Below are 66,024 nucleotides of genomic sequence, written 5' to 3' on the forward strand. Positions count from 1 at the left end.
TTTGGTCAACTTGGGTGCAACTAGGCATTGTTACAAGGAACCAATGTATACACTGTCAAGCAGAAGAAGAAACGATCTACCACATTATTTTCGATTGCCAAAGTTTCCTAATTCAAAGACTTGTGCTGCCTAGTGAACTTAATGTTACCAATGCATTTAAGTGTCTTTCTTCCTCCCGCCCGTCGGCACTTAACATTTTACTACAAAATCCAACATCCTATAAACCCGTTTATAGTTACATAAAAATACAATTCAAACAATTTTAACGACGAATCTTAGTGAAGTGAAGTGTAGTGACTCCAAAGTAATGGACATTTTCCAAATAAGATATGACCTAAAGGTCTATGTTACCAGGTCATAAAATTTAAAAAAAAAATTAAAAATCCGACTTGACGATTGTCATTGTCAGTGAACTGACAATGACAAGCCAAGATCCACTCTGCTCCAAACGCTTCCCGGCCCCGCAATGTTGCCAATGCTACGGCAATTACCGTGTTCTATGGCTTTCAAACCAACAAATCACAAAGCTTTTCAAAAATCTACAGGTATCAATTCATAATAAATTCTCTTTTTATGTGCTAGGACTGTGATTACGGAAATAGCTTTTAAATGTAAAAGTTGTGATTTTTATCAAATAGAAGGACAAATGAACCATAACATAATGTTAAAAAAGTTGAAACAGCGCCGTCGTCTCCGTGGAAAAATGTTTTCTTTTTTAAGTAATGCGAGGGCCCACCTTTGATCTTCTCAAATACAAACACGGCTTTTTTACACATTGTACACGTACACGACCGGGTAATTGTCAATTTTCATTGGCAACACTGATATAAACCCAAACCGCAAATAGTAAATAAACACAATTTATATTTATAGGTTAAGATATAATATAAAACAGTTTATTTTACATTATGTTTTCCTTATTCCTTTCTGTAATCCGAATTGTAAAATGAGGATCAATTGTATGTAATAGTTATCATGCTTAGGAAATGAAAAAATTGTTTGGCGGTTTTAAACAATTTAATTTATATTAATATTTATTCTGATATAAAGAAAGACAATTTCGACATGAAACTGGTAAGAACAAATTATATTTTATCGTAAACGAGCATACGTTCTGTAAACATAACAAGACAAAATAATTAAAATATTGCTTGGAATAATATTTGTTTAATGAAGTAAATAAAACGAAATACAACACAAAATTAAAACAGTGGAAGCCGAGCAATTGCCTAACCTAACCTAACCTACATAAATCTGTAAAGAAATTCAAAGATGTGTATGAAGGTAACCAATACATTCTGGGCCAGAATAGCTGACTATGACCTAGTGATGGTGGAGATGTAAATGGGCTGACGACTGATTCTTAATTTAATCTTTACCCTCTACTTACCATTTATAAATTAAGTACTATTTTATAAATAAAATTGTATTCATCTCCCTGGCCTTTTCCCACTCATGTGGGGTCGGCACACAAGGTTATAAAACCTTAAAGTTTTGGCTTTAGTTTTTGCGGCCAGCCACTTGGGAGGAATATGTTAAAATTAAATATAATATAAAATCAATAATTCAAAATAAAGCAAAAATGAAAATAAGTAAGAAAACATTATAAATAGAAAAACTTTAAGTTCTTGTCGCTTTAGTTACTGATCCCCGTATACTTCAGTGGTACTGTTATTCTTTACCACCTCTATATTCTTGATAATCGGTCTTGCATTGTTCTTTCAAAACTTTATTCACTCAGAGATATCAAACTTCTGATGCCACCTGACAGGACGAACAAGAAAAGAAATCGGCCCATAGTGTAGATATTTTCTGTGTGACTATGACAAATAACAATTTCTCACACTTATCCTGTTGACCGCCAAATATAAGTTTAAGTCTCTTCCATGGTAAGAGACCAATGGTTGGTTGGGTTGTGTAGGCAATACAAAGAGATGTTAATCTATATAAGTTATACCTGTTTCCAATAATTTACACTTTCAAATACATTTTAAAACTGATTTTTGTTATATTTAAGGATTTTAAAATTTTGGTTTTATATGACATGACTGATGATTGACATTTTCTATCAAAAACATAATAAAATTGTATTGTAAACAATAAATAGTAATTGTTGATGCTGGCTCATGTGTTTGTACATTTTGATAAACATAACATTTATTATAGAGCAGCAGAGTGGTGCACTGCTAATGTGTGTGCACTGGTTGCTGTTACAGTACTGCCTGAGCAGCGATGCGGCCAAGCCATGCTTCGTGCTGTCTTTCAAAGAGCTGATGATAATGCTGGACTGCGGGCTGTCAGCGCAGTCGGTGCTCAACTTCCTGCCGCTGCCGCCGGTGCCCAGCACACGACTGGCTGCGTTGCCCGCCTACACGCCGCCCCACCTCAACGACCCCCTGCTTGAAGGGGTACTCTTCTTGTTCTCTTACGGAGCTATGCTAATCATTAATGTTACCTATTGCACCTTTTTAATCAAATCAACTGGTGGCTAATGTGTCTGTTTTAGAATTCTGAATACTTGTTTGTCCTGTTGTAGGACCTCTGTGTGAAATATCCCAGTAAACCTTTTTAATTTAATGTAATGCATAGGAAGCTACACATATGTGTAATGTATGCACATCTAATTGAGTGCAGTGTCTGAGTTATGTTGTTGTATACATGTTGGTAGTAAAAAGCTGAAGACACAGGCATTTCACATTGTCAATGTTATGTAATGGATGTGTATTTTTGGAAATAGGAATTAAAGGAATGTTGCGGACGGGTGTTCGTAGACAGCATTCCCGAGTTTTGCCCCCCACTGGACAAGGTGGTCGACTTCTCGCAGCTGGATGTGATTCTTATATCCAACTACACCTGCATGATGGCGCTGCCCTTCATCACCGAGGACACCGGCTTCAAGGGACAGGTGTATGCCACTGAACCCACCTTGCAAATTGGAAGGTATATACTTATTTTTTTACTTTAATCTTTATTCTGTTACTAAACTGGCAGGTATACGTTTCATAATGTATTATCTGTATATGAAATATTTAGTATTCATATATTGTAATATAACTTAGTGGATTATTCCATTTTGGATGTATTCAGTTTGCTTAACCGATTTTAACATCAGATGAAAGAAGCAATAATTATTTAAATACGAATATGATCTTGTAACGCGGATGGGGGCGAGTGGGAGCTAGTTGGAGCGGATGGGGGCGATAGGGGCAGGTGGGAACTATTTGGAGCGGGTGGGGGCAGGTGGGAGCGGGTGGGAGCGAGTTGGATCGGTTGGGGGTGGGTGGAGACGAGTGGGGCGAAGCTGACGAGCGCGGTGTGGGGCGCAGGTTCTACCTGGAGGAGCTGTGCACGTGGCTGTCGGCGGCGGGCGGGGGGGGCGCGGCGGCGCGGCGCTGGAAGGAGCTGGTGCACGTGTTGCCGGGCCCGCTGGCGCACGCCGCGCGGCCCCGCGCGTGGCGGCGACTGTACGGGCGGGCGGCGCTGGCGCGCGCGCTGTCCCGCGTGCGCGTGGTGGGGTACGACGAGCGCGTGCCGCTGTACGGGGCGCTGGACGCCACGCCCGTCAGCTCCGGCTTCTGCCTCGGCTCCGCCAACTGGGTGCTGCGCACGCCGCACGAGAAGGTCGAGTCTCGTCCTCTTCTTACACATTTACCTACTTGAACTCGCTTGAAACTTGATCAAAATTATATTTTGTTTTTTTCACCCATCAATGGTTACAAATTTCTTTAGTGTGACGAAATACAAAATTATAATTAAATTAGAACTAAATGTGTGCTACAAAATGGAAACGGCGAGTTTAAGAATGCGGCAATGACTTAGATCGCGTACGTGAGCGGGTCGAGCACGCTGACGACTCACCCGCGGCCCATCAACCAGAGTGCGCTGCGCGGCGCCGACGTGTTGCTGCTGGCGGCCCTCACGCAGACTCCGGCGCACAACCCCGACCACATGCTGGGCGACCTCTGCGTGCACGCCGCCGTCACGCTGCGCGCCGCCGGCTCCGTGCTGCTGCCCGTCTACCCCTCCGGCGTGCTCTACGACCTGCTCGAGTGTCTCTCCACGCACCTGGAGGGCGCGGGCCTGGCGCACGTGCCCCTCTACGTCGTGTCTCCCGTCGCCGACTCCTCGCTCGCCTACAGCAACATCCTGGCCGAGTGGGTGTCCGCCGGCAAACAGGCGCGCGTCCTCGTGCCCGAGGAGCCCTTCCCGCACGCCGCCCTCGCGCGCGCCGGCCGCCTGCGACACGCGCGCGCCCTGCACGACGACGCCTTCAGCGCGGACTTCCGCCAGGTACCTCCTCCTCCCACCTCCCACCTCTGGCCTCCCACCTCCCGCCTCCCACCTCCCGCCTCCCACCTCCCGCCTCGTGTGACGTACCGGTGCGCTTTGTGTTGCAGCCCTGCGTCGTGTTCTGCGGACATCCCAGTCTGCGGTTCGGCGCCGCCGTTCACCTCGTCGAGCTGTGGGCCAACAACCCCGCGCACGCCATCATATTCACAGGTACTGCACTCCCGCCCCTCGCCCCCATCCCCCGCCCCGCCCCGTCCCGCCAACAGAACCGATGACGTCGTCCTTTTGCTTTCGACAGAACCGGACTTCCCGTACATGGACGCGCTGGCGCCCTTCCAGCCGCTGAGCATGAAGGCGTTCCACTGTCCCATCGACACCTCCCTCAACTACGCGCAGGCCAACAAGCTGGTGCGCGAGCTGCGGCCGCGCGAGCTGGTGCTGCCCGAGCAGTACGCGGCCGCGCCGGCGACACCCGGCGCCGCGCCGCGCCCGCACGTGTTCGCCGACGTGCCCGTCACCGTCATCAAGCGCGGCGCCGCGCGCCAGCTCGCGGTGAAGCGGCGTGCGGCGCGCGGCATGCTGTGCGGCGAGCTGGCGGCGCGCGCTCTGCCGCGGGAGATGCGCGGCGGACTGCGCGGCGCCCCGCTCGTTGCGGCGCTGACACTGCGCGACGCGCGCCTCGAGCTGTCTGCGCCGGGCGCGGCGGTGCCGGGGGGCGCGGTGGGCGCGGCGGGCGCGGGGGGCGCGGCGGGCGCAGGGGGCGCGCCGGCGGAGAGCGTGGCGGCGGGCGCGCCGGACGTGGCGGCGCTGCTGCGGGAGCTGGCGCGGGAGGGTCTGGGCGAGGCGCGGGTGGAGGCGGGCGCGGACGGATGTATCGTGCACTTGCCGCGACACGACACGCTGGTGCACGTGGAGCGACACGCCACGCACGTGTTCTGCGAGGGGCGCGCCGACGTGCGCCAGGCGCTGCGCCGCGCGCTCGCCGCCTGCACGCCGCACGTGTGACGCGCGCTCGCCGCCTGCACGCCGCACGTGTGACGCGCGCTCGCCGCCTGCACGCCGCACGTGTGACGCGCGCTCGCCGCCTGCACGCCGCACGTGTGACGCGCGCTCGCCGCCTGCACGCCGCACGTGTGACGCGCGCTCGCCGCCTGCACGCCGCACGTGTGACACCTTTTACTTAAATAAAGTTCTATCGATATAATTTTAGACCGCCTTTTCATTTCGAGGCCGAGCTCGAAGCACTTCATCTGTTGTTAGGCAAAAAATATATATATATTTTCGATCCCTACATAAAATTCCTGAACTAATTTTGATAAAACTGGATATTTTTACTTTGGTGTTGGCATTGCGACGCTAAGCGAGGGGAGGGGGAGTCACCCCCGTTTTATAAATTTAACTGGATGTAATTTTTTATATTCAATGTTAATCGTAAATCCAAAAAAAACTGAAACTGAAAACTTCTCTTGGCAGCGTCCACTGCCAAGAGAAGTTTTCACTGTTTTCAAATATCTTGGCTGCCCAAGGTCATCAGTGCCTCCCCCACATCTAGCTACATATTGGATATATGCAAGATGGCCGCCTCCACAAAATGGCAGATGACACATTTTACCATTCCTACAATATGGATATCAAATGTTAGGGTTTGACTAGTAGGATACCCTGAAACATATTCATTTGGAGGATTAATAGTAATACCCAAAAAATAAAACCTCAAATAACGTGCGATTTTCAAAATGCCTTTTATAAACCATAAAAGAAAGGCAAACGCCATCGCTGACTTTTTTGTAGCAAGTTTTTAGATTTTCAATTCTCTCAAACATTACAAACTGTTAATTTAGTTTTACCAGTCACTGTGCTGGTCTTGATTAGTTATGGATATCAATGGAACGACACAACTTCATCGAGTTTGGCCTTGTTTTGATCGTCTTTTCGATCTTTTTTAGCTTTTGTTTTTATTAAGAACATAATAAAAGATTGTTTTTAAAAAAGGTTTTTTAATCTTTAATTTTTTTTATTTTATATCTCTTGTAACTGTTTAGCCTACGTAAGCCTTTTCTTATATGAAAAGATTGGCAAAGGGTGGCGGTTTTGACGGAGGAGGGGACGGGTCTGTAGAAGAATATCCCTTTTCTGTGCGTATTCTCCTCCATCGATTAAAGGTAAGCAACGCATCTGCAATTGCGACTGGTTTTTAGTAAATTCATCCTAATGTATCGTCGATTGTGTTCAATACGAACACGTTTATATTGCGGGAAAGGTGGCGAGTAAAACGAAACGACGAGTAGTACATCATTTATATCATAAATAAAATTATTATTTAACACTTAAGTAATAAGGAAAAACGGCTAATGTACACATCGAGAGGTTTTAAATGTGCACTCGAGCACCGCAGAGATACACTTCATTATAAATAAGACGCAACAACAACACGACGACGTAAGTACGTACGTACGTACATCCACTCAGAGACTAAAACGATCACTTTTAATCATTTTTACACTCGGGAAATGCACTGAATATGAAATTTTGATAACATAAAATTGAATAAGTTCCACGACATTCAAAATGCAGCAATAAAACGTTCACTCGATCAAAGTCGTTCACGTCTCGCGCGCACAGACTCTTGTTTTTTATTTACGGTAATCAAGAGATCGAGATCCATTCTGTGATCGTGTGTCTATTTAATGCACCCTTAATTTGCGGCTACGATCTAAATTTACTGCTCAAGTGATAGATAAATCTATGAGAGACGTAAGGAAGGGACGCATTGTGCGCTCTCCGGGAGCCGGGGCCCGACTTCTGGAGGAGACGGTCCAGTCTAGGCGTTGAGGTCGAGGTCGGCGAAGAGTTCCCCGCGCGTGGCGACGCTGAGCGCGTAGTGCAGGTTGAGTTGCTGCAGCAGCTCGCGCTCGTCCAGCATCTCCAGCGCCTCCACTCGCGCGCGGTCCTCCTCCGGCAGCGCGCGCCACACCGTGTCCATGTCCCAGGCGCGCGCGCTCTCGAACCCGGCGGCCAGCAGGCGCGCCGCCTGCGCCGCGGGCTCCCGGCGGTGCGGCTCCCCGGGCAGGGCGCAGCCCCGCGCGCTCAGGTTGCGCATCATCACCTCGCCGAACTTGTCGCCCAGGTTGCACTGCTCGTACACCAGCAGCACGCAGCGCGGGAACGCGCCCGCCAGGTGCTCCAGCAGCGCGCGCGCCGCCTCCGGCCGCAGGTACACCAGCACGCACTCGGCCAGCAGCAGCGTGGGCGGCGCACCCCCCGCACCCCCAGCACCCCCCGCACCCCCAGCACCCCCCGCACCCCCCGCCTCCAGCTTGCGCACCACCTCGCTCAGGCAGCGCAGGTCGCAGCTCAGCAGGTGGTAGCCGTCCGAGTGCAGGTCGCCCGATCTGATCATTACCTCGCCATCTGTTCATTAATTGATATTATATATTACATTTTCATATATTATTTTTTCATTTATCATATATATATATTTTAAGCCCTTATCATTTTGAAAACCTGACTTTACATGTAAGTCATAAATAACTAGCTTTTGCCGCGACTTCATCCGCGCTGTATTTAAAAAACTTAGAAAGAAGCCTATATGCTCTTCAAAACCAGTTAAGCCATTTTGAAGCAATGTAGTAACATACATCCATCCATCCAAACTTTCTTGAATATAAGTATAATAGTATGATAAGAACATTCTCACCTTCATTAGATATTTTTTCTAATAGCTGCTTATTTCGTTTGATGATGTGGGATTTCTTAGCAACTACAGAAGGGAAATCTAATTCAATAAAATTGCCGACCGCTTGCGTTGTGTCTTTCAACTTCCAGTACAGAGTGTCAAATCCGCAGCCCAAGTTGATGATCTGGCATTTTGTCCCACACCGCTGAAAACCAATCAACAAACTTTACTCATTTTAACAAACAGGTTTTCCTGCAAATACTTTCATACATAACATAATATGATATGCAAATGCATGTTTGTAAGTGGTACTGATACAAGGTTTGTAAGTAAAGCTAACAACTTGCTTCTGGGTATCTCAACTTAACACCTGAATGCAATATCACCCACGTTTCTAGCGTACAATATGTTCTGCTGATACATAAGTGATGAATAGTAGCGCCTCATCCTAAAGTGTGTTAGTACACCATATTATAAGCAGGAAAAATTTGAAATTCAACACAAAACGAAATATCATAAAATTATATGATCCACATAATCATTGTAAGAGGTTAAAAGAAACATGTTGATAATATACTAATAAAATAAAAAAATAAAAAAAATAAACAACAAAATAAAAAAAAAAGTCTCATTTACAAAATACAAATTCAATTATAAAAATTTTAATTTCACTGGAACTTTACTATATTTAGTAAGTGAGCATAGGGAGATCCGGCACCACCAGTTCTATGACCTTCCACTAGTTGCCACTGGTAATGATGTTTGATGAATGATGAAAAATGGATGTTTATTTGAATGGTAAATATTTGTAAAAATATTTAGTAAAGTAATTTGAATTCGAATATGGATAACTAGAAGTATGCTGCAAAAGACTTTTTTTTTAATAATGAAGTTACCGACCTCCAAAAACTGGTGAATAAACATTTCCATGGCTTTAACTCTGGCATAGTAGCCGCGATTAATTTCGGGAGCTTTTCTGTCTACATGTTTCGCGAAATACACAATGTAATCATCTTTCCAGTAGCCCAATTCTACGGCGCATCGCTTGCACTCTGTAGCATCTGTGTTAGTCGCAATGATGGCTTCATCTTCAGCGGTCCATGATATTATATTATTCATGATGGATATTTATCGCTATGCAGTAAACAACAATTTTAAAGTACCATAACGTAGTCCTACGTTATTTCTTAAATAGTTGCAAAGTTGTAAAATATATACACGAATTTGTCGATAACTTTTATTTTGATCCAAATATTTTTCTTGGATCATATATTAAAACGACATTGACATCACTTGACATTGACATTACTTCAAAGTTTATAGATTGAAAAGGAAACCTGATCCAGTGGGCAAAGAGTATGCAAGTACTGACTCATCCTAACTCCGGGTTAATCCATCCGTTCCCCTGAAATATGGGTTAAACTAACTGTGCCCACGACCTTGTTCCCGTGAAATACTGTATTGACAAGGCAGAGGGCGTCCAAAGTGCGCCGCTAGCTCGCTCTATATTCGGCTGTTTGGTCTCGTGCCATGCAGCCCGACTGTTTTCATGTCGGCTTCAGAGGTCGTCCCAAACAAACGTGGCGGCGCTCAGTGGAGCGATGGACGACCACGTCTGCTTGTTCCTAACGGGATCCACTCCAGGGCCTCCCTGGAAATATAACCGGGATCCCGACGAAACGTATGGCTAATTCATAACTACTGGCGGCGTCTTATTTACTGACGAATCGGCTGTTGTCTATAACGTGCCAGTAGTTCCTCGTGGCGGATCATTTTTGTAAAGAAAATACCTAGGATCGAGGCAGCGATTGGTGAAGACTTGGACCCAATGCATTGTAGATTGTAGCTTTTGCCAACTTCCAGGTTTCGCACCCAAATATCAGTACGGATTAAACATTACAATAAAACGTTTTAAACTTACACTCAAATAAACCTTGCACATTCCCATACAAACTTTCATCTCCTTATCACTATTGTTATTTTGTCTTCGTAAGGGTAAAATATTTGCAAACTTTGAATTTCAAATTTATTTATATCAAATTACCAGCCTAAATATAAGTTTCAAGCTTTCAACTATATACCTATAAATGACAAATGACTTCCCTACAAATTTTACAACCTCCACTTTCAACCCCGATAATATTCTTCTTTCGCGATAAAAAGTAGCCAATGTCCTTTCTCGGGCTCTAGACTATCTCAATCTGGATACCAAATTTAATTTAAATCGGTTCATTAGTTTTGGCGTGAAAGAGAGACAGACAAACAAGGAGACCGATAGATAGATTTACTTCGCATTTATATTAGTAAGTATTAGTAAGATACTATTTTAAATGTCCAATTAATAATATTCTCCCTGTGAAAGTTCTAACACCTTTGTAGTTTTGTATATTATTTTTAAAATCGAAAAATCTTATAAATACAAACACTAATATAAAAAGTAATTCTTTAAAACGATTTACTTAAGTACGACAAGTCCACAACTCAAGATTCTGCGTGCACACTTTGAATGTTACATTTTAAATACGAAACATCGTGCATAGTAACGGTATGTATGGTATGTACGAACAAAATGTGAAACTCAGTAGCGTTTTTTCCCTTCGGTTACTCTTTAGAAAGCTAGCAACCCTCCTGATTACTGTTAAGTCAAGACACAAAATTCATGTCAAAAAGCATCAAAAAGTCAAGTGCAAGTGGCAATTTTTCTACCTGACGTTGGCTAATGCACAAACCGTGCCAAAGCCAAAAATAAAAAGAAGAAGAAGAAGAAGTGGCAATTTCAAGCGTTTGACATTTGAAATGACAACGATGAAAATGTTTTTATTGAAATCTTAATTTACTTAAACTTACTACCCAATTCAGTTACAATCCAAGACCATTCCTCCTTATACGTTAAGTTAGTAGTTAACCTTAGTTGATTTTACTTATATAGTGAATTAGATCTAAAAGTATTGTAAGACATGATTTAACTATATTTTGGATATAATTATGTCGTCATATGATTTACCCATTATTTTAGTAAGCGCAACGGACAATATTACAGCGACAAAAGTTATTTCAGGTACTTGTTGGCTTATAGTAAATATTTTAAACATGTAATCTATAGCTTTAGCTCATCAAATGGGCTGCCCTCTTGTTATCTGTAACACTCCTACTAATACATATCACACTGTTTCAAGTAGTTCCAAAAAAAATCATTCTGTTAGTCTGACATAAATCTTTCAATTAAACGAAAATTCTCGACACTTTCGATGTTTTTATCTCTGTCTACTTTTTGGTATTTTATTGACTTTTTTTATCCAAATATGGTACAATTATCACCTCCCCTGATCCCAGTACCTGTGGTGCTACAAGCAGCCACTTCAGCTTTCCTGTCTCTTACAATGCAACTAGGGTTATAGGATTCAGAGTACACTATGATACTTCCCACCACATTTAATTGCTTTCCCTTGGCTGTTACTTATTTGCATTTAATATTGGAAAATTTACCTTTGAAGTTTATTTTAATATTTACATTGTACTAAAATTGCTGATTAAGTGTCAGGTCTATAGTATAAGATTAGTCACTTATTTAAAACATTAATACTTAGTGCTAAGTTAGTGGTTTATTATAGTCCAATTAGCCAATTACCAATGCTTACAGAATTAATAGACAATGATGTAGAAGATAACAAGTACAAAGAGGCGGGTTGGCGTGTCTGGCGGCTTGAGAACAAGTACTACGAGGTGTGCGTGCGGCTGCAGGCGTTACCAGATGATGAAGCGCTCACTCCGACACTGCCGCGTGCTGATGCACATCTCATCTATCTCACAGAGACTGAGGTGGCTTCATGAATCATATATACTCAATACAAGTTTTTTTTTACAAGTGCAGGTTTTTAGGGTTCATTCAGTCAGTTTATCAATCTATGATTTTTTTCTCTCCTACATCTTATTAAACAAAAATATTGTTAAGTTGGGTTTAGAGTAGCTATAAAATAATATAGTCTCATTGTAGAAAAGATGCAAAATAAGTTTATGCTGTTATTGTTGTATTGTTACAAATAGTGCGGATTCTATTCTTGCTTCCCTTTAAGGTGTCAGAGTTTATTTGTGACCAGCATAGTCAGTTAAAGCGCCTTGCGTGTGTGGTGTGCCGGCCGGCCGTGTTCCGCCTGCTCGCTGCAGTTGCGCCGCAGCTCAGCAATGTTTCTCAAGCTTGTTGCTAGGACAAATTTATTGGAAAATGCACCTATAAAGTGCTTCTCAAAATAATTCTAAATAAACAGACTTATTTAGTTGTAGCAAGTTGAAGTTCACAGTTTTCCACTGTGTTTCACAAATTGATTACAATATTTTGAAAGAAAACTTATATTTCAAACGCACGGAATTAAAAAAAACTTAACAAGTAGCCTATCCGTTCTTCCAGACTATGTTCTACGTCTGTGCCATTTTTCATCAAGATCCGTTGAGCCGTTCCGGAGATCTCTTCAAACAAACACCCATCCATCTAAACATTCGCATTTTGAATATTAGTAAGATTTTATTATTTAAAGGAAGAATAATGACTCGTGGAAATGGCAACACTTAGATAACGCTCAATATGTACAAATTTTTTTGGTTGTTTTGTATTTAGCCATATACATATAATAGTTGTAAGATGTGCGCACTGGTCAGGGCGCGGACGTGGCGGAGGAGAGACGCGCGCGCGCCGGCCCCCTGCTGCGGCGCGGCGCCGTGCGCCTCGTCCTGCTCGACGCCCTCGCCCCCACAGGTACGTCTGTCTCTCCCGACACCAGTCACACCGCGCTGGTGCACTGTTCATCGCAGACATATTTACAATAGTGGTGTGACAGGGGCGCTGACGTCGTGGGCGACCTCCGTGCGCTACGAGCCGGTGGGTCTGCGCGAGGAGGGAGGAGAGGGGGAATGTGAGGGGGAGGGCGAGGTGGGGATGACGCGCGCGCGGGCGGCGCTGCACGCGCACGTGTGGCCGGGCCTGCGCCGGCGCGGCGCCGCACCCGCGCCTCTCTTTTACTCAGGTATTACATTCAAGTCCTAGGTTTATAAGTTAGTCGACGTGTCTGCTTGTTATGTCCTAATACAATGCCACATACCTCGTGCGGAGCAACAATTGGTGTGTTACATTTGGTTTACAAGATAGTTTATGATAAACTGTGTCACTGGCCATTGTTTATAAAAACGACTTTTATATGATACAAGAAATGAGGAATAAAAATATTTGTGCGGCAGTGTTTCCTTCACTTCCGGCACTTTTTGTGTAGGCGACTCTGTTACCGAGTAATTTTTATTTATTTAAAAAAAAAAAGCGGCCGAGTCCACCGTTGCCCCGATTCATATAAAGTTTTACTCGACGATTTCTTACCACTTGAAACATTTAGCTATGTAAGAAGTTCCGATAGAACGTTTACTGCAAAATTGAATAATCATAACATTAAAATGCCCCATTGAAAACGATCATCCCAAACTTGTCTAAATAAATTTGGAGATTTCCAAGTCGAAGAAGAAACGAACTAGTTAGGGTTTCACGGAGACCAGTGAAACTTTAAGAGAAAATTCTCGCGATGAAATGGAAAAAGCTAGGCAATGTTGTATTATAATTATCCTGTCCCGTCCCCGGGACGTCGCCGGGACGTCGCCGGGACGTCGCCGGGAGACTCGCAGCTGCAGCTCTGTGTGTGTGTGTGTGTGTGTGTGTGTGTGATGTCACAACAACACAGGACTCACGTTTATTATTCACTTTTCAAATTTCAGATGACGAGGAATCATCGGACGGCGGTAGTTGTGACGAAGAAGACGAGGAAAGCGCCGTAGAGCGCGCGGAGGCGTTCGCCGAGGCGCTGGGCGTGCTGGGCGCGGTGGGCGCGGAGGGTGTGGGCGCGGGGGGCGGTGTGGGCGCGGAGGGAGGTGTGGGCGCGGCGGAGGAGGAGGAGGAGGAGCACGGACTGCGGCGGGAGCGCGCCGAGCGGCTGGTGGCCGCGTTCTGCCGCGCGCTGGGACACGACCTGCGGCTCTGCTGACTGACGCGCTTATAAACTTTGAACTATTTGCATTTATATCATTTTATATTTAAGCATGCGATTGAGATTAATGAGTGTGTAAGTAACGAGAACGACGCTCAATCGCTCGGAGCACTCGCACTTTAACTGAGATAAAACGAACGAGAAATGTTTAGTGAAGCCGCCATTGTAGGCGACTATGAATTACTTTAAACGATACTAAAATCCTTGCAGCAGTGGTAGATAATCTCACACAAACTTACAGTTAACGGACAAAAAGTTACCTTTCCAGTGAATTTTATATGTTCCTTGTAAATCTAAAGATCATTTCAGTACAAAAGGTTTTTTTTCCTCCAGCATCCTTTACAAAATTATGACAATTTAAAAATGTGTCTCTAAACTCGGTACTGAAGAATCGATGTTTGGTGTTTCTTACCTCCGTCCTCCTTCACTTCACGTCGGCATTTTTTAAAACACATTTTATATAAAACTAACTATGCCAATATTACAAGAATTAATTAAAATTATTCTGCAATATTTGAATTTGTTTCATTTTATATATAGATCTCTAACATTTATTTAACATCAGTCATATAGACACAGATCAGTTACATGTTTGTATACATTTTTTGAGCTTACTTTTAACAAGATCCGCGTTTCGTTACATGAGTGTGTGGTGTCGGAGACCTAACTAAGTGGTCGTTGTTGTCCGGCGGTGGTGAGCTGCATCGCATCAATCGTCAACATCAAACTGGTAACACTTGCTTCACATCAGTTTCCTGTTTCTCCTTTTCTCCATCAAATAATGTTCGGCGACACATCTGAATTTTATTTTCTAACCAAAACGATGTACATAAAAGGACAACTGTTTCAAGTTTTGAGAGGCTCGATGTTTAACAATGATAGACTTCATCAACAATAACATCTGTTGTAGGAATGTGTCGCTCTCCCGCTCAAATACCATCACCACAAGAGATTCCACGTACAGTCTGATCAGTGTGGTGTCGGAGGTCTTATAGTTCCCACCATTCTCTTATAAGGAAGGCATATGAAGGAGAAGTGGATTTGATGGAAGAGGGGACGCATAGGAAGTGGAATTATTCCTTTTCTGTGCGTCTCCTTCTCCGTCAATTAAAGTTAGGCAAAGCATCTGCAATCGTGGACGTCTACGGGCAGCGGTCGTTACGTTATTTTGTCGAATTCAAATGACCGCTTGCTCGTTAGCCAACTTATAAAAAAATGTGGATACATTCGGGACGTTCACTGAACTCTGATCACACAAACGAGGATTTAAAATAAAACTTGTGCATACATTTCGAATACGTTTAATAGTAGTCCGTATATAAATGATACGAGACGTGGGCGCCGCGCTGCCCCCGCCGCCCCCCCCCCGCCACAACTCACTCGCTCCACAATACGAGTATATTTCTCTTTGGACTTGTAAATACCTCGCCCGCGATATCTCAGTATAAAATACATAATCTAATAAAAGTTATCAATTTCAACGAATTCATATTAACCATTAAAGCTCCTTTTCGTAAATCATTTTCCAAACAAAACAATATTAATAAAATAATGGCAGCATCACTTGAAGCGCGGCCTCATGTGACCTCATGCGACCTCACGCGGCCTCATGCGACCTCACGCGACCTCACGCGGCCTCATGCGACCTCAACACATTTAAATTCAAATAAATTCAACATCATAAGTTACATCACAGACTCAATGGAACAGTTTCGCTCGTTTCACAATATAATAATACTATAAAAGTTAAGCAAAAGCTTTGATATCCTTACGTAGTAGTGGCTGCAGTCTTCAGCGGAGTCTCCGCACTCGGACATGCGGACAACCTCACATAGACTAAATAGTAAGTGCACTTGTTTGTTCGCCCGACATTCCTCACATTGTTGTATCGACAACGAGCTTCCTCCTCCTCTCACACGAACATCCTTCAAGGCTTCTTTCTAGACAGTGCACAGAAATTCGATTGTGCGTTTTGTGTGGACAACGACATCCTGCGCTCAGCTCCACACACCCCCCCCCCCCGCTCCTTCCAGCGACCTTTTATTGTCTTTTATTTATAAATGTATGCGCATAACTTTCCTATATCTAGTATATCTACATTGTTGACATGTGTTTTATCTGAGTGCAAAATTATTTAAATATTACTGGGACAATAGCGGCGCGTCAGTCGCCGCCTCGTCGCCGGTGACGGAGGTCGCCCGCTCGGCGGCGGCGGAGGCGGCGGCGGAGGTCGCCCGCTCGGCGGCGGAGGCGGCGGCGGAGGGCGGCAGCAGCGCCGCGAAGTACTGCTCGGCGACGCGGGCCACGTACTGCGTGTGCGCAGCGCGCGCCGGCCACCAGCCCTCCAGGAAGCCGATGTGTCCGCCGCGCGCCGTCACACACAGCGCCACGCACGAGCTGCTCGCCGCCTCGCGCACCGGCAGCGCGTCCAGCGGCTGGAAGGGGTCGTCGGCGGCGCAGAGACAGAGCAGCGGGCGGGCGACGCGCGCCAGGCGCGGGGCGAGCGAGGCGGCGCGGTAGTACTCCTCGGGCGAGGCGAACCCGAAGTGCGGCGCCGTGAAGGCCGCGTCGAAGGCGCGCACCGAGCGGCAGCCGCGCACGCGCTCCTCCTGCGCCGGCAGTCGCGCGCGCACCGTGCCGCGCAGCTGACGTGCCATGTGCCACGACAGCGCCGCGTTCAGTCCGCCGCGCTCCATGCACTGCGACCCTGCACCCGCCACATTCTGTTATGTATCACTCGCCCTAATTAATCCCTTATTCCGACCCGTAATCGATCCCTTTTTGAGAGATTCCTTCATTTTTTACTAATGAATGTTTTAATCAACCATTGACTTGCAGGTGCATCTTTTTCCTTTATTGTTGTTGCGCGGGCAGTGTGAACGCATTTGATACTCACACTAGGCGTAAAATTCTTAAAAATAAATTAAAAAAAACGTATCTCACGGTGTGCTTTGGAAATAGATTCGAGAGAGTCACCTTTGACGACGTCGAGCGGCGAGGAGACGATGAGCGCGGCGTGCAGCGGAGCGCTGGCCCCCTGCTCCGCCAGGTACCGGCCCAGCTGCAGCCCGCCCAGCGACACGCCCGCAGCCAGCACCGGCACGCCGCGCGCCCGCACCGCGCTCACCGCCTCGCCCACGTCCTGCCGCGCCGCACCGCACCGCACCGCACCGCACCGCACAGCACCGCACCGCACAGCACCGCACCCCCACACACACAAATATTACATTTTGTCACTATTTATACAGTAAATAAATTCATGTTCATTTTTTATTTTCGTAATATACAGTAACAGTTAATGTATTTTTTTTTTAATATTGGATCTTTCAATAACAAAATTTCCATATCTTTTATCCTTAATAATGGTCATTAGCATCCACTCAATGTCGTCGTGATCGTGACGACGACAGCGCGAGGGCATTGCCTAACTACAATCGATTATTTTCATTTCACAATATTTTTAGCATCAAATTTATGATTTTTTGAAGTGCGGAGAAGACACACCTCGTGGCTGACGGCGGAGTAGAGGCGCGGCGTGGTGAGCGGCAGACCGCCCAGGCCCCGGTTGTTGAACACGACGAGTGCTGCGCGGAGGCGGCGTGCGGCGGCCGCCAGGCACCTCACATAGTCCGCCTGCGCGCCACCCGTCAGCCCCGGCAGCACCAGCAGCACGGCACGACACTCCCTTCCCGCCTCACCCGCCTCACCCTCCTCCAGCCAGTCCAGGGCCACCTGCCCGCCATCCGAGAGCTTCAACACCTCTCTGAAAAACCTTCCCTTCTCAATATCACAAGTGCCAAACTTACATCATTAATCTTACTAATATTATAAATGTGAATGTTTAGATGGATGGATGGATGTTTTTAATAGGGTACCTCCAGAACAGTAAACAGATCTCCCTGAAATTTGATGTAGAAAAACGGCTTGTTTTATTTCGGCGCGGATTGAATCGCGGACGATAGGTTATAATATTATATATTATAAACGAAACTTATGTAATCAATCATTGGAAATTTTGTGTCACAAAATATATTTCAACTAGCTATCGCCGGCGACTACAGCAGATAAAAAAACTAAATAGTCTACATGTTATTCCAAAGGGAGATTATCTCAACATAACAATGAGATATAATATAGAAAGGGAAAAGTATCCTGGATTGAATTGTTCTTTATTAGACTATAAGCATCCAGTTTGTGTAAAAAATAATTTGTTTACCGTCGAAATTGCAGCGGCGGCAACAACAGCGAACGTAGTAGAGAGCCTATTACTGTCTGCAGCCTCGATTCCACGCACCACGGCGTGGGCCAATAATATTCTTTCAGGATCGGCACATTCTGTTCCAGAAGTTCCCGGAATTCGCCTTTTCGGCAAATTAATATAGGTTTCTGAAATAATGCAATTTAAAACACTGTAAAACATTCTAGTTCTAAGTACATAGGTACACATTTAATTGTGGAAGTGATCTTAACGCAGTCTTACAAGATAATAGAATACACTTTACCTTGACTACCTCTACTAGATAATAGGTAAAGTATAACACCGACAAGGATACGCACACTAATAGCTCTTTTTTAATTTCTAGAATGTACGTGAACATGTTTAATTTTTTAACTTATTATATAAAAAAACTAAATAACATTTTCAACAAAAAATTGAGCTAAGATATTTACGGGTCACGTCATGTCTAGGATAAGAATTAGTAGAAATGTCATGTCCAGTATCCAGTTAGATGTTTTGAAGTTTCATTCAAATGCCAAATGTCAATGTAGAATGTTGGTCAACGGTTCTGCCATACAGATATATAATGCGACAACACTGCCGTGCTGTGTGAATGTGACAGCTCTGAACCGGTTCAAAAGTTCAGGTCACACAGATTGAACCATTGAGCTACGACTCAACAACTAAATTAGCAGCTCGTGTCTCATCGCCATGTACCGACGAGCTACGAGCTACCTGGCGATAAGCATTTCGCACCCGCCCCACCGAACTCGCCACTTAGGGCCATGGAGTACAATAGAGTGAATAGACATTTATTAAGCTAACGCGAACCGTCTTTCGACCACAACATCACTTAACATCAGGTGGGATGGGACCGTAGTCAAGCGCTAGCTTATTCAATAAAATAAAATATGATCGAAGGTGCCTCTTTGGAAGTTGCAACAGTCTATGGTTAAAGTTTTGACATAAGAAAAGACGTTGTTTTTATAATGTTGGTAGCTGTACAGTTTTACTTAAACAAATTCCAACAAAGTAGTAATGAGGATTTTTAAATCAAAGGCTTTTAGTCATTGAAACTAATAGTCTACTTGCTAGGAGTGATTTATTATTAGAGCTACTTAGGTTTTTATCTGAGCTCGTTAATTTCTTATGACAGTATTAGATAACATTTAAAATTTAGTTTTGTATTGTTCTGTTTTGTACTTTTCTTGTAAGTAATAAATAAGGATGCAAGGAACAAAAATAATAAGATGTGCAAGTCGATGTGTTCGAAGGGAATTGTCACTATCTCAAAGGTAGGTTCAATAGGTCAATAGAAGTTTTCAAAGGTATCAGAATCAGCTGTGACCTAAATAAACTTTACACACATGAACCTTGGACTTTGTACAATTGCTCTAGCAGGTCATCTGTTTCTTTCAAGTCACCTTTTTAGTTGTTGCATCACATACTATAGCCATAAAGCCAGATTTTAAACCTTGCTATTTCTTAAATATGAAATTATTGCTTCTACATATTTGTATGATTTTCAAATACAGTTCCTCTTGCACATGTACATTCTGGGGCCAGCAGCCTAAAATATTTTTAAATGCTTTTATTTTAATGATTTGTTTTTCTACTTTGATTGCTCTGAATAAATTCCTTTTTCCTGAAAGATAGATAATATATTTTAGGCTGTCAAACCTGGATAATTGTGTTGTTCGCTTTTGTGTTTTTCAATTTACATATGTACATTGAAGGAAAACATTGTGAAGCAACCTGCACATATCTGAGAAGAAATTCAATGATATGTGTGAGGTCAAGCAACCCGCACTGGGCCAGCGTGGTTGACTATGTCACCCCTAACTTGGGGTAGGTTCTGAGCCCCTCAGTGGGGACATACAGTGAGCTGATGATGATGATGAAACCTGGATAAGTGAGAAACTTTTAAATGAGACATTGTCTGGTTCAAATTTTTTATAACCAATAACATAATACCTCTTTAAGAGAGCAACAATAGAATTGGTTGTCCAATCAAGGCAACTAGATCAGACCTGCACTCCTTGTAATGCTGGGAATATTTTTTTACATCAGAACCCTTTTCCGGCATTCCCTACAAAAATTTCTTATAGATCTAATAATCTGTAATAGTTAGGCTTTAAAATGGACATATAAATATTACACACTAGAAACCCATACAATGGAAATATGCCTTCATGCCTCTGTGCTGTGTATTAACAAAAGTGTAGAGCTGCGTGGGAGCGGAACTGGTAGCTGGTAGGTAGGTGATAGCAGCCCTCCCAGCCGGGCAGCGACTGCTTAGTACACGGGATGAGACTAACAGGTTTGGTGGGCCGCAGCGGGCGGCGAACGCTGGCCACGGAGGCGGCACAACCAGAAGCGAGCCGGGGCGCGCGCCAGAGCGCTTCGTTCACATTGAACCTGTTCCGCGGCCAAGTGGAGCCGGCGCAGGTGTTCCCCTTCCCAGAGCCGCTCACCGAGGACCAACGCCAGACTCTGGCCGAGCTAGTGCCACCAGTTGAAAAGTTTTTTGAGGAGGTGCATTTAAAAATACACATTTTATTAGTTGATTGTTGCGACTTATTTGCACTGCATGCTTTTATTTCTAGCTTAATATTGTAATGTATTTAATGTTCATGTATATATCATGTCATAGCAGGAAATGACGTGTACAAAATGGTGGTGTAGTTTCTCGATGAAAATTTTAAATGACTATTTTTATTCTGTATCATTTGTGAGACTCGATGGTAAAAGATTGCTAGTACTCGCCATTCTGTACATTTGTGATCTTGTGCGTTCCAAAGGAAAGCGCTATGAATTATTAATGCGTTTAGGTGAACGACCCGGCAAAGAACGATGCGGAGGCGCAGATCGAGGCGAGCACGCTGTCGGGGCTGTGGGAGCTGGGCGCGTTTGGGCTGCAAGTGCCGGTGGAGTTGGGCGGACTGGGACTCAACAACACGCAGTACGCGCGGCTCGTGGAGGTGGTCGGCGCGCACGACCTCGGCGTCGGCATCACGCTCGGCGCGCACCAGTCCATCGGCTTCAAGGGCATCCTGCTGTTCGGCACGGAGGAGCAGCGCGCGCGCTACCTGCCGCGCGTCACCGGCGGGGAGTACGCCGCCTTCTGCCTAACGGAGCCCTCCTCCGGCTCCGACGCTGGCTCCATCAAGTGCGTTTTTCTTTTCTGCTCCCCCCCCCCCGTTACATCTCGGCCGTGCCTCTAGCTTGTCTAGACATTTTAGTAATTAATATAAGTCGATAATATAAAGTATTAGCAGATCATTTGGAATAATGCTAGAATTTTTTGTAACCGTTATAAATAACCTGTACTAGCCGTGCTGGGAGCCGGGAGCGAGAGAATGAGCGAAGAATCGTGTTTCAGGTCGCGCGCGGTGCCGACGCCCGACGGCCAACACTATATTCTCAACGGCTCCAAGATCTGGATCAGCAACGGTGGCATCGCGGAGATCATGACAGTGTTCGCGCAAACGCCGGTCGAGCGGGATGGCAAGACCGTCGACAAGGTGAGCGCCGCCCTCACCAGTCCGCACCCCGTGCCACTCTATTCGGGACGTCAGACGTCGGTGTGTACATCTGACGGATGCGCGCGTGTTGCAGGTGACGGCGTTCATAGTGGAGCGCGGCTTCGGCGGCGTGTCCTCCGGCCCGCCCGAGAACAAGATGGGCATCCGCTGCTCCAACACCACCGAGGTGTACTACGAGGACGTGCGCGTGCCCGCCGCCAACGTGCTGGGCGGCGTCGGCAACGGCTTCAAGGTGGCCATGAACATCCTCAACAACGGCCGGTTCGGCATGGCGGCGGCGCTCGCGGGCACCCAGCGCTCCGCCCTGCGCCTCGCCGCGGAGCACGCCGCCACCCGCGAGCAGTTCGGCCGCCGCCTGCGCGACTTCGGCGGCGTCCAGGTGACTGTCGGCGTCGCGCGCATGTACCTCCCTCTGTACCCCCTCTCTACCCCCCTCTCTACCCCACTCTGTACCCCCTCTGTCGCAGGAGAAGTTGGGGCGCATGGCGCTGCTGCAGTACGTCACCGAGTCGCTGGCCTACATGGTGAGCGGCAACATGGACTGCGGCGCACAAGACTACCACCTCGAGGCCGCCATCTCCAAGGTACTGTTTCCCGCGACTCGCCTCGGCTCGCCTGAAATTTCAGAACCTCAAACACGTCCGCGCAGAATTAGAAAATATATTAGCGGCCAATGTGTTCTCCCAGACAGTATTCTAACTCTATGCCAAATTTTAGCGAGATCTCTTCAGCCATTCCGGAGATACTTTCTAACAAACGAGCTACTAGCGTAGCGAACTAGCGAGGGCGAGGGCGAGGGCGCGGGTACTGCAGCGCGGAGGTCCGCAGGTGTTCGCGTCTGACTCTGCGTGGGCGGTGGTGGACGAGGCCATCCAGGTGCTGGGCGGCATGGGCTTCATGAAGTCCGCGGGGCTCGAGCGCGTGCTGCGAGACCTGCGCATCTTCCGCATCTTCGAGGGCACCAACGACATCCTGCGGCTCTTCGTCGCGCTGACAGGTACGTCCCGCCCGGAGCGACTGCGGACTGCGCATCTCTCGCGCGCATCTCTCCAGCTCGCGCTCTCGGCTGTGTGCAGGCATCCAGTTCGCGGGCTCGCACCTGCAGGAGCTGCAGCGCGCCTTCAAGAACCCCACCGCCAACCTGGGCCTCGTCTTCAGCGAGGCGGGGCGGCGCGCCGGCCGCGCGGTGGGCCTGGCGCCCACCGGCTCGCTGGAGCCCCACGTGGCGCCCGCGCTGGCGCCGGCCGCGCGCGAGCTGGTGCGCGCCGTCGCCCACGTGGGCGCAGTCGTGGAGCTGGCGCTGCGCAAGTACGGGCGGCGAGTCGTGGACGAGCAGCTGCTGCTCAACAGGCTGGCGGCCGCCGCCATAGACGCCTACACCTCGGCCGCGGTGCTGTCGCGGGCCTCGCGCGCCCACCGCCTGGCGCTGCCCAGCGCCCAGCACGAGGTACTCGCCCTTACCTGATGCCATCATTTCTTCTCGCTTCGATCTCTAGATAATCGAAAGTGGTGCAGTACAGTGCTTCTCTAAGACGCGTCTTCAAACACGTCTAAAAGCGATTTTTTTTGCATTAACTTTGTGAAGTTAATTGAGCACTAAGGGAGATCCTCGGTGACGCTTCCTCATACTAAATCTACATATAAATTTGAGAATGATAGGATTAGAAATAGTACTACAATTGAATAAAGTGATATAAAAGAGGATGTTGTGAGTAGAGATGAAAATGATACGCTAAGATGGTTGAATACATTAAAAGGACGAATGAAAGGAGATTAAGGCGCGATAATGTCGGTGGGCGCCTTCCCCCAGTCCAACTTATACTATCCAGATCGATGAAATACACAAGAAGGGCGTGAGATTTGTTGTCGTTGTATGTACACTAAGTACACTCAGACATAGATCCAAACTAATAATACACGACGTTGTCCTGTCTTACAGTTTTTTCCTTTTAACTTTTAATGTCATGAGAAACTTCTCTTTACAATAATAAACACAAAAAAGAGGCAGGGAAATCGTTCCATCCGTTGAGGCGGAGTGGGAAATAGGTATGTTAGCGCCCTAGCCTGCGCCGCGAGTGTGGGCGTGGGCGTGGGCGTGGGGCGCGCAGTGCAGTGCAGTGGGCGTGGGTGTGGACGCAGATGGCGATGGCGGAGGCGTGGGCGGAGGAGGCGACGCAGCGCATGGGGACGCTGCCGACGGCGCTGGAGGAGCGCGGCGTGCGGCGCGGGGCGCGGGTGTGCGCGCTGGGCCGCGCAGTGAGCGAGGCGCCGGGCTGTCTGGCGCGCTCGCCGCTCAACCTGTGATGAAGCGGACCGAGGGCGCATACTACACTCTATAGCATAATTATACGGATGCCTTTTATCTCCTAGGATATATTTATTTTGGAAATATTTTTCGGTAATTGTAACTAACGCTTTATTGTTACATAATGATTAAACTAGAATGTAGTATGTGTATGTCCGAGATGTTTGCAATAATATATGTATTTTTTTAAATGAGTAGTTTTCTTATTACATCCATCCTGTTATTTGAATATAGTCAACGACACTGCGGCTGCGGACAAGAGTCATGTCAAGATACATAAGTGTCGTATAAATAATGTTAAAATAGTTCCGCGCGCCGACACCACCTTCAGTATTGACTTCTGCAGCAATTACACTTAGCGCTCTCTCTTTTTTAGTATTTCGAAAGCTAACACCGTCAATAAACTCTGCAACGGCACTGGATGTACAAATTTCATCATTAGAGTGAGTTTAGTAGTAATCACTTGCGTTGTCCAAAATATTGTTCGTTTCAAAATTGTACATTAAAATGAGGAATGGAGAGTGTTTTAGCGAAGAAATTACAAATATGTCTTTGTGCACTTTTCGACACAGGGACTATAGCATCAATTTAATTTTTTCAACAAATGACTATGTTCATGAGGTACCGGGATTTAATCAGTTACGGTTATTGACGCATTGCTGCGTGTGAGCGTGTTGTAAATATGTTAGTAAAGAAATATAAGAGGAAATCACATAGACGTGACGCAACAACAATATTTGTTGGATGTAGGAATGTGCCGGCTCGCGCTGTGCAGTAACACGACCACACAGAAGACACGCGTCAACTTGAAGCAATTCCGCGTGCACTCTGATGTCACGTGTGCGTGCCGGAGGTTTCTTTTTAGTTCACATTTGCTTCTCATTCTTTTCTTATAGTGGATGGGAAGGGGAACTATATATATCATTTCTGTCCGTCCCCTCCTCTATCGATTAAAAATAGGCAACGCATCTGCAATTGCAGATGTCTATGAGCGGCGGTCGCTTCACTTTTTAGGCGATTCAGGACTATTTGCTCGTTTGTCAACTTATGATATAAGAAAAAGACATTCCAAGTTTATTAATTGTATAGATAAATAAAAAACTACAGATAACTTGTATTGAGACTTATACTAGATACAACTAGATCGAGCGAGCTGGCGATGCGGGCGCGGCTCACACGTCCACGTGCAGGCTGGCGTCCCAGGCGGGCGCGGCTCACACGTCCACGTGCAGGCTGGCGTCCCAGGCGGGCGCGGCTCACACGTCCACGTGCAGGCTGGCGTCCCAGGCGGGCGCGGCTCACACGTCCACGTGCAGGCTGGCGTCCCAGGCGGGCGCGGCTCACACGTCCACGTGCAGGCTGGCGTCCCAGGCGGGCGCGGCTCACACGTCCACGTGCAGGCTGGCGTCCCAGGCGGGCGCGGCTCACACGTCCACGTGCAGGCTGGCGTCCCAGGCGGGCGCGGCTCACACGTCCACGTGCAGGCTGGCGTCCCAGGCGGGCGCGGCTCACACGTCCACGTGCAGGCTGGCGTCCCAGGCGGGCGCGGCTCACACGTCCACGTGCAGGCTGGCGTCCCAGGCGGGCGCGGCTCACACGTCCACGTGCAGGCTGGCGTCCCAGGCGGGCGCGGCTCACACGTCCACGTGCAGGCTGGCGTCCCAGGCGGGCGCGGCTCACACGTCCACGTGCAGGCTGGCGTCCCAGGCGGGCGCGGCTCACACGTCCACGTGCAGGCTGGCGTCCCAGGCGGGCGCGGCTCACACGTCCACGTGCAGGCTGGCGTCCCAGGCGGGCGCGGCTCACACGTCCACGTGCAGGCTGGCGTCCCAGGCGGGCGCGGCTCACACGTCCACGTGCAGGCTGGCGTCCCAGGCGGGCGCGGCTCACACGTCCACGTGCAGGCTGGCGTCCCAGGCGGGCGCGGCTCACACGTCCACGTGCAGGCTGGCGTCCCAGGCGGGCGCGGCTCACACGTCCACGTGCAGGCTGGCGTCCCAGGCGGGCGCGGCTCACACGTCCACGTGCAGGCTGGCGTCCCAGGCGGGCGCGGCTCACACGTCCACGTGCAGGCTGGCGTCCCAGGCGCGCGCGTTCACCTGGCGCAGTGTCGCCCGCAGCGCGCTCCCCGGACCCAGCGCCAGCGTCGGCGGGCGCGGCTCACACGTCCACGTGCAGGCTGGCGTCCCAGGCGGGCGCGGCTCACACGTCCACGTGCAGGCTGGCGTCCCAGGCGCGCGCGTTCACCTGGCGCAGTGTCGCCCGCAGCGCGCTCCCCGGACCCAGCGCCAGCGTCTGCGGGCGCGGCTCACACGTCCACGTGCAGGCTGGCGTCCCAGGCGGGCGCGGCTCACACGTCCACGTGCAGGCTGGCGTCCCAGGCGCGCGCGTTCACCTGGCGCAGTGTCGCCCGCAGCGCGCTCCCCGGACCCAGCGCCAGCGTCTGCGGGCGCGGCTCACACGTCCACGTGCAGGCTGGCGTCCCAGGCGGGCGCGGCTCACACGTCCACGTGCAGGCTGGCGTCCCAGGCGCGCGCGTTCACCTGGCGCAGTGTCGCCCGCAGCGCGCTCCCCGGACCCAGCGCCAGCGTCTGCGGGCGCGGCTCACACGTCCACGTGCAGGCTGGCGTCCCAGGCGGGCGCGGCTCACACGTCCACGTGCAGGCTGGCGTCCCAGGCGCGCGCGTTCACCTGGCGCAGTGTCGCCCGCAGCGCGCTCCCCGGACCCAGCGCCAGCGTCTGCGGGCGCGGCTCACACGTCCACGTGCAGGCTGGCGTCCCAGGCGGGCGCGGCTCACACGTCCACGTGCAGGCTGGCGTCCCAGGCGGGCGCGGCTCACACGTCCACGTGCAGGCTGGCGTCCCAGGCGGGCGCGGCTCACACGTCCACGTGCAGGCTGGCGTCCCAGGCGCGCGCGTTCACCTGGCGCAGTGTCGCCCGCAGCGCGCTCCCCGGACCCAGCGCCAGCGTCTGCGGGCGCGGCTCACACGTCCACGTGCAGGCTGGCGTCCCAGGCGGGCGCGGCTCACACGTCCACGTGCAGGCTGGCGTCCCAGGCGGGCGCGGCTCACACGTCCACGTGCAGGCTGGCGTCCCAGGCGCGCGCGTTCACCTGGCGCAGTGTCGCCCGCAGCGCGCTCCCCGGACCCAGCGCCAGCGTCTGCGGGCGCGGCTCACACGTCCACGTGCAGGCTGGCGTCCCAGGCGCGCGCGTTCACCTGGCGCAGTGTCGCCCGCAGCGCGCTCCCCGGACCCAGCGCCAGCGTCTGCGGGCGCGGCTCACACGTCCACGTGCAGGCTGGCGTCCCAGGCGCGCGCGTTCACCTGGCGCAGTGTCGCCCGCAGCGCGCTCCCCGGACCCAGCGCCAGCGTCTGCGGGCGCGGCTCACACGTCCACGTGCAGGCTGGCGTCCCAGGCGGGCGCGGCTCACACGTCCACGTGCAGGCTGGCGTCCCAGGCGGGCGCGGCTCACACGTCCACGTGCAGGCTGGCGTCCCAGGCGGGCGCGGCTCACACGTCCACGTGCAGGCTGGCGTCCCAGGCGCGCGCGTTCACCTGGCGCAGTGTCGCCCGCAGCGCGCTCCCCGGACCCAGCGCCAGCGTCTGCGGGCGCGGCTCACACGTCCACGTGCAGGCTGGCGTCCCAGGCGGGCGCGGCTCACACGTCCACGTGCAGGCTGGCGTCCCAGGCGCGCGCGTTCACCTGGCGCAGTGTCGCCCGCAGCGCGCTCCCCGGACCCAGCGCCAGCGTCTGCGGGCGCGGCTCACACGTCCACGTGCAGGCTGGCGTCCCAGGCGCGCGCGTTCACCTGGCGCAGTGTCGCCCGCAGCGCGCTCCCCGGACCCAGCGCCAGCGTCTGCGGGCGCGGCTCACACGTCCACGTGCAGGCTGGCGTCCCAGGCGGGCGCGGCTCACACGTCCACGTGCAGGCTGGCGTCCCAGGCGGGCGCGGCTCACACGTCCACGTGCAGGCTGGCGTCCCAGGCGCGCGCGTTCACCTGGCGCAGTGTCGCCCGCAGCGCGCTCCCCGGACCCAGCGCCAGCGTCTGCGGGCGCGGCTCACACGTCCACGTGCAGGCTGGCGTCCCAGGCGCGCGCGTTCACCTGGCGCAGTGTCGCCCGCAGCGCGCTCCCCGGACCCAGCGCCAGCGTCTGCGGGCGCGGCTCACACGTCCACGTGCAGGCTGGCGTCCCAGGCGGGCGCGGCTCACACGTCCACGTGCAGGCTGGCGTCCCAGGCGCGCGCGTTCACCTGGCGCAGTGTCGCCCGCAGCGCGCTCCCCGGACCCAGCGCCAGCGTCTGCGGGCGCGGCTCACACGTCCACGTGCAGGCTGGCGTCCCAGGCGGGCGCGGCTCACACGTCCACGTGCAGGCTGGCGTCCCAGGCGGGCGCGGCTCACACGTCCACGTGCAGGCTGGCGTCCCAGGCGGGCGCGGCTCACACGTCCACGTGCAGGCTGGCGTCCCAGGCGCGCGCGTTCACCTGGCGCAGTGTCGCCCGCAGCGCGCTCCCCGGACCCAGCGCCAGCGTCTGCGGGCGCGGCTCACACGTCCACGTGCAGGCTGGCGTCCCAGGCGCGCGCGTTCACCTGGCGCAGTGTCGCCCGCAGCGCGCTCCCCGGACCCAGCGCCAGCGTCAGCGGCTGCGGCTCGCCGCGCGGCCGCGCGTACAGCGCGTGCAGCGTCTGCTCCCAGCGCACCGGCGCGCACGTCAGCCGCGTCAGCGCGCGTCGCACGTGCGTACTCTCGCGCAGTGCACGCGCCTCCACGCACGACATCACCGGCACGCGCGGCGTCCGCGTCTGCGCACATCGGACCACACGCAATAATACATAACTAGTAACTACTAACAAAACAGAAGATTGTATCATTTTAGCAAAATGTTTTGTGTGACGTCCGCTGAGTATAATGCTGATTTGTTTTGTTTGATTCTCGTCTTCTAGTCGCGATTGAACTTCGCAAAAATTATCACCATTCATGTTTATTTATTTATTTCCACGTTTTTCGATTTTCGATTTATGTCCTATATGCTTCGACGTTCTTTCGGTGAAGAAAAACATAACGATGCAACCTGCACATATCTGCGCGGTTGACTATGAACCGGTCACCACCAACTTAATGTAGGCTCCGAGCACCTCGGCGTGGACGTATAGCGAGCTGATGATGAATACAGTCAAATATGTACTTCTTTTTCACAGTCGGAACCTATGACGAAAAGATCCTACTAACGAACGACCAATTCACGAATTAATTAAAAGAGTAACCGCCTCACCTGTATGTGACGCAGCGCCTCCCGCACCGCGTCCTCCGCGGTGGCCATCAGTGGCGTGTGGAAAGCGCCGGCGACGCGCACCCGCGCCGCGCGCTTCACGCCCCACGCGCGTCCGTTCGCCTCGAGCCACGTCAGCGCCGCCTCGTCGCCCGCCACCACCTTGCAGCCCGGGTACAGGTAGTTGGCCACCGCGCACACCGGCCCGCGCACGCCCTTCTCCGCCGCGTGCTCCCGCGCGCGCGTCAGCGCCTCCGCCAGCCGCGCGTCCGCCGCCAGCCACACGGTGAGCATGCCTCCAGCGCGCGTCGCGGCCGCCGCCTGCATGGCCGCCGCGCGCAGCTCCGCCAGCCGCAGCGCCTGCTCGAAAGGTAGTGCACCCGCGAACACCAACGCGCCGATCTCGCCGAGCGAGAAGCCGGCGGCGGCGCGCACGCGCTCCACGGCGCCCGGCCGCTCCTCGCGTGCGCGCTCCAGCGCCGCCAGCGAGGTCACCAGCACGGCCACCTGGCAGCGGCGTTGCAGCTCCTCCTCGGGGCCCTCTGTGCACACGCGCCGCACGTCCCACCTACAGAAAAACACTACTGTTTTCATCACTGATAGTTAATACTCATCAAATCTAGGAATCATACAACTTCTTAGTATAATATAATACAAACAACTAGTAAATTCATTATTTTGTATAGTTCAATCAAATTTGTGGAATTTGGTTTATTATAAGGTTCTGAAGTGGTTTGTAGTTTGTATTTTTAAAATAAAACATTTGATCAAACTTCATTCTTGAGTTACAAATAGTTATTGGATTGAATTTTTCTAGTACATATTATGGAAATGGGTATATGTTTATTTTTTTATGTACATAGCAAATATTGAAACAAACATGTTTCCATTACACCAACCCAACTACAGATGAAGCGAGCTCGTAAAGGTCGCGGGCAGCCGGCAAGTCGAGTAACTTTTTGCCCATGCCGACGAACTGCGAGCCCTGCCCTGGGAAGAGTAGCACACTGGTCTCGCGCGGATCTACGCGCGTCGGCGCTTCCTGGACGGCCTGGAGCCTTGCGTAGGGCTCTGTCGCCCAACGCAGCTCTGGCTCAGGGTTTGAAACATCTCCGAATGTACTGGCCTCGTTAATAAGCTTTTTAAGCGGGCTACTTTCATCACTAGTGGATTGCAATCTACACGTACGTGCGTTTAATGTAACCGTACGAATCGATTGCACGCGGCGTAATAACGACTTCATTGATACAGTAATACGTTATTAGCACTCAAAACAATCCGATATTCATTTTATTTGGTTAAAATCTTAGGTTATTCAAACAAAATAACAAATCTTTCAAACTTCACTTCAAAGTGTCAAATGCATGACCAAGAGTATGTTACAGTTATAGTGATTACTTTGGTCATCGAGAACTGACAAGTCTGTGATTCCTCGAAGACTTTGGTGAATACAATTTTTTCAATGCAATATATTTCTCGGACCTGTTTTTATGTAAAGCCTGACTAAAAATAAAAAAACCCTGTCACGAGGGCGCCACAATCTTCATTGATATTGCAACACTTAACATCTACATCTGTACACTACACTACACGTAACGAAAAAATGTCATTTTAAAATTAAATCCCGTATTTAAGACTTATCCTACGTTAATTGCCTATATAAAATTTTCACAGCGGAACGGAACTGACGTAAGTATAGCTACTGTCAAACACTCGAGAGAACATCCAACAGCTTATAGCTGATATGGAGCTTTTTCGAAAGCATTCGTAAAGCAAGGCTTAGAAGATTGACATTTATGTTATATACCAAAGCGTATAGCATAAGAGTAAAGTGCATTCTAGACTAGATATACACTCGACTAGTGATGCGGAAAGTTGACGGTTTGTATCCCGGAACCGAACAAAGTTTTTTGATATTTCTAAAACGTTTATAGATTAAACGTTTAGAGATAATCAAATTCTGTTCCTATTGCTAGTAGCTTTATCGAAAATGTTTGGGCTTCTAATAATTGAGAATAGTCGGTAAAAGGAATCTCAGACCTAACCCGGGCATACTCAAGTGAATAATGAAGAAGTAAAGAAAGAAGTCGAAGTGAAGTGCGAGTAGTAAAATGATAGTTGTGTAGTATGAAGTGTTTAGTAACAGTGACTCCGTGTGTATAACTTATGGTGCTGAAGGGCAACTGTGACTGCCAGAGCTCGTACACGTAACACTGTGAATCCCTGTTACTGTGAGTCGCGAATAGATCAAAGTAGAACTGTGACTACTATCCCGTAACCCACATGCGTAACGATATCAATATTATATTTTTTCTTTCTGTTAAATGGTCGTTTCAATTAGAAGAAATTAGTTTCTAGTTTCTCCGAAATATTTCGAAATATTTTTCTGACAACCTGTGTTATAAAATTGGAATCACTGATCTCTATATTCCAATACTTAATTTACGCCATTCTGGAGTTGACTGTACCGGTGGGAAGGTCTCCAAAAATAATAAACATGATTAACTGTCAAGCAAGTGGAAACGAAAACAAAACCTAGCATTTTCAAGCAATAAACTATCCAGCATGTTTCTATAAAGATTAGTGAAGGAATAAATTGATGAGTTTAATTTAGAGTACACAGATCCAGATGTAGTGCAGGATTATCTGCGATATGTCGGTTTACTAAACTGATTTTATCTGTTCATCCCGTGCCGTGCGTGTCAATGTCATATTGTCATTTTCAACTGTCAACTTTTCGGACAGATTGTGGAATGCACCTAGGGTATTATAATATGTGATTTAAATTATTTAGGTTTTCAGAACTAACATTATTTCTTTTGACTGAAAGGAAAAACATTAACAGAAAATATTGTTTCTTATAAAAATATTATAAGACCAGTGAAACCATTGTTTCGTCGAGAAGTCAATACGTCTAATTCCAAAAGGAAAAAAGGTGTGCAACAACATATTATACAGACTAAATCATTTACGATTATATTGTAAGATAACATTCGATAAGCTGTACGCGATTAACAAGTGTAATGCGACGCAAAATATAATAGCATACTTAACTTTCATGTCTTGACTTAGAATATTGAAACATAAACACTTGTACTTGTGTCAATACATTTCTGCTTGATGAAAACAACACACAGCTAAAGTCCAAATTTAGGTGACGAGCCAAAGGCTATGTTTATGTTTAAACAGGTGTTGCAATTATATCAGCAGCTACCCATAATTTTCTTTACACTCATATTTTATTTGCAGCAGTATGGCTCGTGGACAGCAAAAAATCCAGTCTCAAGCAAAGGCTGCAGAAAAGTTGTCTAAAATGAAAAAACAACAAGGACACAGTGCAACAGATCAGAAAAAGGCAGCACAAAAAGCCCTTGTGCATATTTGTGTTATTTGTAAGGTAAGGGAGATATGTTACACACCCAAGTTTATATTTATAGTGACAACATGTCATGTGCAGTAAAAACTATTAACTGTGGCACAATTTGTATGAACCAAAAACATAGTTTCTAATTAAATGCCACAGGACTGCCTGATGTTGTTTCAAATTCTTCTAAATGTGAGTGAAAGTTTATATGGTAAAATATTGTACCACAGAATTACTTGAAAATTTAAATTGTAAATAAATAAATTGAATGCCTAAATGATGTAAACATAGGAGGAATGTTAAATAAATTCCACACATATGTCAGTCTTACTTAAAAGAACATGTATGTATGTATGTAGCAGCGGGTGGATCACAAGATATTGTTATTATATTTTGTAACCACAATGCAACACAACAACTACTGTGCTTTGATATGGTTTTTTTTTTATAGAAATGTATTAAATTACAGGCGCAGATGCCAGATCCCAAAACCTACAAACAGCATTTTGAAAACAAACATCCTAAGAATGATTTACCTGAAGATTTGAAATCTATCTAACATATCCATAAGTTTATATTTTTTTAATGTAATTCCATTACTGGAAATTGTTAAATTGAGCGTTCTGTCTTGCATTTGTTCAATATGTATTTTCATTAAAGGAGTTAATTCTGTAATAAAGTTGTTTTGTAATAAAGAACATTGCACTCTGCATCTGATGCACTTGTACCACTTTCATTATGTCATTCATCATAAGGAAAAATACAATGGTTATATTATATTATATGTGCATTTCAATAATTTTAATATTAATATTTGAATTGATTATTTCCAAGTAGAAGCAAACAATTATATTATTTGTTAAACATTAGTTTGTATCTTAGCACTCTTTTGACCGGTCTCATAACTAAACAGTAGTAGACTCCAGCAATAACAACATCTGTTGCACAAATACCTAACTCTATCAAGTGGAAGCAATTACACATTTGGTCTGATGAGTGTGTATTATGGAGCCTAATTTTAGTCCCATGTCCCTTCCCAATCTTGTCTTATAAAGAAAGGATGGAAAGGGAAAGTGAATTTGACAGAGGAGAGGATGCATAGGCATAGACCTTCATCGATTAAAATTGCTATTTTGGCGAAATCAGGTTGCTTTTTTTTATGTAAAAATTTGTATATGAAGTATTTTAGACCATAAAGACAGAAATGTTTGTGTTTACATAATACATAATTATTATTTCTATACATTTACAAGAAAGTATTTTAAAATTATCTTTTGTTCTCAAAGTGTACAAGCGCAGCTTCAGCGACCCACACTCACAGTGTCTCCACTTCACATTACACACTTTTAACATTCTATTGTTCCGCATTTTATGTTAGTTTTTGGCATGAGATATAGAATATTTATCTTCAATGACAAAGAGTAGATAAGGGGGGCATGGCCCGGCGTCACATCTTCTCGTAGGTCTGTGTGTGGCCGCAGTCGAGGCAGGCGCGCGTGTACTGTTCGGTCTCGGCGTCGTAACTCTCCTCGCCGTAGCGGTGCTCGTGCTGCACGTGCGTGCCGTCGTACAGACTGGAGCGCACGGCCATGCGCAGCGCGGTGAGGCGGCGCCGGGCGGCGGTGGCCTGCGCGCGCTCGCGGCGCTCCTCGCGCGCCGCTCGTTCCTGCAGCAGCCGCTCTTCGGAGCCCCACACGAGCAGCGCGCGCTCCTCGACCTGCGCGCGCAGGTACAGACGCATCTCGGCGTAGTGCGTGCGGTGAGGGTTGCGCCGGCGCACGCAGCGCAGCGGTGGCGGCCGCGAGTCCAGGTCGCAGTCTTTCAGCAGGAACTCGCTCTTGGCCTCGGTGCGCGTCACCAGTTCGTGCGCTCCTTCGTCGTCCCTTTCGATGCAACCTATTGTTTAAGTGCCCATCGAATCCGATATGCGTTTTTATGAAGAAAATAATGTAAAAGCTAAAATATTCTATTTCTCGTTTAATACAAAAAAAAAATGAATGAAAATAATAAAAACATATAGTTCTGAACTTCTTATGCCGAGAGCGAATAATAACTTTTTTTTTTTGTATTCGCTAATGTTCGCGGATGCCTTCGACAAATCACATTGATGACCTTACATTACGTGATAATCGTTCAGCCATTAAGAAATAAGCAAAAGGCTAATGTTACAGGAAGTATTGTTGAAAGCTTGGTGTCATGTGATGTTAGAGGTCAATAATAGGGAGCCACCTGCAATCGTCGCACACGCTGAAGTCGAATGTGTCGAAGAGGTAGGACTGCGGGAACAGCTGCTGGCACTCTTTACAGCGCGGCTGCTGAGACGCGTGCACCAGCGGCGCGGGCCTGGCGCCCGGCACCGCCCTCGACCCCACACTGCCCTCCGCGCTCTCTGCTTCCGTTAAGAAACCTCCGCCCGTATCAATAGCTCGCCTTTTTCCTACATAGATTTGCTTTGCGCCTTCCGAAGTGTTACTTCTGAAATAAACCAGAAAACTAATAGTTTCATTTTCAGTTTAATATATAAGTACTAAAATATTTTATTATTTTTTTTATGTAGTGTTCTGAAGTAAAATACACTTGTGATAAATGAGGGAAATGTCATGAGAATGATGCAGTGAGGCACGTACTGTGAGCGGGTAACAAGGCGCGCCTCGTGCAAAGCTCGCGCGTGCAGCCTGTTCCGCTCGATGCGCGCCCGCTGTGCAGCACTCAGCCCGGCAGCGCTCGGCTCAGTCGCATCTGGCTCACAGCTTGCCATAGCGCCTTTTGCATAATAAAAGTTGTGTGTTCAGCAATCTCGGATTTTTACCTCATTATTATGCCAAGACTGTATGTGTTTCTTATTATCTCTAGACACTACATTGATAATATAAACTTACCACCTTAAATAGAATCTATCTTTGATATTACCATCCATAACTGAATGTCTTAATCATCAAATTAAATCCAGATATTGTCTATGATTTAAAATGGAGAGAATATTAAACACCAACCATATGTATAACACATAGTTATGACTCAGTAGATGATGATTAATGACCATACTTAAGAAATCAATGTCCTCTCTGCTACCCCACTGATATGCAGCTACAGGTGAGTGGGTAACATTCCAATCCCCATATAAGATAAAACATATAGTTTGCAATCTCAGGCTTTACAAAGCATCTAGAATTGTTTCATAGTCAATAGTTGATGGTATGTACAATCATTACCATATAACTTACCACTATTCAGATTATTTGGGGCCTATCCATTATAGTTCTTAGTCCAATTTTTTTATCCTTTTTTTTTTTCAAATCATTTAAACTATTTGCTTCAATAAACTACAATCAACCATTGATTCATTGATGGAAGCAGCACAGTATCTAACTCTTATCATTTAAACTTATTTTAGTTGGTCACAGCATACAATAACAGCATTTGTTTTTATGTAGATATTTGCGGGTAAACTGCAAAAGATTCATTGTACTTACAATTTATTTTATGTAGCACGCTGTTTAATGGTAAACTGTTTTTTTTTTAAATATATGTTGTCATTAACCTATACAATTTAAAACTTCATATTACTGTACTTCTTTGCATGTTATTAACGTGATATTAAACTCCGACAAGGATCTTATTGTATCTTATTCTTGCGGCAGTGTTTTGTTGACATTGGCAGTTGACAGGCAAGGGCAGGCCCTGCACCAGTGTTACCAACCCTACTGTTTTAACAGTAGATTTGCTGTTTTCACACTGATTTCAATGTTTTCTGTTTCATTCCTATTTTCTACTGTTTTTCAACTAGCGCTCAGCGTCACCTATTACACTGCTATGTAAAAAAAAACTTGTGAGCCGTCATGGGACGCCTGGCAGATGTGAAACATCGTGTGTGTACAAGTAATAAGTAATATGCATAAAATATTAAATAAATAAATAAATAATCGAATGAATGAATGAAATGAAGGAAGGAAGGAAGGAATGAATGAATGAATGGAGGAATGAATGAAGGAAGGAAGGAATGGATGAATGAATGAATAATAATGATAATCTATATATTTAAAAGAAAGTCGTGTTAGTTACACTATTTATAACTCAAGAACGGCTGAATCGATTTGTCTGAAAATTGGTGGGCAGGTAGCTTAGAACCAGGAAACGGACATATTTAGGATAATTTTTACCCCGTTTTCTATTTTTTATTCCGCGCGGACGGAGTCGCGGGTAAAAGCTATAATAAATAATATTAAATATTATAATTATTTTTATTATTCATTCAAGCTATACTGAGGTATACATACATATATATATATAGGCGATCCGTCGCCACGGCAAGCGTCGCCACGCCAACGATTCGGTTTACAAGTGATCCTATAGATGTTTCACATCAAAAATTTAATAACCGCTACGTAATAAAACATATGTTTGACAATCATATTTTTTTTTTTTTTTTTTTATGCACGGAGAAATCCCAATTTATGAATGACAGCTACACGCCTATTGTATTGAGTATTGTTGATTTATAGTCACAACGCCTTGAACAGTTTTTTTTTGAATTGAGGCGTCTATTTAAAAAAAAAAAAAAAAAAATAATTACAACGTTTTTGATAAAATGAGTAGTGATTCGTCGACTGGGAAAAGTCCTCAGAAAAATTAGAGTGAAAATATTATAATGAAGCTGAAAAATCATTTTAGTAGTATCAAAATATTTTTGCACAATTACAGCAACTAGCAAGGTAGGTAGGTAGGTAGGTAGGTAGGTAGGTAGGTAGGTAGGTAGGTAGGAAGGTAGGTAGGTAGGTAGGTAGGTAGGTAGGTAGGTAGGTAGGTAGGTAGGTAGGTAGGTAGGTAGGTAGGTAGGTAGGTAGGTAGGTAGGTAGGTAGGTAGGTAGGTAGGTAGGTAGGTAGGTAGGTAGGTAGGTAGGTAGGTAGGTAGGTAGGTAGGTAGGTAGGTAGGTAGGTAGGTAGGTAGGTAGGTTTTTTTTTTTTTTTTTTTTTTTTTTTTTTTTTTTTTTTTTTTTTGATTTTCCACCCGAGAGTACACCCTCCCGGGTGGGAGTATATTGTCATGTTCCACAAAATTTTATACATGATCTTATTAAATTATATAAAACATTGTTCGCGTGGTCCAGACAGCAATCTTCCTTAGCGATTTGATACTATTGTCTGACTGCTGCCTGGACACAGTGCTCATAATAAAGACTAACTTAAAATTAAACCTAAAGCTAGACTATTATAGAATAATTTTATACAACAAAATAAAACATATAAATGGATATGACACATGTGTAAATGTAATGAACAAGAAGGGTCAATTTGAGTCTTAAGGGTTGGGATTATTGAACGCTTTTAAATGGTCAACTATATATGTGATGAATTTAGTGAAAGAATCAAGGGCAGATCTCTTAGACAGGAGTTCGGACAGGGAGTATGGTGACACCTTGAGGCACCTGCAAAGGAGCTTGTGGTCTAATCTATAGTTTTGAAAGCGTGGGCAGTCCTTAATTAAATGATCAAGAGTTTGTGCAGTGGTATCATCACAGGGGCACGCTTCGTTATCTGTGATTTTGAATCTGTAGAGGTATGACTTGTGAAAGCCGTGCCCTGTGAGATACTGCGTGAATTGAAAAGATGTCTTAGCAGCAGACCATAGATTGTCAACGCTGTCTAAAGTGGGGAGCAAAGTACGTGTGTGGCTCCCTTGAGGCGCGCTCTGATATCTCATCTCCCAAGACTGACGATGACGAAGACGTATTTGTTGTTTGATGTATGAAAGAGGGAAGTAGGCATAATCGGGGCTTCTATGTAGTGTGGCTGCTGAGTTGGCTAAGGAATCTGCGGTCTCGTTTCCAGTAATACCAATGTGGCTTTTGACCCATAAAATTTTGATTTCCCCTATATCTCTGTGTGAGTGTATAATGATATGAATTTTGGTGACGAGTGGATGGGTGTTACTTCTATTGTGAATGGCCTGTATGGATGAGAGAGAATCAGTAAAGATATATGTGTTTTTGAATTTTTTATTACGTGCCCAATTACATGCTTCTGAAATGGCAAAAAGTTCTGCTTGGAAAACTGTGCAAGTGTGGTGGAGTTTGTATTTTTTGGGTGTGGATCTATTGGTGTGTGGGTCCCAGCATACAAATGCTGCACCTACCGCCCCGTCCTCTTGTTTGCTGCCGTCAGTGTAAATTTGACAGGCGTGTGGGGGGCAAATTTGGTCGATTTCCTCCTGGTTGCTTAGTTTACTGATTTCAGTATTTATTCTGAGTGCAGGGTGAAGAAGCTTGCCTGGTGGGGTAGGACGTTCTAAGGGGATATTGTTGGGTATAATGGGGGATGCACCTGTGAGTCGGGTGGTTTCTATAGCATGTTGTTCTAAAATTTTTAGGTCAAAAGGAGTGAACTGAGCCAGCGCTAGCGCTGCGGTTGTGGAGACAGTGCGGAATGCCTTGATCGCTTTAATTGCAAAGTCTCGTTGTAATCTCTGTAGGTCATTTTTTATATATAGTTTATGAGCAATGTGTCCCCAAATACCCGCCGCGTAAGTGATTATAGGTGTTATTACTTGATTGTGGATGGTCCTGATGTTCTCTGGATGTGCGCCCCAAGTGGGTCTTGTGTAAAGGCAAAGTTTATTGAAAATTCGACTCGCTTTATTTATAATGAAATGCACATGGCTGGTAAACGTCAAATTCTCGTCTATTATTAAGCCTAAATATTTAATTTCTTTATCAAAAATGAGGTTGTGATTGTCTATTTTTATAATGGCTCTTTTAGATCTGGGTGTGAATGAAATTACTTTAGTTTTAGATGGGCCGAACTCCAGTTTAACGCTCCTTCCCCATTTAACTATTGTGTCTAAGGCGCTGTTTGTATGGTGTTCTATCTCTTCGACGTTTTTTGCGGTAATCGTGAGGAAGACGTCATCAGCGAACGCCTGTATATGACATCCTGGGGGGAGGGGTAGATCGAGAAGTTCATCTAGGATTATATTCCAAAGGATGGGTCCACAGGTTGAGCCTTGGACGCATCCCTTGGTCATGCTTTTGGTGACTCGTGCTCCAGCATGCTCCATAGTGACTTTACGATTCTGTGTGTAACTTTGGATGAGTTCAAAAATGTTTCTAGGGCAGTTAAGTAATCTGAGACGATGAAAGAGTGCCGGCCACCAGGCATTGTCAAACGCTGCTTTAATATCTAGAGAGACCGCTATTACAAGACGTTTCTCTGATTTGGCAGTTTTAATTATATCCAATGCGCTGTGTATGGCTGATATTGTGTTGGTCTGCTCTTTGAATCCGAATTGTCTCGTGTTGAGTTTATCATTTTTGTAAGCTATGTATGTGACTCGTTTGATGAATAATTTTTCAAGAAGTTTTCCGAAAACAGGGAGGAGCCCGATAGGTCTGAATGAAGTTAGTTGGGTGTTATCTGGTTTACCATGTTTGGGGACGATTTTGACGTAAGCCTCCTTCCACTGCCTAGGGAAATGTCGAGCTTCGAGGCATTTGTTAAAAATATCCGTGATGAGTTGGGGATAGTCAGACGCGAATTGGTAGCAGATGTCAGCAGTCAGTCCGTCTAGTCCTGGTGCTTTTTTGGGGTCCATCTGTTTTAGATACTCAAGCATTTCCTCCTTGGAAAATGGGATGTCGTCAGGGGTATTGGGGCTGTCTTTTTCGTGAGAACGGAGATTGTGGTGGGAGGGTTCTGTGTCTGGGCCATCATCTGGGTAGAAGTGATGCAGTAATGCCGCCGCAGTCTCATGAGCATCCTTAGTGAAGGTGTTGCCTATTTTAAGTGTGGTGGGGGGGCGACGCGGAGCGGTGTCCTTAAGAAGACGATTAGTGAGAGACCATACGTTCTCTTTGTTCTGGAGTTGGCAAAATTCTCTGAAGTTTTTAGTACTTTCGGAGCGCAGATTTCGTGAATACTGGTACTTAAGAAGTTGTTGTTGAGCCGCCAAGTCTGCGATGGGTTGATTTAGGGATTTAGCTCGATGGATCTGGTGGTGTAGTTGTATAATGGATCTTTTCTGCTCCTCTAAGGACGGTGACCACCATGGGGGCTTTGTTTTACCCTGGCCTTTTCCCTTGACAGGCATGGAGTCAGTACAAGCAGAGCGTATAATGTTAGTGACATCATCAATAAGTGACTCTAACTGTTCAGAACTAAGAGCCGAGATGTCGCGATCCAGGATGTCAGTGTTGGTCATGCGGAGGTGAATGGAGTCTTTAAATATGGGCCAGTTAGCTTTACTGCTGTTGAATAAGAATGTAGAATTGTTGGTAGTTCCAACGGTGCTGTTACATAAATCAAGTGAAAAGTCTATTGCATTGTGTTGGGAGGAGGGGCAAGCCTCTAGGTTGACTTGCCAGTCAAGAATGTGGTCATAAATAGAGGCTGAGGAGAGGGTAAGGTCAATAATCGATGAGCGATATCTATCATGTGTCACTGTTTCAAAGGTTGGTGTATTTCCCCGATTGCAGACAACCATGTCATTTCCGTTGGCTATCTCAATAATTTCGTGGCCCCTGGCATTTGTCCGTGCACTTCCCCAAGTGGAGTGCCAACCATTAAAGTCCCCCCCTACTATACGATGTGATTTGTCCTTGGCCTTGAGAAAGTCATCTAAACGCTCTAGTGTGTTATATTGATCGTTATCAGGTTCAGCGTAGACCGAGGCGATGTAAACACTACGATGTCCCAGGCAAGTTGGGAGATGAGTGTTCGCTATCACCCATTACATCACCTAACAGTGGTTTGGTAAATATGCAGGCCTTGACATTGTTGTTGCTAGAACCTGGAAACTGAAAGATGTTTAAACCGCGTATAGGTTTGACTTCCCTGCCAGTACCTAGGTATGGTTCAGAGATAAGCGCGATTTGGTGATTACTAGCCATAAAGTACACAAGGAATTCGTGTGTGCTGTTGCGAGATCTGTCTAAGTTACACTGTATAATTTTTATGTTTCTAACTGGAACCATAGTCGATACGTGAAGTTATTTTGGCTTTCATAGAACGTAGTATTGGACATCGTGAGTCTGTGGCCTTGTGTTTAGTGTCATTATTAGAATTAAATTTTGCGTTATGGGCCTTACAATTGTAGCAGGTGGGGGCTCCCTTCTTTATACTGGTGGAGCAGGAGTCTATGGGGTGACCGGTCTCGGCGCAGTAGGTACAGGGGCTTTCCTCTGAGGGGCACCTAGCCTTGGTATGTCCAAATTGTAAGCACTTATAGCATTGAAGGAAAGGTGAGAAATCTTGAGCGTGCACACGCTGGTGGTCTACACAGAGGCGGCCGCAGGTGAGGATTTGGCGCCACACTCTGGGGTGAGCTAAAAGAACCGCATTGTATAAGTTGGGGTTGCGGTTATTCCTTTTAAATCGGAGTTTAAGGTCGTCCTCACTGCTGATAAGAGCGGCAACTTCCTCATTTTGATTTTTAATAATTTCGACTAGCTCGTGTGAGGGGGTGTCAACGGATATACCCTTAAGGATGCACATTGGTTTCAGGCATCGAGCCGGCTCCGCTTTCACCTCTGCGCACCCCTCCAGGCGCCTCAATGTGTCGTCGCGTTGGGTTACAGAGTTGAACTCTACTCTTAATTTGTTGTTGGAAATCGCGCGTATACATGCTGGGGCATAACTATGCTGTTTAAATGATGCCTGTTTTTTGAATGCTGTCACGACTTCCTGACGTGTTTTGGAGGGTTGTACAGTACTGATAATAAGTGCCGGCTTGCTTGTAGGAAGGATCGGTGTTGCTGACCCTGAAGGTGGTGCACGGCGCGGTGTGTTAAGGGCCTGGGCATAGGTTGTGCGGTGTGTGGCAGTAATTCTCAGCTTGTTAATTTCTTCGCGCACACAAGCCACAATATCTTCCTTGATGTCATTTAAGCCCCCGTAGTTAGGTGGCTGAAGAGAGTGTTGGGGCATGCCTGCGAGTTTGTTTCCGCAACGTTTTATTTCGTCGGCGGCGGACGTAATGAGTTTTTTGTTACTGGCCGTGACCGATTTCCCTTCCGAGATTGCCAAGGATATACACTCACTGAGTTTATTTAAAGTGTCCACAAAACTTGTAATGTCAACAACGTCGTCCACTCCAGCAGGGAGAGGAGGGGGTGGTGTATTGTTGATAGGCATTGTATATTAGAGAATTAATTTTGCATCACTATTAAATATATATATAACTAAATAATATTTACATACATTAACACTAGATGGCATTTTTTGAGCAATTTTTATTATATGAAATCACTATATTGGAAAAATGTCAATAAATTAAAAAGTCAATTTTGCTTTGTAATTACGCAACACAATTTTCTTCTCTAAATATCTTCGGAATTAAATGTCCTTTACACTAATGTAATGTCTTTTACACTAGATGGTATTTTTAGAGCGATCTTCATTATACAAAATTACTATATTTGAAAAATGTCAATAAATAAATAAGTCAATTTTGAATTGTAATTACGCAACACAATTTTCTTCTCTTGATATCTTCGGAACTAAATGTCCGATTTTGATGATTCAAACGGTGTTAGAATCAGCTGGCGAAGTAGTTGTCGTCCTTGTTATCTGTGGTTTTATAATATTAACCAGTAGACCGAGAAGTTTTTTCATATTATGAAAATTTTGTTTTTGTTATGTTGCTATTTAAGTCTATTATATACACTAGTTTTACTATTGTTATTTTGTTCACTGCACTAAATTGAAATAATAGATATATAACAAGTCACTCACAACATTCGGTTTATTAATTTATACGTGTGTGAAGATGGAAAATTTTGTAGAAATTTATTTTCTATCGGCAAAAATCTAGATTGTTCACTAGAAGCAAGGTTTCATATCGGTGCTCCGAATTATAATTTAAAACAGATATGTTCTCGATCTTGTTTTCGAGGCGTTTCAATTTGAAGTTTTGCACTGAAAAGATTTACAATTTTTCCACTATAACTTTTCACACAGATTGTATTTTACAAAGATTTTTGCACCATTTTGTTCGTGACACTGAGGCGAATCTAACGATATATAACACTTCAATATTTGAGAACTTTTTCCCACTTCGAGTTATTTTTACAGCGGAGCCGCGCGGGAGCGATGCGTTCGCGACGGCGTCTGGCACGCGACTGGTAGGTAGGTAGGTAGGTAGGTAGGTAGGTAGGTAGGTAGGTAGGTAGGTAGGTAGGTAGGTAGGTAGGTAGGTAGGTAGGTAGGTAGGTAGGTAGGCCACGGACCTGCTCGGTTGTCCGAGTGGGCGGAGAGGTGAACTCCGACGTGGCGCGTCCCCGGGTGGTGGATAGGGGAACGCCCCGGCATATTGCTGGGGTAGGGCTTTTTTTTGCCCCGCGAACCAAACACTGGGGGGGAAATGGGAGGGCGGACCCCGGCGCGCACTAACCTGCCGTCGGGGAGGGGGGGGGGGGTATCCGTCCGAAACTAGGGGTGGTGCGCCGCACCCCTAGCACACCCGTAACCTATGTGCAACCTCAACGACCCCCATCGTAACGGCGCTATGGGGTACGAGGCCACTAGGACCGGAGGGCTTGCCTTAATCGGCCGGCCCGCGAGAAGGAAAACTCTATAAAACCCGACAGCGAAGTCGCTTAAAACCTGTAGACACCAGGCGACCTCTACAGTATGTAGCCCCACCATCCGGAATGGGCGTCACCCGGGGGTGGAGTTTATATCGGCCCTTCTCGTGGGAACAAATATGGAAGAATCAAATAAAACCAAAAAACAAAGAGAGGGAGAGAAGGAGGAAGAGAGACGGGGAGAGAGAGTGGAGAGTGAGGGAAACAGAGAGGGAAATGAGCAAGTGGTCGTCCTTAGCGCGTCCTGCTCCAGTGACGAAAGCTCCAGTGGTGCCGAGGAGGAAGCGTCTGCGCGGCGGCTACGAAGCCACGCCAAAAAGGCTGAGCCGGCGCCAAAGGTGACCCTGAGGTTCATCCCAGGGGAAAAGAAGAAAAAGAGGGCCCTGAGGGACTCGTCTGGCGAGGAGGCAGCACCAGCCGTGGCGAACAAATTGTCCACGGCGGCCAGAGGCCGGATACGAGGCAATGCAGGAAAGCATACTTTCCTGAAGGCGGCAAAGGAAGACCTGGCGAAGGGGTTGGAGAGCGAATCGGGCGACTCCGACCCCACATACCGATGTTCCTATCGGCCGCCAAGCTCGACTGCAACGAGGACGCAGCCAAGCAGGGAGCAGCAGGGCGCCGGCGAAGAACTGCGCAAGCTCCGAGCGGACAACGCTCGACTAGCCAAAGAGCTTGAGCTGGTCCGCGCGGAATTACGCGCCTTTAAGGAGGCATACTCGGAGTCGCAAAAGCGAACGAACGCGATTGCGACTCCGAGGGAGGCGCCCGAGGCCCAGCCGGGACTAGAGGAGGTGCTGAAGAGCGCCCTGGAGGAGATGAGGCGCGAACTCCTACAATCTGTTGGCGGGATGGTGAATGCCCGCCTTCAAGGCTTAGAGTCGCGCCTCCCCCCTGAGCCAGTGGTTAGGCCCCCACTGGCAGCGGACAAGCGGCAGCCGCCGCCGCCGCCCCGGCCTGAAGCCCGATCCGGCCTGGCAGCAGAGGCCATAAGAGGAGACCCGGCGGAACCGGCTCAGGCCCCTAAGGCCAAAGCCAGGTCGGCCAGACGGGGGCCCAAAACGGGCCCCAAAGAACGACCAACTGGCCCTCCACCTCCCCCTCCCCCCTCTCAGGAATTGAGAGGACGGGCAGGGGGAGCCCAGCTACACAAAGCTGTAGCGGGCCAGGAGGACAACGCTCCCCAGGCATCGGGGAGCGAAGTCCAATGGTCAAAGGTGGTCGGCCGAAAGGCTAAGAAAAAGGGCAAAGCTCCGAATCCAGCCGGAGCTCCCCCCCAAGTCGATACAACCCGGCGGGGGACTGTGGCCACCCCCCTCACCAAGGCAGTTAAGATCGTAGCCCCCAAGACGGCTGCTATAAGCCTCACCCTTAAAAAGGGGGCTACGATCTCCACAGCAGAGGGCCAAGTCACCGAGGCCACGTACGCTGAGGTCTTGGCTAAGGCCAAGGCCTCCATCAAACTGAGCGACTTTGGCCTGGAGACGGTGAGGATCCGGACAAGCATGACCGGATCCAAACTCATGGAAGTGGGGGGGGAAACCCCTGAAGAGACTGCAGACCGCCTAGCCTCCGAGCTAACAAAAGTTATTGGGGACTGGGCGGACATCGCCCGCCCGTCCAAATTGGTCGACCTCAGGGTCACTGGCCTGGATGAGACGGTGACCCGTGAGGAAGTGGCGGACAAGTTGGCGACGGCTGGGGGCTGCCCCCCCAGTGCGGTCAAAGTGGGTCTCATCAGGCCCAACTTCTGGGGTGGCGGCTCTGCCATTGTAAAGTGCCCCGCGACGGCTGCCAAGGCAGTCGTCAAAATAGGGAAGGTGGCCATCGGTTGGACCATGGCCACTATCAACGCGGTGCAGGCCCGGCCATTAAGGTGCTTCAAATGCATGATGCTGGGCCACACTCGCGCCCTATGCCCAACGGAAGCGGAGCATGGTCAACTTTGCTTCCGTTGTGGCGAAGCGGGGCACAAGGCGGCCGCCTGCGAGGCGCCCTGTAAATGCACAGTGTGTGCCACCACAGGGCGCCCGCACACGCACGTGATGGGGGGCGACAAATGTGTACCCCCCACCGTGAAAGGAAAGGTGACCAGGCTGCGTCCTAGCCCGCCGCAGCCTAGCCCGCCGCAGCCTAGCCCGCCGCAGCCTAGCCCGCCGGCCGAGGAAGCTATGCAGGTGTCTTAATGCCCGGACACCTGCATAGCGAATTCCTGCAGACCAACGCCAACCACTCCGCCCGCGCACAGGACCTGCTCATGCAGGTCCTGGCGGAGTGGAGAATTGCCGTCGCGGTCGTGGCCGAACCCTACGTGATCCCCCCTCACTCCAACTGGGTTGGGGACACGGAGGGTCTGGTCGGCATAGTGGCGCCGCCGGCGGGCCGACAACGCCTCTCCCTCAGGGAAAGGGGCGCCGGCTATGTGGCGGCAAACTGGGGGGAAGTAGTTCTCATCGGAGTCTACTTCTCCCCAAACAGGAACCTCTCGCAGTTCGAGAGGTTCCTGGATGGCCTGGAACCGGTAGTGCAGAGGGCATCGCCGGCCCAGGTCATCGTGATGGGGGACCTCAACGCTAAGTGCGCGGAGTGGGGGTCCTCCATCACCGACGCGAAAGGGGCGCTTCTCCGGGACTGGGCTACAGTAATCGGCCTAGCCCCGGAGAACCAGGGCACCGCCTACACGTGCGTGCGCGGGCGGGGTGGCTCAGTGGTGGACGTAACGTTCGCCACCCCCGCCATCGGCGCACGCATAACGTGTTGGCGTGTCCTGGAGGAGGTGGAGACCCTGTCCGACCATTTATATATTAGGTTCAGGGTCTCCAACGCGCCCCGCAGGCGTCAGGCCCGGGTGACGGGCGGAAGAGGCGTGGGAGGCTTTCCGAGGTGGAAGCTCTCACGCCTCGACGCGGACCTGGCGGAGGAGGAGGCCGTGGTCCGCGCATGGTCGGCGGACCCCCATCAAGGGATGGGGGTCGAAGAAAGGGCCGTCGGGTTCCGCCGGGACCTGACGGCCATCTGCGACGCCGGGATGCCCCGGGCACGACGCTTCGCGCCCAGGGAAGGCGTATACTGGTGGACGCAGGACCTTGCGGTTCTGCGCGCTGCCAGTAACGCCGCCCGGCGCGCCTTCACCCGTTGCCGAAGACGTCGGCATCGAGTGAATGGTGAACTGGAGCGCCTTCAGGCTGAAATGCGGGCAGCCAAGAAGGCGCTCACCGCCGCCATCGGGGCCGCCAAGGACGCCGCTTATGCGGAGTTCTTGGCGACCCTTGACGCGGACCCATGGGGGCGCCCGTACCGTATGGTACGAGCTAACCTGAAGAGGGCGCCCCCCACGGAGGATATGGAGCCGGCCGTCCTCAGCGCGGTGGTTGAGGGGCTGTTCCCTGACAGCCCCCCATTCGAACCACCGCGCATGGCACCGCCAGATGCGGAGGAGGAGGACACCGCCCTTGACGCTCCTCTGGTAACAGAGGAGGAAATGGATAGGGCGGTTGGCCGGCTCAGGGGCCGGAAGGCTCCGGGACCGGATGGGGTGCCCGGCAAGGTGCTCCCCATCGCCCTCAAACACCTCGGGGCCCGCCTCCGCTGCCTGTTCAGTGATTGTCTGGCAGCGGGGCGCTTCCCTGGGGTGTGGAAGGAGGGACGGCTGGTGCTCATAAGGAAGGAGGGTCGACCCGCACACTCTCCTTCCGGGCACCGGCCACTCGTGATGCTGGATGAGGTCGGGAAGCTGCTTGAAAGAGTGGTGGCTTCCCGCATCATCCAGCATCTGGAGAGGATCGGGCCGCAAATCTCCGAGAACCAATTCGGGTTCCGGTCGGGGCGATCGACCTTAGACGCCCTGACCGCCCTGAAGAGGTTCACGGAGGACGCGGCCCAGAGGGGGCAGGGGGCTATGGCGATATCTCTGGATATTGCCAACGCCTTCGGCTCCCTCCCCTTCGCGGTGATAGAGGAGGCACTCCGATTCCATGGAGTGCCCCTCTATCTCCGGAGGGTCGTAGGACACTACCTGCAGGGGCGGGTAGTGTCCTACATAACAAGGCGAGGGAGAGAGGAAAGGCGGATGGCCTCCGGTGTTCCCCAGGGGTCTGTTCTAGGACCCCTGCTATGGAACATCGGTTTCGACTGGGCCATCCGCGGAGAGGTGCTGCCCCGGATGGCGGTTATCTGCTATGCAGACGATACGATGATCGCCGTCCGGGACACCACCTGGAGGAGATTGAGGCGGAGGGCTGAGGCCGGAGCCACCCTGGTGACCCGGAGAATTGAAGCGCTGGGCCTCCGGGTGGCGCTCTCCAAGACTGAGGCCCTATGTTTTAAAGGACCGAGGTGGAGGGTGCCGTCGGGGGCAACACTCCGGGTCAACGGGGACGAGGTCGGGGTCAAGGCCAGTATAAAGTATCTGGGCCTTGTCCTCGACGGGGGGTGGCGTTTCGGGGAGCATTTCCGGGCGCTAACCCCCCGGCTCGTAGGCGCGGCAGCAGCCCTCTCGAGGCTCCTTCCGAACCTGAGGGGTCCGGGTGTACAAGCAAGGCAGCTGTACACCATGGTCGTCCGCAGCATGGCCCTGTACGGCGCGCCGATATGGGCAGAGGCCCTAAACGCGTCGAACAGGGCCCTCCTCCGCAGGCCGCAGCGCGTCATTGCAGGACGTGCCTGCAGGGCCTACCGCACGGTAGGCCACGCGGCGGCCTGCGTCCTGGCCGGTACTCCCCCGTGGGAGATAGAAGCGGGAGTGCTGGCCGAGGCATACCGGGCGCGGGTTGAACAAAGAACCCGGGGAGAATCTCTCGCCCCGGAGGAGCTCGCCCACGCCCGGGAGAGGAGAAAGCGGAGGACCATGGAGCTCTGGGTGGAAGGCCTAGCGGACGTCGAATATGGCGTCCGCACAGTCGAGGCCATCCGCCCACAGCTCCCGGAGTGGTGCGGAAGGGGCCACGGGTCCCTCACCTTCCGACTCACGCAGGTGCTGTCCGGACACGGTTGTTTCGGACAGTATCTGCGTCGGATCGGAAGGGAGGAGACGGCGTCGTGCCATGGGTGCGGCGATGAAGAAGATACGGCGCAGCACACACTAGAAGTGTGCTGCGCCTGGACAGAAGAACGCCGCACCCTGGTGGCGACGATAGGCGAGGACCTCTCACTTCCTGGCGTTATACGCGCCATGTTAGAAAGTGAGAGGTCCTGGGACGCCGTTGCCTCCTTCTGCGAAGAGGTGATTTCGCAGAAGGAGGCACAGGAGCGGGAGCGCGAGAACGACCCTCTGGCGCCCCCGCTCCGACGCCGTAGAGTGGGCAGAAGGAGGCGGCAATTCGCTGCTGCCCTTCTCCCCACGCCTCAAGTTTGAGGGGCCGTAAGGGCCATACGCAGGCGGGGTCACGGATGTAAGCTAACGCGTTTCCCGTGGCCCCGCCGTAATGCGTGAGAGGGCAGTCTGGTTTTAGTGGGTATTCCGGTCGCCTTCTGCGGCCGGCGAGTCCCACACTCCCCTACGCCATTGCACAGCCCGGCGTAGGGGGTGCGTAAATGCATTTCCAGACTATAAAAAAAAAAAAAAAAAAAAAAAAAAAAAAAAAAAAAAAAAAAAAAAAGGTAGGTAGGTAGGTAGGTAGGTAGGTAGGTAGGTAGGTAGGTAGGTAGGTAGGTAGGTAGGTAGGTAGGTAGGAAGGTAGGTAGGTAGGTAGGTAGGTAGGTAGGTAGGTAGGTAGGTAGGTAGGTAGGTAGGTAGGTAGGTAGGTAGGTAGGTAGGTAGGTAGGTAGGTAGGTAGGTAGGTAGGTAGGTAGGTAGGTAGGTAGGTAGGTAGGTAGGTAGGTAGGTAGGTAGGTAGGTAGGTAGGTAGGTAGGTAGGTAGGTAGGTAGGTAGGTAGGTAGGTAGGTAGGTAGGTAGGTAGGTAGGTAGGTAGGTAGGTAGGTAGGTAGGTAGGTAGGTAGGTAGGTAGGTAGGTAGGTAGGTAGGTAGGTAGGTAGGTAGGTAGGTAGGTAGGTAGGTAGGTAGGTAGGTAGGTAGGTAGGTAGGTTAGGTTAGGTTAGGTTAGGTTAGGTTAGGTTAGGTTGTGTGGAAGGAGGGGCGACTGGTGTTGCTGAGGAAGGAGGGTCACCCCGTCGACTCTCCTTCCGGCCACCGGCCGCTCGTGATGCTGGATGAGGCCGGGAAGCTGCTCGAAAGGGTATTGGCTTCCCGGATCATCCAGCATCTGGAGACGGAAGGGCCGCAGCTCTCCGAGAATCAGTTCGGGTTCCGGTCCGGGCGATCCACCCTGGACGCTCTGACCGCCCTGAAAAGGTTCTCGGAGGATGCGGCCGAGAGAGGACAGGGGGCGATGGCGGTGTCACTTGACATCGCCAACGCCTTCGGCTCCCTCCCCTTCGGAGTAATAGAGGAGGCACTTCGGTTTCACGAACTGCCCCTCTATCTCCGGAGGATTGTGGGACACTACCTGCGAGAGCGGGTAGTGTCCTACATGGGGAGGGAGGGAAGAGAGGAGCGGCGGATGGCCTCCGGTGTTCCTCAGGGGTCCGTCCTAGGACCCCTGCTGTGGAACATCGGCTTTGACTGGGCCATCCGCGGGGAGGTGCTGCCCCGGATGGCTGTCATCTGCTACGCGGATGATACGATGATAGCCGTCCGGGACACCACCTGGAGGAAAGTCAAGAGGAGGGCGGAAGCCGGGGCCACCCTGTTGGTCCGGAGGATCGAGGCGCTCGGACTCCGCGTGGCACTCCACAAAACCGAAGCCCTTTGCTTCAAAGGGCCGAGGTGGAGAGTGCCCGCAGGAGCGACCCTCCGGATCAACGGGGACGAGGTCGAGGTTAAGGCCCGGATCAAATATCTTGGCCTTATCCTCGATGGGGGTTGGCGTTTCGGAGATCACTTCCGGACGCTAACCCCCCGACTCGTCGGCGCGGCTTCCGCCCTCGCCAGGCTCCTCCCGAACCTGAGAGGTCCGGGCGTACAGGTCAGACGACTGTACGCCATGGTCGTTCGCAGTATGGCCCTGTATGGCGCGCCGATATGGGCAGAAGCCCTTGACGCGTCAAACAGGGCCCTCCTCCGCAGGCCGCAGCGCATCGTTGCGGTGCGCGCATGCATGGCCTACCGCACGGTTGGCCATGCAGCGGCCTGCGCTTTGGCCGGCACTCCCCCGTGGGAGATAGAAGCGGGTGTGCTGGCCGAAGCGTACCGGGAGCGGGCCGAGCAGAGAGCTCGGGGCGAAGCCCCGGCTCCAGAGGAGCTTGCCCGGTCCCGGGCGGAGAGAAAGCGAGCGACCATAGAGCTGTGGGCTGCTGGCCTAGCGGACGCCGAATACGGCGCCCGCACCATAGAGGCCATACGCCCACGGCTCTCGGACTGGTGCGGGAGGCGCCACGGCGCAATAACATACAGAATTTCCCAGATTTTGACAGGTCACGGCTGCTTCGGGCGGTACCTTCACCGGATACGAAGAGAGGAGAGGATGTCGTGCCACGAGTGCGGCGCTGATGAGGACACCGCGCAACACACCCTTCAGGTATGTACAGCGTGGTCCGAAGAGCGCCGCACTCTGGTAGCGGCGATTGGTGATGACCTCTCACTCCCAGGCGTAATTCGCGCCATGCTGGGCAGTGAGGGGTCATGGGAGGCGGTTTCCTCCTTCTGCGAAATAGTAATTTCGCAGAAGGAGGAAAGGGAGCGAGAGCGCGAGGATAACCCCCTCGCGCCCCCGCTCAGACGCAGGAGAGTGGGGAGAAGGAGGCGGGGTTTCGCCGCCGTACTTCTCCCCACAAACCATGCGTGAGAGGGAGGCCCCTTCAGGGCGATAACGCAGGCGGGGTCACGGAAGAAAGCTAAAGCGTTCCCGTGGCGCCCGCCATAATGCGTTAGAGGGCAGTCAGGTTTTAGTGGGTATTCCGGTCACCTTCTGTGGCCGGCGAGTCCCACACTCCCTACGCCATTGCACAGCCCGGCGTAGGCGTGCGTAAACGCATTTCCTGACTATAAAAAAAAAAAAAAAAAAAAAAAAAAAAAAAAAAAAAAAAAAAAAAAAAAAGGTTAGGTTAGGTTAGGTTAGGTTAGGTCCCACGGACCTGCTCGGTTGTCCGAGTGGGCGGAGAGGTGAACTCCGACGTGGCGCGTCCCCGGGTGGTGGATAGGGGAACGCCCCGGCCTTCTGCCGGGGTAGGGCTTCGGCCCCGCGAACCAAACGCCAACAAACCCGTAAGTCCGCACTGAGCGGAAACGGGGGCCCTGCGCTTATCGTGGGGCCGCGAGGAAGAAAACCTCTATAAAAAATTACCCTCAGGGGGGGTGGGGGTTAGGTAGGGCGGGGGGGGTTTTTTTCCGCGGGGCTACACCGGATAGGGCCACCCATACCGGGCAGGCCCGCGGAAAAATTGGGGAGGGCGGCCCCGGCGTGCACTAACCTGCCGTCGGGGGGGGTGGGGGGGGCATCCGTCCGCAACTAGGGAGGGTACGTCGACCTCCCTAGAAGTTCCGTAGACCTAGTGGCTTTGGGGGGGCTTTTTCTTTTTTGTTTGTTTTTTCTTGCATTTTTTGTTTTGGTCTTTTATATTTTTGGTTATGTTTTGTTTGTTAAGGGGAATTCCGCAACGACCCCGTAGAAGCGGCGCTATGGGTATGCGGGGCCACTAGGAGCGGAGCGCTTGCCTTAGCCGGCCGGCGCGCGAGAAAGGAAAACTCTATAAAAACCCGACAGTAAAGTCGTTAAAACCTACAGATACCTGGCGACCTCTGTAGTAAGAAGCCCCATTATCCGGAACGGGCGTCACCCGGTGGTGGAGTGTATATCGTCCCATAATCGTGGGAACAAGTATGGAAATAAAAGAAAACAAAAGTAATGAGAAGGAGAACGTGTTGAAGGAGATGACGAAGGAGGTGAGGGTTGTGCTTACGCGCACCCCGACACCGGTAAGGCCTCAGGCCGACAGGAGGGTTTCGGAGTCCGACTCGGACGCGGCGGCGAGCATGGCGTCCGCTGCTAGTCGTGTTGGGTCCCTGGAGATATTGAACCGGGACGATCTCGGTCGGTTCTGGAGTGAGGGTCGCGGGCAAAAGCGCCCCAGCGAGGTAGATCTGGCAGGCTGGTCTGATGAGGAAAGGTCGGAGGCATCAGTTTGTAGAGAGCCTCGTACAGAAAAGAGGGCCCAGGCGAAAGCAGCTAGGCAGAGGGCTGAGGAAGACCTCGCCAGGGAGGCAAATATCGCCCGCTTTCGGCGGGAGACCCGGGCTAAGCTGTTTCCGGAGCCCAAGCAGAGGATGGAAGAGAGGGGGGCAGCCCAGCTGCAGGAACAAGTTAAGGAGGACTTGGAGGTCATCACCAAGGTAGCCACCAAGTCCTCCAACCTGAAGGGTACATTCGTGCGGACCCTTAAGGACGCCGCGGCATCTATTAAGGAAGCCGTGGAAGTCCTCGGGGCCCGCACAGTCACGGAAGAGACGCGGCACTTGCAGGCGGACAACGCCCGCCTAAGAGCCGAGATGGCCAGCCTCCGCAAGGAGCTGGCAGAGCTACGGGAGGAAATGCAGAGAGGGCGGACACAAGGTCCCGCCCCCACAACCACGGACATGACCGCGGAGGCCGCCCCTACAGGGCCCTCCCAACTAGAGGAGATCTGTCGGACGGTGATGGTCCAGGTGGGCGGGATGTTAAATGCCCGCCTGGCCTCGTTTGAAGACAGGCTCCTCCCGGAGAAAAGATTGCGGCCGCCGCTGGCAGCCGACAAGAGAAACAGCGGACGCTCTTACGCGGCGGCGCTCTCGGGGCCAGCACCGGTATCAGCACCGGTGCCAGCTCCACGAGTACAGGGCAAGGCGCCCCCAGCGCCGCCAGCCAAACCTGGCGCCAGCGGGCTCCCGCGGCAGGCACCCGGTTCGTCCACGCAGCGCCCTGCGGCGTCCGCACAAATTCGTCCGTCCCAAGCCCAAGCGCGGGCTACAAAAGGAGGCAATTCTTCTACCCCGCATTCGGAGGGGGAGAAGAGAAAAAAGAAAAAGAAGAAGAAGAAGAAGACAAAAAGTAGTCCTCCACAGGGGCATCAGCAGCCGCCGCAGCCGCCGCAGCTTATTGAGTTCCCGTGGATTAAGGTGGGGCCTAAAAAGCGGCCCGACGCAAAGAGTCGCGCCCGTAAGCTCCAAGCACCCCAGACGTCAGCAGTCGTCCTGACGTTGCAACCGGGGGCGGAAGAGAAGGGCGCGACCTATGCGAAGGTGATTGCCGCGGCAAAAGAAAAAATTGACGTGGCGGAATTCGGTGGCCAGGGGGTCCGACTTCGAAAGGCAGCCAATGGAGGCCGCCTTTTCGAATTCCCAGGGGCCTCCAGTGGTGAAAAGGCGGACTCCCTGGCTCAAAAGCTGCGGGAGGTCTTAAGTAGCGAAGTCGTCCGGGTCTCCAGGCCCATGAAAATGGCTAGCCTACGGGTTACGGGTCTGGACGACTCCGTTACCAGTGCCGAGGTGGTCGCCGCTGTTGCGGCGGCAGGAGTATGTCCGGCGGAACAAGTGCGGGCTGGAGGAATAAACGCCGGCCGCGACGGACTTGGGTCAATCATTGTTACCTGTCCCGTCGCAGCTGCGAAAAAAATTGTAGAGGGCGGAAGGCTGCTCGTGGGCTGGGTGTCCGCGCAGATTCAGCTTCTGGACGCCCGGCCCCTTATGTGCTTTAAGTGTCACGAACGTGGGCACACGGTGGGCCAATGCAGCGTAGAGGTTGATCGCAGCGCTTTGTGTTACCGTTGCGGTCAACCGGGTCACAAGGCCCGCGAGTGCTCCGCGGCACTGTGCTGCGCGGTTTGCACTGCCGCTGGCAGGCCGGCAGGCCACCGCGCGGGCAGCAGAGCCTGCGTCTCCCCACCCAAGGGGAAAAAGAAGGGAGGAACAGGCAGTTCGAGCCAGGTGACCGGACAGTCTTCTTCCTCGCCCCAGGCGGTAGCGCCAGTGGCTGAGGAGGTTCCAATGGTCGAGGGTTAAGAATGGACCTGAATCTCCTCCAGGCTAATATCAACCACTCCGCCAGAGCTCAAGACTTATTGTTCCAGAGTATGGCGGAGTGGGGGATCCACATCGCAGTGGTAGCCGAGCCCTACCGCGTCCCGTCAGGGGATGATTGGGTGGGGGACATAGATGGTGTCGTGGCTTTGACGTCCCGGTCCATGGTGGGATCTCCGGCCTTCGCCAACGTTGTCCGAGGCCGGGGATACGTCTCCGCTCTTGTCGGCGACATCATGGTGGTCGGGGTGTACTTCTCGCCGAACCGGAGCCTCGCCGACTTTGAAGAGTTTATAGAAGAAGTCGGCGTTCTCATAGGCAGAAGTCACTCCGCCCGCGTGCTCGTTGCCGGAGACCTCAACGCCAAGTCAACGGCTTGGGGGTGCCCGGCGACGGATCCGCGCGGACAAGAGCTGGAGGAGTGGGCGACGGCGACCGGACTCACGGTCCTGAACCAGAGGTCGGTTAATACGTGCGTTCGGCGCCAGGGCGGCTCAATAGTAGACGTCACTTTTGCCGGTGCCGCTCTGGCACGACGTATTCGGGGCTGGGAGGTGCTGGAGAACGTGGAGACACTGTCGGACCATCTTTACATAAGGTTCGTTGTCTCCACGACTCCGGCCAACCCCACGGGCCCAAGCCGACCCTTGCGGGGGGATGGTCCCCGCTGGTCGCTCCCACGCATGGACCGCGACTTCCTTGTTGAGGTTGCCCTTGTTGAGGCGTGGTTCTCCGCACCGCGTGAGGACAACGTCACCGACGCCGTACAGGAGGCGGAGCGCCTCGGTGCTGCCATGACGCGCATTTGCGACGGCGCCATGCCGAGAGTGCGTTCCGCCCCCTCGAGGCAAGCGGCGTATTGGTGGTGTGCGGAGGTCGCCTCACTGCGCCGCTCATGTGTGGCGGCGCGGCGCCAATACACCCGCTGCCGTCGTCGAAGAAGGCACAACTTGGCCGAAGAAGAGCGACTCTACTCCCTCTACAGAGAGGCGGTAAAGGCTCTGCGGACGGCCATCGGTGTGGCCAAAGACAGGGCCAACGACGAGATGCTGGGGACTCTGGATAGAGATCCGTTCGGGAGGCCCTATAAGATGGTTCGGAATAAGCTTCGGTCCAGGGGTCCTCCCATTACCCGGAGTCTTCAGCCTCTCGTCGTGGAGTCGGTGGTCGCGGCGCTGTTTCCGCAAAGAGCCGAACACGAGGCGCCCTGCATGGCGCCTCCAACTGTAGAGGGAGAAGAGAGCCTAGGCGCGCCACCGGTCACGGAGGCCGAGCTCGGGGCGGCGGTGATGCGCATGCGCGCGAAAAATACCGCCCCAGGCCCTGATGGCATCCCCGGTCGCGCCTGGGCGCTGGCACTAGGGCCGCTCGAACAGTGGGTTCGGGCTTTGTTCTGCGCCTGTCTCGAGCAGGGTCAGTTTCCGGGAGAATGGAAGAAGGGAAAGCTGGTCCTGCTCAGGAAGGATGGACGCCCGGCAAACGAGCCGTCGGCGTACCGACCGATCGTGTTGCTGGACGAGGTGAGTAAACTTTTTGAGCGTGTGATCGCTGCTCGCCTCGTCCACCACTTGGAGACGGTGGGGCCGCACCTCAGCGCCAACCAGTATGGCTTCCGCAGGGGCAAATCCACCATCGACGCAATAGCGCGGGTGAAGGCCCTTGCGGACAGTGCGGTATCCCGGGGGGAGGTGTTGGTGGCGATATCTATTGACATCTCGAACGCCTTCAACACCTTGCCCTGGAGCTGCATCAAGGAGGCGCTGAGGTACCACACGGTCCCCCGGTACCTTCGGAGGATCGTGGCGGCCTACCTCTCCGAGCGATCGGTCGGGTACCCTACTAGCGGTGGCTGGTCAGAGAGGGAGATGTCGTGCGGTGTTCCACAGGGGTCGGTTCTTGGGCCCCTCCTGTGGAACATCGGGTACGACTGGGTCCTGCGCGGGGCCGTCCCGAGGGGTGTTAACGTCGTATGCTACGCCGACGACACCCTCGTGACGGCCTGTGGCAGCACGGACAGGGAGGCTCGAAGCAGAGCAACAGCCGGCGTGGCCCAAATAGTGGCCAGAATCCGAGGACTGGGATTGGAGGTAGCCTTACACAAATCTGAGGCCCTATACTTTCATGGGCCTCGAAGAGCGCCTCCAGCCCAGTCCGGAGTCGTGGTTGGCGGAGTTTCCATCGGCGTCGGGAACACAATGAAATACTTAGGTCTTGTTCTCGACAGCCGATGGAACTTCGAGGAGCACTTTCGGCGTCTCGTCCCAAAGCTCGTGGGAGCGGCTAGAGCCCTCAGTAGGCTCCTGCCGAACTTGGGCGGACCGAGCTCGCGGTGTCGCCGCCTTTACACAGGTGTGGTGCGATCCATGGCGCTCTACGGAGCGCCTATTTGGTCGGACGCTCTGACCGCCCGTACTAGGGCCCTTTTACGTGGGCCCCAGAGAATCATGGCGGTCAGAGTGATCCGAGGATATCGCACCATATCATGTGAGGCGGCCTGTGTGTTGGCGGGGACGCCGCCCTGGGATTTGGACGCCGAAGTGCTCGCCGGTGTTTACTGGCGGCGAGCGGATGCCCGTCTCCGGGGAGAACCCCCTCCCCCAGTGCAGGAACGTGCGTGGCGGCAGGCGGCAGAGGCCGAACTTGTCGTTCAGTGGCAGGAGCGGCTTTTAACGCCGTCTGCCGGCCACCGCACAATTGAGGCGGTCCGGCCCGTCCTTGAGCTATGGACGGGCCGGAAGCACGGAGCTCTCTCTTTCCACCTGGTGCAGATCCTGTCGGGGCACGGTTGCTTCGGCAGGTATCTGTGCAGGGTGGCGAGACGAGAGCCCACCGAGGAGTGCCACGAGTGCGGCCACGTGGAAGACACAGCGCAACATACGCTGGAGTCATGCACTCATTGGTCGACCCAGCGGGCCGCACTAGTGGCGGCAATAGGAACGGACCTCTCGCTGCCCGCCGTCGCTAATGCCATGGCCAGCAGCGACAGTTCGTGGCAAGCCGTCGCCTCCTTTTGCGAGGAGGTGATGACGCAAAAGGAGGCGGCTGAGCGGCGGCGGGAGGACGATGCAGTCGGTAATCCTCTCCGCCGCCGCAGGGCCGGGCGCAGGCAGCGTGCCCAAGACCGCCGCATGCCCCCATAGTGGCAGAGCTCCGGGCGGTGGACTTGAGTCAGCCATCGCCCGCCGAGCGTCACAATTGATCTCGTGGTGGAAGGCGCACTGTAATGTTCCCGGTGCGCCTTACATGAAGTTCGGGGACCCCAGGTCCCCACAAAGAAGGGTCTGCTTTGTCGGACGGCGCTGACCGGGTCGCGGAAGATTGCGCAAGTGTTCCCGTGACCCGGTCACCAGGCGCGTGGCGGAACATCGTTGGGTTTTTAGTGGGTATTCCGGCCACTTCTTCTTCTTGGCCGGCGAGTCCCACATACCCTCCCGGAAACGGGAGGGATGCGGAAATGCATTTTCCCAACGTAAAAAAAAAAAAAAAAAAAAAAAGGTTAGGTTAGGTTAGGTTAGGTTAGGTTAGGTTCCACGGACCTCCACGGACCTGCTCGGTTGTCCGAGTGGGCGGAGAGGAGTACTCCGACGTGGCGCGTCCCCGGGTGGTGGATAGGGGAACGCCCCGGCTTCGGCTGGGGTAGGGCTTCGGCCCCGCGAACCAAACTCTAGGGTCGGTCATCGTGTTGGGTGTTGCACATGACCGACCCACCTGGAGAGGGCCGTCAGTGGTGGGTCACAGCAGTGACTCCGCCCTGACCATGCCCAACCGGGGTCGCACCGGCAGATGCGACGTGGTGGGGCCGCGGGGGGTGTGGGTGGGTACTGGTTTATCCTGCCCATCTTACAGCCCTCGTGGCCGGATGTGGGGTGAGGTCGTGGGGGCTGTGGGTGGGTACTGATTTATCCTGCCCCCTGCGGCCCTCATGGCCAGATGAGGTGATGTATGAATGTGTGATGGAGAGGCCGAGGGGGGATACTGGTTTTCCAGTCCCCTCTGCGGCACGTAGAGTAGGGCGAGGGCGGGACCGGTTGGCCCCGCCGGTGGGGGCTGGGGTGGTAGGACACAAAAGATCCTGCCTCTCTGGCTTTCACCACTTAGGGAGAGGCGCTTCGGCGTCAGACGCGCGGCCCGAGCTTTGGTTATGGCTCAGCTGGTACAAAGCTCGGGTCATTGCGTTAAGGTGGGCATGAGGGTTTTTAGTGGGTATGGCTGAACGACTGTAGGCGAGTCCCACACTCCCTGCGCCATTGCACTGCCCGGCGCAGGGGTACGGAAGTGTATTTTCCCTCGTTACAAAAAAAAAAAAAAAAAAAAAAGGTTCCACGGACCTGCTCGGTTGGCCGAGTGGGCGGAGAGGTGAACTCCGACGTGGCGCGTCCCCGGGTGGTGGATAGGGGAACGCCCCGGCCTTCTGCCGGGGTAGGGCTTCGGCCCCGCGAACCAAACACTGGTAGGTTAGCTAGGTTAGTTAGGTTAAGTAGGTTAGTTAGATTAGGTTGCGGGCCCCTTGCGGGCCCGCAAAAGAGAGGGCGGCGCTCGCCGATGGGCGAGCGTCTATTAGGTTAGTTAGTTATGTAAGTTAGGTTAGGCTGCGGGCCCACTTGTGGGCTCGCAAAAGAGAGGGAGGTGACCCCGAGCTGAGTACCACAGGGAAAGGTGAGGGCGAACCTATAGGTTAGTTTAGAGTAGGCTAGGTTAAGTTAGTTAAGGTAGGTTAGGGTGCGGGCCCACTTGTGGGTCCGTACATGAGAGGGCGGCGAACCCGAGCTGAGTAACTGCCCTTTTCAGGGCGGCGAAAGGTGAGGGTAAGCCTTGAGCGTGGTGGGTGGCGCGGCCCACTAGGGTCGTGGCCGTCGGTCGGGACGTGGGAGCACGACCTCGGTAGCACTCTGCTTGCAGAGCTGTTATGCGATGGCGTGTGATCCTGCGTCCCATCGCGTAATCCCGGTGGCCATCACCGGGACCGCGGGCCCCTGTCTTGATCAAGACGGGGGCCAAGAGGCGGGGTCTCTATAAACCCTAGGCGGCACCAGCGGGGGAGGCGGGGATTCCGAACCTGCATTGCACGGTGTCGTCTTCAAGGAGCGCCTAAGGGTGCAGCGCCCCTTTGGGGGCGCAGAGAGGGCCCCTCCCGGGGCGGTCAGTGGGGCGTCACGGTGGCAAGCTCACGCGATCCCGTGGCGCCCCACACTATGGCCATGAGGGAACAAGGAGGTTTAGTGGGTATGCTCCCATTCGGGGAGAGAATCTCACATAACTCGCGTGTCTTCCCCGAGGCACGGAGTATGCATTAAGCATTCCTCCTTGGAAAAAAAAAAAAAAAAAAAAAAAAAAAAGGTTAGGTTAGGTTCCACGGACCTGCTCGGTTGTCCGAGTGGGCGGAGAGGTGAACTCCGACGTGGCGCGTCCCCGGGTGGTGGATAGGGGAACGCCCCGGCCTTCTGCCGGGGTAGGGCTTCGGCCCCGCGAACCAAACACTGGTAGGTTAGTTAGGGTAAGGTAGGTTAGTTAGGATAAGTAGGTTAGCTAGGTTAGGCTGCGGGTCCCTCGTGGGCCCGCAGAAGAGAGGGCGGCGCTCGCCACAAGGCGAGCGTCTATTAGGTTAGTTAGGACTAGTTAGTTAGGGCTAGGTTAAGTAGATTAGGGTGAGGGGTTGGGATTGGTGGCTGGGCCCGCCACCTCGCTCTGCCTGGATTACATACTTAAGTATGGGGCGACCGGGGTCGCCGGCTCACCACACCGGCCGCAGCCCCCCAGCGGGCCCACTTGTGGGCACGCAAACGAGGGCGGCGTCTCGCCGCAAGGCGAGCGCCTTTTGTCCGGGACGGCGCGACCACTAGGACCCGACCTCTTTGGTCGAGGGTCGCGGCCGCCGGACTTAGGTTAGTTTAGAGTAGGCTAGGTTTAAGGTAGTTAAGTTAGCTAAGTTAGGTTAGGGTGCGGGCCCACTTGTGGGTCCGCATATGAGAGGGCGGCGAACCCAAACCGAGTAACTGCCCTTTTCAGGGCAGCGAAAAGGGAGGGCAAGCCTAATGTGGAGGGTGGCGCGACCCATTAGGGGCGTGGCCGCCGGTCGGGACGTGGGAGCACGACCTCGGTAACACTCTGTTATACGATGGCGTGTGATCCTGCGTCCCCACGCGTAATCCCGGTGGCTCAACATCTTCACTGGGACCGCGGGCCCCTGTCTTGATCAAGACGGGGGCCAAGAGGTGGGTCTCTATAAACCCTGGCGGCACCAGCGGGGGAGGCGGGGATTCCGAACCTGCATTGCACGGTGTCGTCTTGAGGAGCGCCTAAGGGCGCAGCACCCCTTCGGGGGTGCAGAGAGGGCCCTTCCCGGGGCGGTCAGTGGGGCGTCGCGGTGGCAAGCTCACGCGATCCCGTGGCGCCCCACACTATGGCCATGAGGGAACAAGGAGGTTTAGTGGGTATGCTCCCATTCGGGGAGAGAATCTCACATAACTCGCGTGTCTTCCCCGAGGCACGGAGTATGCATTAAGCATTCCTCCTTGTATAAAAAAAAAAAAAAAAAAAAAAAAAAAAAAAAAAAAAAAAAAAGGTTAGGTTAGGTTAGGTTAGGTTAGGTTAGGTTAGGTTAGGTTAGGTTAGGTTAGGTTCCACGGACCTGCTCGGTTGTCCGAGTGGGCGGAGAGGAGTACTCCGACGTGGCGCGTCCCCGGGTGGTGGATAGGGGAACGCCCCGGCTTCGGCTGGGGTAGGGCTTCGGCCCCGCGAACCAAACTCTAGGGTCGGTCATCGTGTTGGGTGTTGCACATGACCGACCCACCTGGAGAGGGCTGTCAGTGGTGGGTCACAGCAGTGACTCCGCCCTGACCATGCCCAACCGGGATCGCACCGGTAGATGCGACGTGGTGGGGCCGCGGGGGGTGTGGGTGGGTACTGGTTTATCCTGCCCATCTTACAGCCCTCGTGGCCGGATGTGGGGTGAGGTCGTGGGGGCTGTGGGTGGGTACTGATTTATCCTGCCCCCTGCGGCCCTCATGGCCAGTATGAGGAGACGGATGGATGCGTGATGGAGAGGCCGAGGGGGGATACTGGTTTTCCAGTCCCCTCTGCGGCACGTAGAGTAGGGTAGAGGGCGGGCCGATTGGTTCCGCCGGTGGGGGCTGGGGTGGTAGGACACAAAAGATCCTGCCTCTCTGGCTTTCACCACTTAGGGAGAGGCGCTTCGGCGTCAGACGCGCGGCCCGAGCTTTGGTTATGGCTCAGCTGGTACAAAGCTCGGGTCATTGCGTTAAGGTGGGCATGAGGGTTTTTAGTGGGTATGGCTGAACGACTGTAGGCGAGTCCCACACTCCCTGCGCCATTGCACTGCCCGGCGCAGGGGTACGGAAGTGTATTTTCCCTCGTTACAAAAAAAAAAAAAAAAAAAAAGGTTAGGTTAGGTTCCACGGACCTCCACGGACCTGCTCGGTTGTCCGAGTGGGCGGAGAGGAGTACTCCGACGTGGCGCGTCCCCGGGTGGTGGATAGGGGAACGCCCCGGCTTCGGCTGGGGTAGGGCTTCGGCCCCGCGAACCAAACTCTAGGGTCGGTCATCGTGTTGGGTGTTGCACATGACCGACCCACCTGGAGAGGGCCGTCAGTGGTGGGTCACAGCAGTGACTCCGCCCTGACCATGCCCAACCGGGGTCGCACCGGCAGATGCGACGTGGTGGGGCCGCGGGGGGTGTGGGTGGGTACTGGTTTATCCTGCCCATCTTACAGCCCTCGTGGCCGGATGTGGGGTGAGGTCGTGGGGGCTGTGGGTGGGTACTGGTTTACCATGCCCCCTGCGGCCCTCATGGCCAGATGTGAGGAGAAGGATGAATGTGAGATGGAGAGGCCGAGGGGGGATACTGGTTTTCCAGTCCCCTCTGCGGCACGTAGAGTAGGGCGAGGGCGGGACCGGTTGGCCCCGCCGGTGGGGGCTGGGGTGGTAGGACACAAAAGATCCTGCCTCTCTGGCTTTCACCACTTAGGGAGAGGCGCTTCGGCGTCAGACGCGCGGCCCGAGCTTTGGTTATGGCTCAGCTGGTACAAAGCTCGGGTCATTGCGTTAAGGTGGGCATGAGGGTTTTTAGTGGGTATGGCTGAACGACTGTAGGCGAGTCCCACACTCCCTGCGCCATTGCACTGCCCGGCGCAGGGGTACGGAAGTGTATTTTCCCTCGTTACAAAAAAAAAAAAAAAAAAAAAAAAAAAAAAAAAAAGGTTCCACGGACCTGCTCGGTTGTCCGAGTGGGCGGAGAGGAGTACTCCGACGTGGCGCGTCCCCGGGTGGTGGATAGGGGAACGCCCCGGCTTCGGCTGGGGTAGGGCTTCGGCCCCGCGAACCAAACTCTAGGGTCGGTCATCGTGTTGGGTGTTGCACATGACCGACCCACCTGGAGAGGGCCGTCAGTGGTGGGTCACAGCAGTGACTCCGCCCTGACCATGCCCAACCGGGGTCGCACCGGTAGATGCGACGTGGTGGGGCCGCGGGGGGTGTGGGTGGGTACTGGTTTATCCTGCCCATCTTACAGCCCTCGTGGCCGGATGTGGGGTGAGGTCGTGGGGGCTGTGGGTGGGTACTGGTTTATCCTGCCCCCTGCGGCCCTCATGGCCAGATGTGAGGAGAGGAATGAATGTGAGATGGAGAGGCCGAGGGGGGATACTGGTTTTCCAGTCCCCTCTGCGGCACGTAGAGTAGGGCGAGGGCGGGACCGGTTGGCCCCGCCGGTGGGGGCTGGGGTGGTAGGACACAAAAGATCCTGCCTCTCTGGCTTTCACCACTTAGGGAGAGGCGCTTCGGCGTCAGACGCGCGGCCCGAGCTTTGGTTATGGCTCAGCTGGTACAAAGCTCGGGTCATTGCGTTAAGGTGGGCATGAGGGTTTTTAGTGGGTATGGCTGAACGACTGTAGGCGAGTCCCACACTCCCTGCGCCATTGCACTGCCCGGCGCAGGGGTACGGAAGTGTATTTTCCCTCGTTACAAAAAAAAAAAAAAAAAAAAAAAAAAAAGGTTAGGTTAGGTTCCACGGACCTGCTCGGTTGTCCGAGTGGGCGGAGAGGAGTACTCCGACGTGGCGCGTCCCCGGGTGGTGGATAGGGGAACGCCCCGGCTTCGGCTGGGGTAGGGCTTCGGCCCCGCGAACCAAACTCTAGGGTCGGTCATCGTGTTGGGTGTTGCACATGACCGACCCACCTGGAGAGGGCCGTCAGTGGTGGGTCACAGCAGTGACTCCGCCCTGACCATGCCCAACCGGGGTCGCACCGGCAGATGCGACGTGGTGGGGCCGCGGGGGGTGTGGGTGGGTACTGGTTTATCCTGCCCATCTTACAGCCCTCGTGGCCGGATGTGGGGTGAGGTCGTGGGGGCTGTGGGTGGGTAATGGTTTACCATGCCCCCTGCGGCCCTCATGGCCAGTATGAGGAGACGGATGGATGCGTGATGGAGAGGCCGAGGGGGGATACTGGTTTTCCAGTCCCCTCTGCGGCACGTAGAGTAGGGTAGAGGGCGGGCCGGTTGGTTCCGCCGGTGGGGGCTGGGGTAGTAGGACAAAAAAGATCCTACCTCCCTGGCTCTCACCACTTAGGGAGAGGCGCTTCGGCGTCAGACGCGCGGCCCGAGCTTTGGTTATGGCTCAGCTGGTACAAAGCTCGGGTCATTGCGTTAAGGTGGGCATGAGGGTTTTTAGTGGGTATGGCTGAACGACTGTAGGCGAGTCCCACACTCCCTGCGCCATTGCACTGCCCGGCGCAGGGGTACGGAAGTGTATTTTCCCTCGTTACAAAAAAAAAAAAAAAAAAAAAAAAAAAAAAAAGGTTAGGTTAGGTTGGGGTGCGATGGCCAGTGACCTCCTCGTGGTGCACCCTGGAAACTCCCGAACGTCTTTAGGGAGGCTAACAACTGGCTAGGGGGGGGTATCCGCGGGGCTACACCGGACAGGGCCACCCATACCGGGCAGGCCCGCGGAATTTGGGGAGGGCGGCCCCGGCGTGCATTAACCTGCCGTCGGGGAGGGGTGGGGGGGGCATCCGTCCGCAACTAGGGAGGGTACGCCGACCTCCCTAGAGTTCCGTAGACCTAGTGGCTTTGGGGGGTTTTTTTTCTTTTTTGTTTGTTTTTTCTTGCTTTTTTGTTTTGGTCTTTTATATTTTTGGTTATATTTTGTTTGTTAAGGGGAATTCCGCAACGACCTCGTAGAAGCGGCGCTATGGGTATGCGGGGCCACTAGGAGCGGAGCGCTTGCCTTAGCCGGCCGGCGCGCGAGAAGGAAAACTCTAACAACCCGACAGCGAAGTCGTTAAAACCTGTGGACACCTGGCGCCCTCCACAGTATGCAGCCTTTCTCGCCGGAATGGTGTTACCCGGGGGTCGACATTTATATCACCGTACTCGTGGGAACAAAAATGGAGACAAGCAAACAAACAAAAAAACCGGTAGAGTTGGAGGAGGAAGCGAAGAAGGAGTTAAGAGTGAGGTTGACGCGCATCCAAGTGCCAGATGTGCGCTTATCGGAGTCGGACTCAGATTCGGCGGCCAGCTTTATGTCGGTCGCGAGTCGAGCGGGATCAATGGAGAGCCTGTATTCAGGCAAGTCATGGAGTGAGGGCCGCGGAAAAAAGCGGCCCCTTGAGGAGGGTCCAGAGGGCAGCAATCGCTCCCCGGGCAAAAGAAAGGGACGAGGTCGCCCACCAACCACAGGAGAGTACGTGGGGTTGGCGGCGGCAAAACAAGCCTTTTTAAAGGCTCAAGAGGAGGAAATGAAAGCCCGCGCTGA

At 51.7% G+C, this 66,024-nt stretch overlaps 10 protein-coding genes across 15 annotated transcripts; 6 read left to right on the top strand and 4 right to left on the bottom strand.

The window, feature by feature from the left end:
• The first annotated feature begins 890 nt into the window (after nucleotides 1–890).
• On the top strand, nucleotides 891–5,295 carry LOC123722113 (integrator complex subunit 9). The gene is made up of 7 exons (XM_045682718.1): nucleotides 891–1,074; nucleotides 2,217–2,408; nucleotides 2,738–2,940; nucleotides 3,327–3,621; nucleotides 3,820–4,290; nucleotides 4,398–4,500; nucleotides 4,589–5,295. Exons 1-7 carry the CDS (start codon nucleotides 1,066–1,068, stop codon nucleotides 5,293–5,295), a joined length of 1,980 nt encoding a protein of 659 aa, XP_045538674.1. The 5' UTR covers nucleotides 891–1,065.
• A 1,180-nt stretch (nucleotides 5,296–6,475) lies between these two features.
• On the bottom strand, nucleotides 6,476–9,267 carry LOC106710887 (leucine carboxyl methyltransferase 1). Its single transcript, XM_045682852.1, has 3 exons — nucleotides 8,867–9,267; nucleotides 7,988–8,171; nucleotides 6,476–7,701 (listed from the first exon to the last, which is right to left on the bottom strand). The coding sequence occupies exons 1-3, from the start codon at nucleotides 9,083–9,085 to the stop codon at nucleotides 7,112–7,114; spliced, it is 993 nt and encodes a 330-aa protein (XP_045538808.1). The 5' UTR covers nucleotides 9,086–9,267; the 3' UTR covers nucleotides 6,476–7,111.
• A 1,367-nt stretch (nucleotides 9,268–10,634) lies between these two features.
• Nucleotides 10,635–12,900, top strand: LOC106710888. Its single transcript, XM_045681589.1, has 5 exons — nucleotides 10,635–11,024; nucleotides 11,607–11,785; nucleotides 12,620–12,716; nucleotides 12,799–12,847; nucleotides 12,891–12,900. The coding sequence occupies exons 1-5, from the start codon at nucleotides 10,952–10,954 to the stop codon at nucleotides 12,898–12,900; spliced, it is 408 nt and encodes a 135-aa protein (XP_045537545.1). The 5' UTR covers nucleotides 10,635–10,951.
• Nucleotides 12,901–16,127: 3,227 nt separating this feature from the next.
• LOC106710890 (phospholipase ABHD3) lies at nucleotides 16,128–18,925 on the bottom strand. Its single transcript, XM_014503073.2, has 5 exons — nucleotides 18,489–18,925; nucleotides 18,203–18,372; nucleotides 17,491–17,749; nucleotides 16,963–17,128; nucleotides 16,128–16,693 (listed from the first exon to the last, which is right to left on the bottom strand). Exons 1-5 carry the CDS (start codon nucleotides 18,582–18,584, stop codon nucleotides 16,128–16,130), a joined length of 1,257 nt encoding a protein of 418 aa, XP_014358559.2. The 5' UTR covers nucleotides 18,585–18,925.
• A 314-nt stretch (nucleotides 18,926–19,239) lies between these two features.
• On the top strand, nucleotides 19,240–24,231 carry LOC106710891 (very long-chain specific acyl-CoA dehydrogenase, mitochondrial). The gene is made up of 9 exons (XM_045681293.1): nucleotides 19,240–19,500; nucleotides 20,542–20,740; nucleotides 21,037–21,374; nucleotides 21,588–21,729; nucleotides 21,824–22,129; nucleotides 22,218–22,334; nucleotides 22,579–22,747; nucleotides 22,827–23,197; nucleotides 23,890–24,231. Exons 1-9 carry the CDS (start codon nucleotides 19,433–19,435, stop codon nucleotides 24,052–24,054), a joined length of 1,875 nt encoding a protein of 624 aa, XP_045537249.1. The 5' UTR covers nucleotides 19,240–19,432; the 3' UTR covers nucleotides 24,055–24,231.
• Nucleotides 24,232–28,588: 4,357 nt separating this feature from the next.
• On the bottom strand, nucleotides 28,589–31,043 carry LOC106710905 (probable malonyl-CoA-acyl carrier protein transacylase, mitochondrial). The gene is made up of 3 exons (XM_014503091.2): nucleotides 30,228–31,043; nucleotides 29,332–29,896; nucleotides 28,589–28,861 (listed from the first exon to the last, which is right to left on the bottom strand). The coding sequence occupies exons 1-3, from the start codon at nucleotides 30,569–30,571 to the stop codon at nucleotides 28,604–28,606; spliced, it is 1,167 nt and encodes a 388-aa protein (XP_014358577.2). The 5' UTR covers nucleotides 30,572–31,043; the 3' UTR covers nucleotides 28,589–28,603.
• Nucleotides 31,044–32,042: 999 nt separating this feature from the next.
• LOC106710904 (zinc finger protein 706) lies at nucleotides 32,043–33,474 on the top strand. Of its 4 annotated transcripts, none has more exons than XM_045681185.1 (3): nucleotides 32,043–32,263; nucleotides 32,581–32,725; nucleotides 33,162–33,474. In XM_045681185.1, exons 2-3 carry the CDS (start codon nucleotides 32,582–32,584, stop codon nucleotides 33,249–33,251), a joined length of 234 nt encoding a protein of 77 aa, XP_045537141.1. In that variant the 5' UTR covers nucleotides 32,043–32,263; nucleotide 32,581; the 3' UTR covers nucleotides 33,252–33,474. The 4 variants fall into 4 exon arrangements, with proteins under 4 accessions (XP_045537141.1, XP_014358574.1, XP_014358575.1 ...); XM_014503088.2 differs by having other exon boundaries at nucleotides 32,044–32,263; nucleotides 32,578–32,725; XM_014503089.2 differs by lacking the exon at nucleotides 32,043–32,263 and adding an exon at nucleotides 32,348–32,482 and having other exon boundaries at nucleotides 32,578–32,725.
• A 42-nt stretch (nucleotides 33,475–33,516) lies between these two features.
• Nucleotides 33,517–36,194, bottom strand: LOC106710903 (DNA repair protein complementing XP-A cells homolog). 3 transcript variants are annotated; one of them, XM_045681172.1, is made up of 4 exons: nucleotides 36,166–36,194; nucleotides 35,320–35,455; nucleotides 34,922–35,167; nucleotides 33,517–34,588 (listed from the first exon to the last, which is right to left on the bottom strand). In XM_045681172.1, the coding sequence occupies exons 2-4, from the start codon at nucleotides 35,448–35,450 to the stop codon at nucleotides 34,039–34,041; spliced, it is 927 nt and encodes a 308-aa protein (XP_045537128.1). In that variant the 5' UTR covers nucleotides 35,451–35,455; nucleotides 36,166–36,194; the 3' UTR covers nucleotides 33,517–34,038. The 3 variants fall into 3 exon arrangements, with proteins under 3 accessions (XP_045537128.1, XP_045537131.1, XP_014358573.2); XM_045681175.1 differs by lacking the exon at nucleotides 36,166–36,194 and adding an exon at nucleotides 35,917–35,953; XM_014503087.2 differs by having other exon boundaries at nucleotides 34,054–34,575.
• Nucleotides 36,195–44,387: 8,193 nt separating this feature from the next.
• On the top strand, nucleotides 44,388–46,454 carry LOC123721785 (actin cytoskeleton-regulatory complex protein PAN1-like). Its single transcript, XM_045681598.1, has one exon. It carries the CDS (start codon nucleotides 44,388–44,390, stop codon nucleotides 46,452–46,454), a length of 2,067 nt encoding a protein of 688 aa, XP_045537554.1.
• A 6,630-nt stretch (nucleotides 46,455–53,084) lies between these two features.
• Nucleotides 53,085–55,238, top strand: LOC123721803. The gene has a single exon (XM_045681648.1). The coding sequence runs from the start codon at nucleotides 53,085–53,087 to the stop codon at nucleotides 55,236–55,238; it is 2,154 nt and encodes a 717-aa protein (XP_045537604.1).
• Nucleotides 55,239–66,024: the final 10,786 nt, after the last annotated feature.

Source organism: Papilio machaon, chromosome 2 (assembly GCF_912999745.1).
Source record: "Papilio machaon chromosome 2, ilPapMach1.1, whole genome shotgun sequence".
In the NCBI taxonomy this organism is placed as follows: domain Eukaryota; kingdom Metazoa; phylum Arthropoda; class Insecta; order Lepidoptera; family Papilionidae; genus Papilio; species Papilio machaon.

What these genes read in the sequence shown, in the direction of transcription:
- LOC106710890 (XM_014503073.2), bottom strand. Translation starts at nt 18,584, where the DNA reads ATGTTCACGTACATTCTAGAAATTAAAAAAGAGCTATTAGTGTGCGTA. An exon ending in ATCTAGTAGAGGTAGTCAAG is followed by an intron (nt 18,373 to 18,488) that starts GTAAAGTGTATT and finishes GCATTATTTCAG; the next exon opens with AAACCTATATTAATTTGCCG. An exon ending in ACTCCGCCGTCAGCCACGAG is followed by an intron (nt 17,129 to 17,490) that starts GTGTGTCTTCTC and finishes GCGGCGCGGCAG; the next exon opens with GACGTGGGCGAGGCGGTGAG.
- LOC123722113 (XM_045682718.1), top strand. An exon ending in ACGACCCCCTGCTTGAAGGG is followed by an intron (nt 2,409 to 2,737) that starts GTACTCTTCTTG and finishes TTTTGGAAATAG; the next exon opens with GAATTAAAGGAATGTTGCGG. An exon ending in TCAGCGCGGACTTCCGCCAG is followed by an intron (nt 4,291 to 4,397) that starts GTACCTCCTCCT and finishes TTTGTGTTGCAG; the next exon opens with CCCTGCGTCGTGTTCTGCGG.
- LOC123721803 (XM_045681648.1), top strand. Translation starts at nt 53,085, where the DNA reads ATGGAAATAAAAGAAAACAAAAGTAATGAGAAGGAGAACGTGTTGAAG.
- LOC106710904 (XM_045681185.1), top strand. Translation starts at nt 32,582, where the DNA reads ATGGCTCGTGGACAGCAAAAAATCCAGTCTCAAGCAAAGGCTGCAGAA. An exon ending in ATATTTGTGTTATTTGTAAG is followed by an intron (nt 32,726 to 33,161) that starts GTAAGGGAGATA and finishes ATTAAATTACAG; the next exon opens with GCGCAGATGCCAGATCCCAA.
- LOC106710887 (XM_045682852.1), bottom strand. Translation starts at nt 9,085, where the DNA reads ATGAATAATATAATATCATGGACCGCTGAAGATGAAGCCATCATTGCG. An exon ending in TTATTCACCAGTTTTTGGAG is followed by an intron (nt 8,172 to 8,866) that starts GTCGGTAACTTC and finishes ATTGGTTTTCAG; the next exon opens with CGGTGTGGGACAAAATGCCA. An exon ending in AGAAAAAATATCTAATGAAG is followed by an intron (nt 7,702 to 7,987) that starts GTGAGAATGTTC and finishes ATTAATGAACAG; the next exon opens with ATGGCGAGGTAATGATCAGA.
- LOC123721785 (XM_045681598.1), top strand. Translation starts at nt 44,388, where the DNA reads ATGGAAGAATCAAATAAAACCAAAAAACAAAGAGAGGGAGAGAAGGAG.
- LOC106710888 (XM_045681589.1), top strand. Translation starts at nt 10,952, where the DNA reads ATGTCGTCATATGATTTACCCATTATTTTAGTAAGCGCAACGGACAAT. An exon ending in AGCGACAAAAGTTATTTCAG is followed by an intron (nt 11,025 to 11,606) that starts GTACTTGTTGGC and finishes CAATGCTTACAG; the next exon opens with AATTAATAGACAATGATGTA. An exon ending in TCTATCTCACAGAGACTGAG is followed by an intron (nt 11,786 to 12,619) that starts GTGGCTTCATGA and finishes CGCACTGGTCAG; the next exon opens with GGCGCGGACGTGGCGGAGGA.
- LOC106710903 (XM_045681172.1), bottom strand. Translation starts at nt 35,450, where the DNA reads ATGGCAAGCTGTGAGCCAGATGCGACTGAGCCGAGCGCTGCCGGGCTG. An exon ending in CGCCTTGTTACCCGCTCACA is followed by an intron (nt 35,168 to 35,319) that starts GTACGTGCCTCA and finishes GGTTTATTTCAG; the next exon opens with AAGTAACACTTCGGAAGGCG. An exon ending in AGCGTGTGCGACGATTGCAG is followed by an intron (nt 34,589 to 34,921) that starts GTGGCTCCCTAT and finishes CTTAAACAATAG; the next exon opens with GTTGCATCGAAAGGGACGAC.
- LOC106710905 (XM_014503091.2), bottom strand. Translation starts at nt 30,571, where the DNA reads ATGAAGTCGTTATTACGCCGCGTGCAATCGATTCGTACGGTTACATTA. An exon ending in CTCGCTTCATCTGTAGTTGG is followed by an intron (nt 29,897 to 30,227) that starts GTTGGTGTAATG and finishes GTTTTTCTGTAG; the next exon opens with GTGGGACGTGCGGCGCGTGT. An exon ending in AGGCGCTGCGTCACATACAG is followed by an intron (nt 28,862 to 29,331) that starts GTGAGGCGGTTA and finishes CGATGTGCGCAG; the next exon opens with ACGCGGACGCCGCGCGTGCC.
- LOC106710891 (XM_045681293.1), top strand. Translation starts at nt 19,433, where the DNA reads ATGCAAGGAACAAAAATAATAAGATGTGCAAGTCGATGTGTTCGAAGG. An exon ending in ATGGCAAGACCGTCGACAAG is followed by an intron (nt 21,730 to 21,823) that starts GTGAGCGCCGCC and finishes CGCGTGTTGCAG; the next exon opens with GTGACGGCGTTCATAGTGGA. An exon ending in TCGAGGCCGCCATCTCCAAG is followed by an intron (nt 22,335 to 22,578) that starts GTACTGTTTCCC and finishes GGAGGTCCGCAG; the next exon opens with GTGTTCGCGTCTGACTCTGC.